The sequence below is a fragment of the Rhamphochromis longiceps genome, linkage group LG3, assembly GCF_057381845.1.
Source record: "Rhamphochromis longiceps isolate RC_006_pf linkage group LG3, R_longiceps_female_GT1.1, whole genome shotgun sequence".
NCBI lineage: Eukaryota > Metazoa > Chordata > Actinopteri > Cichliformes > Cichlidae > Rhamphochromis > Rhamphochromis longiceps.
Genome location: NC_140559.1, coordinates 62,301,640 through 62,373,728, shown reverse-complemented (window position 1 = coordinate 62,373,728; position 72,089 = coordinate 62,301,640). Strand labels below are relative to the sequence as shown.

The 72,089-nt window shown below is 41.4% G+C and overlaps 2 protein-coding genes across 3 annotated transcripts in view; both read left to right on the top strand.

Annotated features, from left to right (window-relative positions):
- The window catches only part of LOC146675647 (protein NLRC3-like), a 340,816-nt gene extending 332,831 nt beyond the window's left edge, over positions 1-7,985 (top strand). The window contains exons 3-4 of the mRNA XM_085400627.1: positions 1-657; positions 7,753-7,985. The exon at positions 1-657 is cut by the window's left edge and continues 1,114 nt beyond it. Of these exons, the coding sequence (XP_085256753.1) occupies positions 1-657; positions 7,753-7,948 (853 nt within the window). The 3' untranslated portion in view covers positions 7,949-7,985. The remainder of the gene's footprint in view (positions 658-7,752) is intronic.
- A 45,110-nt stretch (positions 7,986-53,095) lies between these two features.
- On the top strand, positions 53,096-70,876 carry LOC146675646 (protein NLRC3-like). Of its 2 annotated transcripts, XM_085400633.1 has the most exons (9): positions 53,096-53,676; positions 56,466-56,601; positions 58,024-58,137; positions 60,244-60,345; positions 61,816-61,892; positions 62,009-63,836; positions 65,347-65,523; positions 67,263-67,439; positions 69,816-70,876. In XM_085400633.1, exons 2-9 carry the CDS (start codon positions 56,492-56,494, stop codon positions 70,009-70,011), a joined length of 2,781 nt encoding a protein of 926 aa, XP_085256759.1. In that variant the 5' UTR covers positions 53,096-53,676; positions 56,466-56,491; the 3' UTR covers positions 70,012-70,876. The 2 variants fall into 2 exon arrangements, with proteins under 2 accessions (XP_085256759.1, XP_085256758.1); XM_085400632.1 differs by lacking the exons at positions 53,096-53,676; positions 56,466-56,601; positions 58,024-58,137; positions 60,244-60,345 and having other exon boundaries at positions 61,801-61,892; positions 62,012-63,836; positions 69,816-70,874.
- The last annotated feature ends 1,213 nt before the right edge of the window (positions 70,877-72,089 follow it).

Genomic DNA, 72,089 nt, shown 5'->3' with positions numbered 1-72,089 from the left:
TGGCATCGATATCAGAGCAGCCTCAGTGTACTCAGGAGTGTTCACACAGATCTTTAAAGAGGAGAAACAACTGTACCAGAACAAGGTGTTCTGCTTTGTTCATCTCAGTGTTCAGGAGTTTCTGGCTGCTCTTCATGTCCACCTGACCTTCATCAACTCTGGACTCAATCTGCTGGAAGAACAACAAACAAGCTCTGAGACAGAGAAATACTTCTACCAGTGTGCTGTGGACAAGGCCTTACAGAGCCCCAATGGACACCTGGACTTGTTCCTTCGTTTTCTCTTGGGTCTGAAGACTAATCAAACTCGTTTGCAAGGCCTGATGACACAAACAGGAAGTAGCTCAAAGACCAATCAAGAAGCAGTTCAGTACATCAAGAAGAAGCTCAGTGAGAATCTGTCTGCAGAGAAAAGCATCAATCTGTTTCACTGTCTGAATGAACTGAATGATCGTTCTCTACTGGAGGAGATCCAACAGTCCCTGAGTTCAGGACGTCTCTCCACAGATAAACTGTCTCCTGCTCAGTGGTCAGCTCTGGTCTTCATCTTACTGTCATCAGAAAAAGATCTGGACGTGTTTGACCTGAAGAAATACTTTGCTTCAGAGGAGGCTCTTCTGAGGCTGCTGCCAGTGGTCAAAGCCTCTAAAAAAGTTCTGTAAGTTATAAAGTTTTTATTATTTAATTTGGTTGGTATGTTATGAAAAACACACTGCCATGAACTTCTGTTTTGTTTTTGTCAAAATCACTGTAATATAATCACTGTACCTTTATATACATGCGACTTAATGCTGCTGCCCTCTTGTGGCTAAAGTGTAATTATGTTCTTGTTATTAGGGAGGATTTGAGAGTAAGGCTACGTTCACACTGCAGGCGAAAGCGCATCAAATCCGATTTTTTTGACCCTATGCGACCCATATCCGATCATGCTATGACAGTGTGAACGGCGTAAATCCGATATTTTCAAATCCGACCTGGGTCACTTTCGTATGTGGTACTGAATCCGATACATATCCGATGTTTTAGAAAGCGACTGCTGTTTGAACGGTCATGTCGCATTAAATCCGTCTTTTACGTCACCAACACAAGACAGACGCCAATTATCAGCGCCCGATAAGACATCGCAAACGCTTCCTGGCCATCCCGTGTAGATGTCAGTGAAACTGTTGGGAAGACAGCGTTGGAGAAACGTGAACTTTTTATTTGTACTGTATAATCTGCAGATTCTGACAGAAATCTGCAGCTATCCTTTGAAGCACCGCTCCTCTAAAACAGCAATAAGGATCATTATTAGGTTATCTACATTATTATGTAAATAACAAAATAACTTAAAGCAAAAATTGGGAAACGTAAAGTCCGAAGTCTTTATATTAAGGGCCATCTGTCAAACAATATTGTTTGCTCTGGGTCTAAACAGAGCGCGTTGTGTGTGACATCTTCTTTTGCGCATGCGGGCCGCTTTGAGCGTTCACACTAGAGCGCGTTTGCTGTCGCATTTTATTTGTAGTGTGAACGAGCAGATAAAAAAATCGGATTTGATCAAAAAATCGGAATTGAGCATTAAGACCTGCAGAGTGAACATGCCAAGTGAGTCAGCACCTTCGCTTTAGCTTAAAAAATCCAAATTCTTACATCATCAGTTATAGTTGCATGTATTCATTATCATAATTTAACCTTTAATATTGATGTCTTAAATTTATTTTGATTAAACTAGCAATAATTTTATGGTTGTATTAAATAAATACATCACTAATGAATTATTTATTTCAGTGATTAATTAAAAATGTATATAATTAATTAAAAAAAATATATTGATAATTAATTATCAGTTAATTTCATTTAAAATAATTCATTAAGTATTTATGTACAATTCAAATTAGTTAATTACATATTTTGTTGGTTTGTTTTCTATTTTAATTATTTTACTGACACATTTAATGAATTATTTAATGATGTATTTATTTAATTCACGTTGCTACTCCTGGCCCTGCATCGTTGTTCATAAATACATTTTATTTGTCAGCTTCACCCATCAAAGTCAGGGGGCGGGGTTAATGCTGACCAAGTCAAAACCATTGCTTTGGTCTGGTGGGCGTTCTTTTAGTGGGCTTTTCTCAATACTAAGTAGGCCTACACACCAGGGTTTGGACATGTGTGGACCCAAACTATACTTTTACCCTTTTTTGTGTGTCACCAAATACACTTTTAATATTTTCTAGACAAGAATGTAGTGGCGTAATCTTTAACCTCTTTTGGCTCCAAACAGAAGTGACAGACTTGAGCAGGGTTCATTTAAAGGCTGACAGAAGTGGAGTGGTGACGGGGAGATGTTTGACAGGACAGTGTTTCAGCCTCCACAGGTTCATGTTGTGCTCCATCAGTCAGTGAAGATGAAGTCAGTGCTGATGAGGCTGTAGAGTGTGTGAGGGATGTGAATGAGGATGATGAAGATCTGATGATAGCAGATAAAAACAGGCTGCAGAGACTTTGAGCCATACAGGGCACACAGTGTGTGTACAGAACAGCTGAAATCATTATGGAGGCCTCACTGGAATATGGAAGCATCACAGTACAGCTTCAGTGAAGCATTAAAGTCTCTGATATGAGATGAGAAATGAAGCAGCCAGAGCTTTTTCATGAGTGGAAATCCACTGTGACTGTGAGCTGCTGCTGCAGCCTCCAGATTAGCCAGCAGCTCATCCTGCTCAACATTTCCTCACCAACTTTAATGGAAGTGTGATGTTTTCAGCTGGAGAGATGGTCAGGGTGGCCTCCCTCTCCTCTTCTTCTCCTCTTCCTCTTTCATTTGTAAAGCCACTTCTGCTGCTTTCATTCATTTGGAAGTCCTGTAGCTGAGTTTGGGAGAGACTAACAGCCTCGGCAGCAGAGGGGAGAAAGGCTGTAACACCACCACTTTACTCTGTTCTACCTGTCACATCATTTTATCAGGAAACAAATATGCTCATGTTTTTACTATGTTTGTCTTGAAGATGTAAGAAGATCACATGGTGCTTTTTATTATTGTGTTGGTTTGTTTGCTGTCTCTTGGATGGAGCCCAGCTGTGCGTGGCCCCTGGGCCTGTGGTCAGAGTGTGTGCTGGATAATCCGGCCCAGGATGAGGCCAAACTGACATGGGATGAAATGTCTGTCACATAATTGAGCTTAGTGTAGTTTCATTTCTGCACAATTTAAAAAAAAAAAAAAACTTTGTTCTGTCTTTTCTATGTTATACTGTAGACTTTCTTTGATACTGTGTCCAAAAGGAGCAGCTTTTACTTTGAAGGGGAGGCGTCTCTGTTTCCTCTTCAGGTTGGATGATGGAAGCAAATGAGTGTGTGATGTTCTTTCAGTGTTGCACTTTGTAGACGCTCCCTGAGCACTGGTCTCACAGCCAGCTGCACATAGAGACCAGTGTTGTTAGTCCAGGTCAGAAGATGACTTGTTGGAATGAAAATGAGCTTGTAGTTTGTCTGCTTTAATAATGTGACTGGAAAAAGGTGTTGGACTTCAAATATGTCCATTTCTTTCACACTTCACCTTTAAAAGTGAAGCCTTGTGGTTCCTGGAAGGAAAAACACGACTTTTTCAAGTCTTTGTCCTGTTTTTATGATAAATGTACGACTTTAATGTGAAACATTCAGAGTTTTTTCTCTTGTTGTGTTTGTTTGAAGCTGCTTCCTGTTGGCTTCAGCTGTTTGGAGTTTCCATTTTCTAAACTTCTACATTCTGAACCTTCTTCAGCTCTGAACAGATGATGAAACACTGAATGATTTCAAGCTCACACTTTGTCTAATAAACTTACATCTTTCATTCTTTATACAGATTGAGGGGCTGTGGTTTGTCAGAGATCAGCTGTGATTATCTGGCAGCAGCACTGAAGTCCAACCCCTCCCATCTGAGACAGCTGGACCTGAGCTACAACTACGAGCTGCAGGATTCAGGAGTGAAGCATCTGTGTGGTTTCCTGGAGAGTCCAGGATGTGGACTTGAAACTCTGGGGTCAGTCAGCATGTTTTAGTTGTGCTGAGATGAATATGATGTGAAAGTTGTGCTGACACTAAACTGCAGACATCAGGCTGATATTATACTGATCCACACTGAGGATCTTCATGGTAAAGTCCGTTTTCTTCTTCTCTGGTTTAGTCCATTGACTGCAGCAGAACAATGTTCACATTTCAAACAGTGAGACTCAACGTATGGCCCGCGGCCCACACGCGGCCTGCCCACCTTCCCTGATTCAGAGAGAGGGGACCCTGATTAACTGTGTAGTGTTCTTCCTCACAGTTCTAAGTATCAGACACAACAATGAATAATCCACAGCTGACTGTCTTTAGCAGGTCAAAGGTCACGGCACACAGCAGACAGTGGGAAATATTATAACTCTGATCATTTATCAGCACATATCCATATGTATAAAAACAAAGCTGACACTGTGAGACTTGATCAGAGGTGTGATCATCACAGCAGAGGCCTTTGTGTCAAAGTCACTGAGGATCAAACAGAAACACATGAAGCAGATTTTCCTGTTCTGGCTTTTTATAGCAGATAACCTTCAAAATATTCTGCAGTCCATCAAAAACTGAAGCAAACCATGAATCAACATGTGAACATGAGCTGATGCTGCTGAAGTGAAGCAAAGTTACAGAGGTTTGATTACAGACACAGCTGAGAGTTTGTAATCTGTCATCATTTTAAAAGGTTTACATTTCTTCAGTATATCCACATTTGCAGCTGCTACCTCAACCTCCACTTGTCCAACACAACTGCTGTCCACTGCCTCCATGACATTGTGATTTTGCTGTTGGTCTTCTGTCAGATCTTCATCAATCACTTCTGCACGGGGCACACCTTCAGACTCTGCAGCTGCATAACGAAAGCCTGTAAGATAAAATTAGACATAAGGTAAATGTACACCAATATTCCAATGACAGGTGTGTGATTCATCTGGAAGTTATGTGCGGATTAGTGTACAGTGATAGCAATTTAGTATGTTTTTAGAGGGGGGGGGGGGGGGTTGTTTACCTCCGATGGGTGCTCTTTTTCGCTTCCGTTGCGTACGCCTTGAGTGCCGGTCCGAGTCTGATACAGGTATGTCGTCATGCCCCATGTGCAGTGTTGGTGCCCAGTCTGGATTTGTTACATCCATTTCATATGCTGGTTTGCCTGCAATAATGCCAAATCATAAGCTACTCAGTCGACATGACGTGGTTCTGCAGCATCACACATTAGCATGTTTTATCTCATTATCTATGACCGCAGCACGTTGAAAATAACACTAAAAGCCTTTCAAGAGTGATATGAATTAATTTAGAACTCACCGGAAAGAAAATGCCGTGAGCAAACCAACAAAAAGCTGGGGATTGCAGAGAACTCGATATCCGCTCGTCTCACCGCTGCAATCCAAGCCTGACGTCTTTGTTTAGTAATATCGGATACATGGGATCCCTCACGTTGCCTCCAGGATGGAAAACGATGAAAAGAGAGCCCGTTATCCAGCTTCTTGCCTTCACGATCGTGTGATCTAACGTTGCAACCGACAACACAACACGTACGATCCATAGCTGAAATGGTATCCTTTGGCTGGCCTACTGTCATGGCGGAAGGGGGCATGGCCCATCTCCCGTGACATCACGCTCCAAAGCCCTATAGGTGGGAAAATGTACCATGTCGACCAATCAAAAATGATATGGAAACATGACATTTGGTTGTTTAGCAAAAGGGGGAAGTTTTAGGAGTGACCGGCAAGAGAGAGCGAGTGAGCGAAAGAGAGAGAGAGTTTTGATACGTGAGAGATTTGTGACGTTTACCGTGTTTGGTCTCAAGTTAGTTTGTTGTCTTGTGTATTTAGTGTGTAGCTGTTGTTTTGTTTTGTGTGTCAGTTCTACTAGTGATCGTCACAGTTGCTGCCTTAAAGCCAACAAAGGCAGATTGCAGTGTAAACGCTGAGTGACACACCTGCTGTCAGACCTGCAGGTTTATCCCTGTGCTGTTCTCATATGTGTTAGAGTGACACAAACTATTGTTTGACACCTGATTGTTCTGTAAATAGTTTGAAATGATTATATGAAAAACGTCTGAGCCTTGGCTGCATTTTTTGGTAAATAGTACCATATAACTTTGTTGTTTGCAAAACGTGTGCGTATTTTTAAAAATGTACAATCTCTATTTGCATTTCAAGTTATGAAGATGATTCGTTAAACATGTGTGTGGTTTTTACAGTCAAAATATCACTTTCTACTTGTATTTTAAATTTTGTCTGAATTTAGATAAATTGTGCTGATACAGTTGGTCAAAATGAGAAAATAACAGATTGGCAAGATAAACTGTTTTTAAAGGTAAAATATAGAGGCCACATCAAAAGTAGTCAAGAAGGGTTAAAGGCTAAAAGCAAAGTTGTCACTGTTGGGTCTGTGTTTCCACAAGCCCCGCTAATTCTAGAGACTTATTCATCATGAAGAAAACAAGACAGTCGATCGATCAATTATTTGCGAAAGGGAGGCCTCGTCTGTGTCCACCACGAAAATGACCACAGATCTGACCTCCTGCTACCTTTTATTGGGAGACAGTTCACACAAAACACGTCAGAACAAAGCCACGCCCCCTTTGTTCTAAGACAAAGCATTTTATGTATATGTGTGAACTTCTGTAAGAGTGTGTGTGTGTGTGTGTGTGTGTGTGTGTGTGTGTGTGTGTGTGTGTGTGTGTGTGTGTGTGTGTGTGTGTGTGTGTGTGTGTCAGACCTCCTGCTGACCAAAGGGTCGTAAACCCAGGAAGTTTACATCAAAAGAAACAGATCTTTCAGATAGGATGTATCTACAATAAAACCTCCCCCAGCACAGAGAGGTTGGAGAGGTGGCCAGGATCAAAGGAATGGCTTTGATCCTACTGCTTGAACTAAGACTGTACAAATTTAAGAAACACAATGGCAACATTCAACAATTAGACTTAACAGTCACCAAGTACTGTTTATATTTGTGTGTATTGCTGCAGCTTTTTTGAGTATTAATTTGGTGCCTTTGTGTGAAATAATGGTATTGTGAGTGATCCATATAGTCACAAAGAATAGCCACTTGTTTCTGTGCTACCAAAGTTCCCCGGCTTTCATTCAAAATGTGTTTATCGTCAGCACCTGCACATTAAACTACTTAAACATTATAAATGTCTTCAAGCTCACACTGAGGCCTGTGGGGTACTATCAGCCACTGAGACAGTACACACATTTATATGTGTTTGTATATGAATATTTCATACTTTAAGACTGCCTGTTTATTTAAGGGAGATGAACAAAATACATTGGAATTGTACAAAATAATATCATGGATGATAAATTAAATAGATTTTAAGTAGATGCTTGTGCATTCTTAAAGTCTTATATGTTGAACTGAACTATGTGATCTGTTCAAAGCCTTAATCTTAATTTGAAGTGAAATGTGCATTTTGAGTTTATACACTATGTATATAAGGCGACCGTTTCCTTTTGCAGTATTTTTGTGTGGTGTACTTTTCTATGTCTTAACAAAAGGGGAACAAAGGTGTTTAAGTTCACCTAGGATGATGTGTTTTAATTTTCACATGGTCTTGCTTGAATTTGACCCTGACAAAGGCGTATGAACTCTGTCAGCTGTTTGGAGTTTCCATTTTCTAAACTTCTACATTCTGAACCTTCTTCAGCTCTGAACAGATGATGAAACACTGAATGATTTCAAGCTCACACTTTGTCTAATAAACTTACATCTTTCATTCTTTATACAGATTGAGGGACTGTGGTTTGTCAGAGATCAGCTGTGATTATCTGGCAGCAGCACTGAAGTCCAACCCCTCCCATCTGAGACAGCTGGAGCTGAGTGACAACTACAAGCTGCAGGATTCAGGAGTGAAGCATCTGTGTGGTTTCCTGGAGAGTCCAGGATGTGGACTTGAAACTCTGGGGTCAGTCAGCATGTTTTAGTTGTGCTGAGATGAATATGATGTGAAAGTTGTGCTGACACTAAACTGCAGACATCAGGCTGATATTATACTGATCCACACTGAGGATCTTCATGGTAAAGTCTGTTTTTTTCTTCTCTGGTTTAGTCCATTGACTGCAGCAGAACAATGTTCACATTTCAAACAGTGAGACTCAACGTATGGCCCGCGGCCCACACGCAGCCTGCCCACCTTCCCTGATTCAGAGAGAGGGGACCCTGATTAACTGTGTAGTGTTCTTCCTCACAGTTCTAAGTATCAGACACAACAATGAATAATCCACAGCTGACTGTGTTTAGCAGGTCAAAGGTCACGGCACACAGCAGACAGTGGGAAATATTATAACTCTGATCATTTATCAGCACATATCCATATGTATAAAAACAAAGCTGACACTGTGAGACTTGATCAGAGGTGTGATCATCACAGCAGAGGCCTTTGTGTCAAAGTCACTGAGGATCAAACAGAAACACATGAAGCAGATTTTCCTGTTCTGGCTTTTTATAGCAGATAACCTTCAAAATATTCTGCAGTCCATCAAAAACTGAAGCAAACCATGAATCAACATGTGAACATGAGCTGATGCTGCTGAAGTGAAGCAAAGTTACAGAGGTTTGATTACAGACACAGCTGAGAGTTTGTAATCTGTCATCATTTTAAAAGGTTTACATTTCTTCAGTATATCCACATTTGCAGCTGCTACCTCAACCTCCACTTGTCCAACACAACTGCTGTCCACTGCCTCCATGACATTGTGATTTTGCTGTTGGTCTTCTGTCAGATCTTCATCAATCACTTCTGCACGGGGCACACCTTCAGACTCTGCAGCTGCATAACGAAAGCCTGTAAGATAAAATTAGACATAAGGTAAATGTACACCAATATTCCAATGACAGGTGTGTGATTCATCTGGAAGTTATGTGCGGATTAGTGTACAGTGATAGCAATTTAGTATGTTTTTAGAGGGGGGGGGGGGGGGTTGTTTACCTCCGATGGGTGCTCTTTTTCGCTTCCGTTGCGTACGCCTTGAGTGCCGGTCCGAGTCTGATACAGGTATGTCGTCATGCCCCATGTGCAGTGTTGGTGCCCAGTCTGGATTTGTTACATCCATTTCATATGCTGGTTTGCCTGCAATAATGCCAAATCATAAGCTACTCAGTCGACATGATGTGGTTCTGCAGCATCACACATTAGCATGTTTTATCTCATTATCTATGACCTCAGCACGTTGAAAATAACACTAAAAGCCTTTCAAGAGTGATATGAATTAATTTAGAACTCACCGGAAAGAAAATGCCGTGAGCAAACCAACAAAAAGCTGGGGATTGCAGAGAACTCGATATCCGCTCGTCTCACCGCTGCAATCCAAGCCTGACGTCTTTGTTTAGTAATATCGGATACATGGGATCCCTCACGTTGCCTCCAGGATGGAAAACGATGAAAAGAGAGCCCGTTATCCAGCTTCTTGCCTTCACGATCGTGTGATCTAACGTTGCAACCGACAACACAACACGTACGATCCATAGCTGAAATGGTATCCTTTGGCTGGCCTACTGTCATGGCAGAAGGGGGCATGGCCCATCTCCCGTGACATCACGCTCCAAAGCCCTATAGGTGGGAAAATGTACCATGTCGACCAATCAAAAATGATATGGAAACATGACATTTGGTTGTTTAGCAAAAGGGGGAAGTTTTAGGAGTGACCGGCAAGAGAGAGCGAGTGAGCGAAAGAGAGAGAGAGTTTTGATACGTGAGAGATTTGTGACGTTTACCGTGTTTGGTCTCAAGTTAGTTTGTTGTCTTGTGTATTTAGTGTGTAGCTGTTGTTTTGTTTTGTGTGTCAGTTCTACTAGTGATCGTCACAGTTGCTGCCTTAAAGCCAACAAAGGCAGATTGCAGTGTAAACGCTGAGTGACACACCTGCTGTCAGACCTGCAGGTTTATCCCTGTGCTGTTCTCATATGTGTTAGAGTGACACAAACTATTGTTTGACACCTGATTGTTCTGTAAATAGTTTGAAATGATTATATGAAAAACGTCTGAGCCTTGGCTGCATTTTTTGGTAAATAGTACCATATAACTTTGTTGTTTGCAAAACGTGTGCGTATTTTTAAAAATGTACAATCTCTATTTGCATTTCAAGTTATGAAGATGATTCGTTAAACATGTGTGTGGTTTTTACAGTCAAAATATCACTTTCTACGTGTATTTTAAATTTTGTCTGAATTTAGATAAATTATGCTGATACAGTTGGTCAAAATGAGAAAATAACAGATAAACTGTTTTTAAAGGTAAAATATAGAGGCCACATCAAAAGTAGTCAAGAAGGGTTAAAGGCTAAAAGCAAAGTTGTCACCAAGTACTGTTTATATTTGTGTGTATTGCTGCAGCTTTTTTGAGTATTAATTTGGTGCCTTTGTGTGAAATAATGGTATTGTGAGTGATCCATATAGTCACAAAGAATAGCCACTTGTTTCTGTGCTACCAAAGTTCCCCGGCTTTCATTCAAAATGTGTTTATCGTCAGCACCTGCACATTAAACTACTTAAACATTATAAATGTCTTCAAGCTCACACTGAGGCCTGTGGGGTACTATCAGCCACTGAGACAGTACACGCATTTATATGTGTTTGTATATGAATATTTCATACTTTAAGACTGCCTGTTTATTTAAGGGAGATGAACAAAATACATTGGAATTGTACAAAATAATATCATGGATGATAAATTAAATAGATTTTAAGTAGATGCTTGTGCATTCTTAAAGTCTTACATGTTGAACTGAACTATGTGATCTGTTCAAAGCCTTAATCTTAATTTGAAGTGAAATGTGCATTTTGAGTTTATACACTATGTATATAAGGCGACCGTTTCCTTTTGCAGTATTTTTGTGTGGTGTACTTTTCTATGTCTTAACAAAAGGGGAACAAAGGTGTTTAAGTTCACCTAGGATGATGTGTTTTAATTTTCACATGGTCTTGCTTGAATTTGACCCTGACAAAGGCGTATGAACTCTGTCAGCTGTTTGGAGTTTCCATTTTCTAAACTTCTACATTCTGAACCTTCTTCAGCTCTGAACAGATGATGAAACACTGAATGATTTCAAGCTCACACTTTGTCTAATAAACTTACATCTTTCATTCTTTATACAGATTGAGTCGCTGTGGTTTGTCAGAGATCAGCTGTGATTATCTGGCAGCAGCACTGAAGTCCAACCCCTCCCATCTGAGAGAGCTGGAGCTGAGCTCCAACAACAAGCTGCAGGATTCAGGAGTGAAGCATCTGTGTGGTTTCCTGGAGAGTCCAGGATGTGGACTTGAAACTCTGAGGTCAGTCAGCATGTTTTAGTTGTGCTGAGATGAATATGATGTGAAAGTTGTGCTGACACTAAACTGCAGACATCAGGCTGATATTATACTGATCCACACTGAGGATCTTCATGGTAAAGTCTGTTTTCTTCTTCTCTGGTTTAGTCCATTGACTGCAGCAGAACAATGTTCACATTTCAAACAGTGAGACTCAACGTATGGCCCGCGGCCCACACGCGGCCTGCCCACCTTTCCTGATTCAGAGAGAGGGGACCCTGATTAACTGTGTAGTGTTCTTCCTCACAGTTCTAAGTATCAGACACAACAATGAATAATCCACAGCTGACTGTCTTTAGCAGGTCAAAGGTCACGGCACACAGCAGACAGTGGGAAATATTATAACTCTGATCATTTATCAGCACATATCCATATGTATAAAAACAAAGCTGACACTGTGAGACTTGATCAGAGGTGTGATCATCACAGCAGAGGCCTTTGTGTCAAAGTCACTGAGGATCAAACAGAAACACATGAAGCAGATTTTCCTGTTCTGGCTTTTTATAGCAAATAACCTTCAAAATATTCTGCAGTCCATCAAAAACTGAAGCAAACCATGAATCAACATGTGAACATGAGCTGATGCTGCTGAAGTGAAGCAAAGTTACAGAGGTTTGATTACAGACACAGCTGAGAGTTTGTAATCTGTCATCATTTTAAAAGGTTTACATTTCTTCAGTATATCCACATTTGCAGCTGGTACCTCAACCTCCACTTGTCCAACACAACTGCTGTCCACTGCCTCCATGACATTGTGATTTTGCTGTTGGTCTTCTGTCAGATCTTCATCAATCACTTCTGCACGGGGCACACCTTCAGACTCTGCAGCTGCATAACGAAAGCCTGTAAGATAAAATTAGACATAAGGTAAATGTACACCAATATTCCAATGACAGGTGTGTGATTCATCTGGAAGTTATGTGCGGATTAGTGTACAGTGATAGCAATTTAGTATGTTTTTAGAGGGGGGGGGGGTTGTTTACCTCCGATGGGTGCTCTTTTTCGCTTCCGTTGCGTACGCCTTGAGTGCCGGTCCGAGTCTGATACAGGTATGTCGTCATGCCCCATGTGCAGTGTTGGTTCCCAGTCTGGATTTGTTACATCCATTTCATATGCTGGTTTGCCTGCAATAATGCCAAATCATAAGCTACTCAGTCGACATGATGTGGTTCTGCAGCATCACACATTAGCATGTTTTATCTCATTATCTATGACCTCAGCACGTTGAAAATCACACTAAAAGCCTTTCAAGAGTGATATGAATTAATTTAGAACTCACCGGAAAGAAAATGCCGTGAGCAAACCAACAAAAAGCTGGGGATTGCAGAGAACTCGATATCCGCTCGTCTCACCGCTGCAATCCAAGCCTGACGTCTTTGTTTAGTAATATCGGATACATGGGATCCCTCACGTTGCCTCCAGGACGGAAAACGATGAAAAGAGAGCCCGTTATCCAGCTTCTTGCCTTCACGATCGTGTGATCTAACGTTGCAACCGACAACACAACACGTACGATCCATAGCTGAAATGGTATCCTTTGGCTGGCCTACTGTCATGGCGGAAGGGGGCGTGGCCCATCTCCCGTGACATCACGCTCCAAAGCCCTATAGGTGGGAAAATGTACCATGTCGACCAATCAAAAATGATATGGAAACATGACATTTGGTTGTTTAGCAAAAGGGGGAAGTTTTAGGAGTGACCGGCAAGAGAGAGCGAGTGAGCGAAAGAGAGAGAGAGTTTTGATACGTGAGAGATTTGTGACGTTTACTGTGTTTGGTCTCAAGTTAGTTTGTTGTCTTGTGTATTTAGTGTGTAGCTGTTGTTTTGTTTTGTGTGTCAGTTCTACTAGTGATCGTCACAGTTGCTGCCTTAAAGCCAACAAAGGCAGATTGCAGTGTAAACGCTGAGTGACACACCTGCTGTCAGACCTGCAGGTTTATCCCTGTGCTGTTCTCATATGTGTTAGAGTGACACAAACTATTGTTTGACACCTGATTGTTCTGTAAATAGTTTGAAATGATTATATGAAAAACGTCTGAGCCTTGGCTGCATTTTTTGGTAAATAGTACCATATAACTTTGTTGTTTGCAAAACGTGTGCGTATTTTTAAAAATGTACAATCTCTATTTGCATTTCAAGTTATGAAGATGATTCGTTAAACATGTGTGTGGTTTTTACAGTCAAAATATCACTTTCTACTTGTATTTTAAATTTTGTCTGAATTTAGATAAATTGTGCTGATACAGTTGGTCAAAATGAGAAAATAACAGATTGGCAAGATAAACTGTTTTTAAAGGTAAAATATAGAGGCCACATCAAAAGTAGTCAAGAAGGGTTAAAGGCTAAAAGCAAAGTTGTCACCAAGTACTGTTTATATTTGTGTGTATTGCTGCAGCTTTTTTGAGTATTAATTTGGTGCCTTTGTGTGAAATAATGGTATTGTGAGTGATCCATATAGTCACAAAGAATAGCCACTTGTTTCTGTGCTACCAAAGTTCCCCGGCTTTCATTCAAAATGTGTTTATCGTCAGCACCTGCACATTAAACTACTTAAACATTATAAATGTCTTCAAGCTCACACTGAGGCCTGTGGGGTACTATCAGCCACTGAGACAGTACACACATTTATATGTGTTTGTATATGAATATTTCATACTTTAAGACTGCCTGTTTATTTAACGGAGATGAACAAAATACATTGGAATTGTACAAAATAATATCATGGATGATAAATTAAATAGATTTTAAGTAGATGCTTGTGCATTCTTAAAGTCTTATATGTTGAACTGAACTATGTGATCTGTTCAAAGCCTTAATCTTAATTTGAAGTGAAATGTGCATTTTGAGTTTATACACTATGTATATAAGGCGACCGTTTCCTTTTGCAGTATTTTTGTGTGGTGTACTTTTCTATGTCTTAACAAAAGGGGAACAAAGGTGTTTAAGTTCACCTAGGATGATGTGTTTTAATTTTCACATGGTCTTGCTTGAATTTGACCCTGACAAAGGCGTATGAACTCTGTCAGCTGTTTGGAGTTTCCATTTTCTAAACTTCTACATTCTGAACCTTCTTCAGCTCTGAACAGATGATGAAACACTGAATGATTTCAAGCTCACACTTTGTCTAATAAACTTACATCTTTCATTCTTTATACAGATTGATGGACTGTGGTTTGTCAGAGATCAGCTGTGATTATCTGGCAGCAGCACTGAAGTCCAAGCCCTCCCATCTGAGACAGCTGCACCTGAGCATCAACAACAAGCTGCAGGATTCAGGAGTGAAGCATCTGTGTGGTTTCCTGGAGAGTCCAGGATGTGGACTTGAAACTCTGAGGTCAGTCAGCATGTTTTAGTTGTGCTGAGATGAATATGATGTGAAAGTTGTGCTGACACTAAACTGCAGACATCAGGCTGATATTATACTGATCCACACTGAGGATCTTCATGGTAAAGTCTGTTTTCTTCTTCTCTGGTTTAGTCCATTGACTGCAGCAGAACAATGTTCACATTTCAAACCTTCAAAGAAGAAGAAAAATCCTCCACTGGATAATTCACTGTGAAACTCTCCAACTCTTCATTCCACCTTAAAGTCTGTCTGACACTGAAATCCAAAGCAAAATGTGCGTTTGCTTTACAGACAGCAGTCCAACACAAACATACACACATCATCCAAAACACAGTCCAACATCCAAATCTCCTCCACTGCCAGCATGAATGATGGGAAAGAGAAGGAGGAACACTCTGACATTCAGGGTTAGAATGAGTTTCATGAAGCAGACTGTGAAGATCAAAGCTGCATTAGAAAGCTTACATGAATGAATGAGTGGACAGAAGTGGACAGAGATCATCTGAAGCACTTCAAAGGCTTTAAATCAGCACATTTCTCTTTATTCTTTATCAACTTTGTTAGTTTCTCTCAGTTTTCTGTGGAATGAAGCTAACAGCAGGCTAATAAGATGCTGACCAATAGGTTTCTATTAAAGGTTGTAATTTGTATATGAAAAAGTGCTTTGGCTCAGCAGGGATCAGCTTACAGGTAGAATACAGCTGCTGGATGGGATTAGCATGTCATAGCTATCTACCAAACTGCTAACTGGGGGATTTCAGGCCATCTATGGATCATTTTTGCTAACTGTTTATTCAGCTTAGGCTCACAGGGCTGCAGCCAGTGCCCTAGCTGTCATAGGGCAAGAGGCGTGGTCCACCTGCACAGGTGAGCAGTCCATCACAGGGCCAACAGAGAGAGACAGAGAAGCACTCTCTCACAGCCACACCTACAGCCAATTTAGAAGCACCAATGAACCTAAGCAGCATTTCATTGGACTGTGGGAGAACATCCAACCTCCACAGAAAGGCCAACAAGCTTCAACCTACAACCTTCTTGCTTTAAGGCACTAGTGCGAACCACTTTTCCCCATTTCAGCCCAAATCCTGCATCTTCCTGTTTCTGACTCCAGGCCAGCTCCACTAACACTTTCTCATCAGACACTGCCACCTAGTGGAGGAAGTCTTAGTTCCATTTGAAGCTTCAGATGACAGTTAGTTCCTTTACAAAGAGGTGGAGGTGGTGGGGCCACAGCACCATCATCACTGAGTGCCATAGGACACTTAACCTTTGTTTCCATATGCTGGGAACTTCCTGTTGTTCCAAGGAGGACTGGAAAATGTGTGAAAATCTCCCAGTCAGTTCCTCACAGCACACTTCAATCATTTCCCTCCCACAGCATCAGGACCAGGGCTTTTTCTCTCTTTGGTCCCTCTAAGAGATTTCCACACAAACACCTCATCAGTGGGACTCTCAGAGCTACCAGCCCTTTGCTACAATCACAAAGCTCTTCATTGAAATCAATGATATCAAAGCTGGAATCCAATGAGTCCAAGTCTTCTGCTGATTCAGCATCACATTCATCTTTGCTCCTTGTTCTGCATCCCCACCATGGACTTCATTCCTTTATAAGCCAGCCTTGAGTGTCCTTTATTCAGCTCATCCTCTGCTTTACTTTTACACCTGATTTTAGCTGCTTTATCTCTCTTTCAACAAGTTTCTGTGCCTCAATCTTTTTCTTCTCTCCCTCATAACAAGACAGCTTCTTCTGCCTGAGAACATGTTGGAGTGATTTACTAATCCAGGGCTGCTTATTGGGGAAAATACTTCCTGTTTCCAAAGTAATCCCCATTTTTCCCAGAAAGAAATGTAAGTAGAAATCGATGATCTAAGTGAGAACATGAGCCTTTAAAAAGTCCCAGTGGGTGCAGTCAAAGCAGTCCCTCAGTCCCAGTATAGAGTCTTTGGTCCAGACTGGAACAACTGTGTGCCCAGTTTGAGCTCTCTTCAGTGCTGTGACCTGACAGACCCAGAGGGGCCATCACATCACATTTAGAAGCTCCCCTGATGGAGCCACAACACATGTCCAACACTTAGTCTGTCTTGTTGGACCAACTGGAAGAAATGATTCAAGGACTTAGTCACAGAACAGAGATTCAAATCTCCAAAATCCAACTGGCTGCATCAGGACATATAGTCTGAAACTCTGCACAGTTTCCTGTTTGAAGCTGCTTCCTGTTGGCTTCAGCTGTTTGGAGTTTCCATTTTCTAAACTTCTACATTCTGAACCTTCTTCAGCTCTGAACAGATGATGAAACACTGAATGATTTCAAGCTCACACTTTGTCTAATAAACTTACATCTTTCATTCTTTATACAGATTGAAGGGCTGTGGTTTGTCAGAGATCAGCTGTGATTATCTGGCAGCAGCGCTGAAGTCCAACCCCTCCCATCTGAGAGAGCTGCACCTGAGCTGGAACAACAAGCTGCAGGATTCAGGAGTGAAGCATCTGTGTGGTTTCCTGGAGAGTCCAGGATGTGGACTTGAAACTCTGAGGTCAGTCAGCATGTTTTAGTTGTGCTGAGATGAATATGATGTGAAAGTTGTGCTGACACTAAACTGCAGACATCAGGCTGATATTATACTGATCCACACTGAGGATCTTCATGGTAAAGTCTGTTTTCTTCTTCTCTGGTTTAGTCCATTGACTGCAGCAGAACAATGTTCACATTTCAAACCTTCAAAGAAGAAGAAAAATCCTCCACTGGATAATTCACTGTGAAACTCTCCAACTCTTCATTCCACCTTAAAGTCTGTCTGACACTGAAATCCAAAGCAAAATGTGCGTTTGCTTTACAGACAGCAGTCCAACACAAACATACACACATCATCCAAAACACAGTCCAACATCCAAATCTCCTCCACTGCCAGCATGAATGATGGGAAAGAGAAGGAGGAACACTCTGACATTCAGGGTTAGAATGAGTTTCATGAAGCAGACTGTGAAGATCAAAGCTGCATTAGAAAGCTTACATGAATGAATGAGTGGACAGAAGTGGACAGAGATCATCTGAAGCACTTCAAAGGCTTTAAATCAGCACATTTCTCTTTATTCTTTATCAACTCTGTTAGTTTCTCTCAGTTTTCTGTGGAATGAAGCTAACAGCAGGCTAATAAGATGCTGACCAATAGGTTTCTATTAAAGGTTGTAATTTGTATATGAAAAAGTGCTTTGGCTCAGCAGGGATCAGCTTACAGGTAGAATACAGCTGCTGGATGGGATTAGCATGTCATAGCTATCTACCAAACTGCTAACTGGGGGATTTCAGGCCATCTATGGATCATTTTTGCTAACTGTTTATTCAGCTTAGGCTCACAGGGCTGCAGCCTGTGCCCTAGCTGTCATAGGGCAAGAGGCGTGGTCCACCTGCACAGGTGAGCAGTCCATCACAGGGCCAACAGAGAGACAGAGAAGCACTCTCTCACATCCACACCTACAGCCAATTTAGAAGCACCAATGAACCTAAGCAGCATTTCATTGGACTGTGGGAGAACATCCAACCTCCACAGAAAGGCCAACAAGCTTCAACCTACAACCTTCTTGCTTTAAGGCACTAGTGCGAACCACTTTTCCCCATTTCAGCCCAAATCCTGCATCTTCCTGTTTCTGACTCCAGGCCAGCTCCACTAACACTTTCTCATCAGACACTGCCACCTAGTGGAGGAAGTCTTAGTTCCACTTGAAGCTTCAGATGACAGTTAGTTCCTTTACAAAGAGGTGGAGGTGGTGGGGCCACAGCACCATCATCACTGAGTGCCATAGGACACTTAACCTTTGTTTCCATATGCTGGGAACTTCCTGTTGTTCCAAGGAGGACTGGAAAATGTGTGAAAATCTCCCAGTCAGTTCCTCACAGCACACTTCAATCATTTCCCTCCCACAGCATCAGGACCAGGGCTTTTTCTCTCTTTGCTCCCACTAAGAGATTTCCACACAAACACCTCATCAGTGGGACTCTCAGAGCTACCAGCCCTTTGCTACAATCACAAAGCTCTTCATTGAAATCAATGATATCAAAGCTGGAATCAAATGAGTCCAAGTCTTCTGCTGATTCAGCATCACATTCATCTTTGCTCCTTGTCCTGCATCCCCACCATGGACTTCATTCCTTTCCAAGCCAGCCTTGAGTGTCCTTTATTCAGCTCATCCTCTGCTTTACTTTTACACCTGATTTTAGCTGCTTTATCTCTCTTTCAACAAGTTTCTGTGCCTCAATCTTTTTCTTCTCTCCCTCATAACAAGACAGCTTCTTCTGCCTGAGAACATGTTGGAGTGATTTACTAATCCAGGGCTGCTTATTGGGGAAAATACTTCCTGTTTCCAAAGTAATCCCCATTTTTCCCAGAAAGAAATGTAAGTAGAAATCGATGATCTACGTGAGAACATGAGCCTTTAAAAAGTCCCAGTGGGTGCAGTCAAAGCAGTCCCTCAGTCCCAGTATAGAGTCTTTGGTCCAGACTGGAACAACTGTGTGCCCAGTTTGAGCTCTCTTCAGTGCTGTGACCTGACAGACCCAGAGGGGCCATCACATCACATTTAGAAGCTCCCCTAATGGAGCCACAACACATGTCCAACACTTAGTCTGTCTTGTTGGACCAACTGGAAGAAATGATTCAAGGACTTAGTCACAGAACAGAGATTCAAATCTCCAAAATCCAACTGGCTGCATCAGGACATATAGTCTGAAACTCTGCACAGTTTCCTGTTTGAAGCTGCTTCCTGTTGGCTTCAGCTGTTTGGAGTTTCCATTTTCTAAACTTCTACATTCTGAACCTTCTTCAGCTCTGAACAGATGATGAAACACTGAATGATTTCAAGCTCACACTTTGTCTAATAAACTTACATCTTTCATTCTTTATACAGATTGGTCGACTGTGGTTTGTCAAAGATCAGCTGTGATTATCTGGCAGCAGCACTGAAGTCCAACCCCTCCCATCTGAGACAGCTGGACCTGTGGGGAAACAACCTGAAGGATCGAGATGTGAAGCAGCTGTCTGATCTCCAGCAGAGTCCAGACTACAGACTGGAGACTCTGCTGTAAGTAGAGTGATGGAGTGAGTGGGTGGTGCTGTCAGCAGTATTGTACTAAACACAGTCAGTATGAAACAAAGATCCAGTGTTTCCTGTAAAGCTGCAGCTTCTCAGTGAAGCTGTGAGAGGAGAATGGTGACAGGCTTCAGGATTGGACACAAACACTTCCTGTTTCTGACCTTTATGGTCACCATAGTAACGGCTGACACGCTCTGATCAAACACTGTCAACAGCCAATCAGCTCTCTGAACAAAGCAGCACGCAGACCAATGACTGCATTCGTTTCCAAGTTTAAAGCAGTGAAGAACACAGTCTGTAGGTGAGGAAGAATTTAGTGAGAGCAGATGTTTGGATGGAATTCCTCCAGTTAACAGCTGGAACCGTCCATCTGGATTGTTGGGCTTGTTGTTGGGGTTCCTACAGAGCTCAGAGTGGACACACCAAGGTTCTTCTAATGAATGAAAGTCCAAACTCAAACTAGGAGGGAAAAACATTTTCATCAACTTCAATAAAAATCCAAAGATTAGAAAAAGCGAAGCAACAATGAGTCCTAGTACAGTCCCAGCACTGAAGTCCCTGCTGCTCTTTATACTGGATGTGCTGCATCACTGACTGACAGCTGATGAAGAGTCTCTGGAAACACGCGTTTATCTCCTCTGCTCTTCCTTCTTCTCTCTGCAGGTGGTGATGATGGTAAACAGGACGGTGTGTGTGCTGAGAGAGGAGGAGCTGTGTCCTGATGATCCAGAGAGGTTGAAGCAGCAGCAGCTTGTGTGTAGAGACGCTCTGACTGGGCCATGTTACTGGGAGGTGGAGAGGAGAGCTTCATCCAGCAGTGACTGACAGAGGAATGAGAAGAAGTGCAGATGACTGTCAGTGCTGCAGAGTGAACTGCTCTGAGAACAGCTCCACTGTCAGACACAATGTAGAGTCCAGCATCATCCCTGTGTGTCCCTCTGGATCTGACAGAGGATCATCAGTGTATCTGGACTGCTCTGCTGCTGCTCTGTCCTTCTACAGTCTCTGCACAGTCTCTGTCTGACTCTGGCTTCAGACCCTCCTGGATCAAACTCACCTGGAAAGACTTTCAAACATCACTCAATAGATTTGAATACAGAATATATTTGATATATACTGTAGATGTACTGTAGAGTTGCAGTTTGTCACTTGTAAATACAGTCTGTGAGCAGCTATGAGCTGAAAGATCTTTCTAGAAACAGGAAATGTTTTCACTCTTCTGTTGCTTTTTCATATATTTCCACAACATTAATATTGATCCCACCTGTCTCACCTGTTTCATGCTTTTATACATAATAACAGGACACGTGTGATCTGAGCGCTGCTGTGGTTGCTGTGCTGCACGTCTTCATTTAGATAACAGAGACATCTAGTGGTTCAGAGGGAGAACTGCAGGAGGTGGAGCTGTGTTTTAGCATGGAAAACTTTTTATCTTTTAGGCGCAGATACAAATATGACAAGTATCAGTGTGAGATACAAAAGGTCACATCAGTCAGCAGAGGGAACAGTGATCACACAGCAATGTAAGAATAGAAACATAACAGTGAATCTGGACATGTATACAGATGGAAGCAAACAAACAGGATGTAACACTACATTAAAGCCACAAATGTGAAGAAAACAAACACAAAGGAAAATATATTTGATCTCAGGAATCCAAATCAGATGCTTTAGAGCAGGGGTCGGCAACCCTGGGTACGCGTGTCACAGCTGCCACGTGAAGGGTTAACTGATGGCACGACCATAGCTGGACTGGCCATCGGGCATACTGATGGTGATTTTTTATTTTTATTTTTGTAACGGTATAAACAATGAAAGATGGCGGATTGGCCGGATGCTGGTCGATGTGTAAAAATAAGTCAGTTGTTTGGTGGTGGCTATGGCGGAGCTTCCACAGAGGCAGCAGGTGGATGAGGGAAAGGGGAGGCGGGAGGAGCAGAGACCCGAGGCGGCCGCCGGTCCGAGTGTCAGGTGAACTGAACTTCAGGTAAGAAGTTATGACCTGCAGTCTGTCTGGGTCAGATATAAACCAAGTTTAGGTGGAGTTTATTTTCCTTGTGCTGACTTTTTACAGTCAGTTATAATAACTCCCACTCAGAGGAGACCAGAGATCACATTAACATGTGTGTCTCTGTATTAACAAACATGCCATATTGGCCCAGTTTATTTTTCTTATCATTGTTGTGAGGAGACCATAAATAGCATTTGTATTTTCTGTTGTACAGTTCATTTGCTGTTATGGATAAAAAGTCTTTTTTGTTTCAAAATAGCTGATAAATATTCGCTGATAGCTGCAAACATCTGCGCACAAATATAATCCTATGAAGTGGTTCTATATAGTGTGTAATTTATTGCTAATGCAATCATATGGCACATTGACTTCTGAGGAAATGTTAGATGCACTCATCATCAGAAAGGTGTCCGACCTAAACCAGGGGGTTTAGAGCATCATAGAGTTTTTGTGGTTTGTTTTCTTTAAGTCATTTCACAGATTTTCTCTATAATTTCAATTCCTTGAATAAAACAACAAACTTAGGGGATGATTTTGTAATCCGACTTTATGTATGAAAGATTTGACTAAACATAAAACAATCTTCCAACTCAGTCGTCATTCTTATCTTGTGAAATCAAACCAAATGTTCTGTTGTCTCTAAATCAGGGATTGATGAAATCTTTGGTTGCATCCATTTATGAACATGTTCTCATTCATATTAAATCGTAGTCTAAGTCCTTCTTTAGAGGGATAAATGTCATTCATTATCTTCAAATGTGTTTCTGTTGTTTTGGGGGGAAGTTTGAAGTCCATTGTTCAAAGTCTGTTAATGAAACTTTATGAAGTTTATGTAGGATGTTTTTCCTATTTTGTATTTGTTTGAATTATGATGTATTTTTGACTCTTTCTGCCATGATGCCAGGTCTCTCTTGAAAACCACATTTTTAATCTCAATTAAATTTTCACCTGGAGAAATAAAGATGATAATAATAATTTTGTCTTCAGGGAATCATTTCTCTGTAAAACAGCTTCTTCTGAAACTCTTGTTACATTTCTTGTTTATTGTTTGCTGGTTTTAGAAAAATGTCATCGTCTCTGTGTGAACTTAAACTCTACATGTGGTGTCAGCTATAAACGAGCTCTAGAGTCTAATAACGATGCTTTTATTATTGTCTGGTATCCAACCTAACCCTGGGCCTCTGGCTGAATGTGAAACACCAGCAGATGTTAAAAACTGTCTGGGTTACACGTGCATCACGTCGTGTGCTTCCTGACATGGATATGATTGGAATCTGGGCTGTTCAAGCGGTGCTGGTATCGTTGTTGTTTCTGAGACTTTCCAAATCTTTACTGGATAAAAACGTAGCAACTGATGGATTTAACATTTAGCTCTCAGACTGTCCCAGAAAAGGCGGAGGTCTGGAAGTTTATGTGAAGCTCTGTCTTGCTGCTCAAGTCTTGTTCTCTCCATCTGCACCTCAGCCATTTGAAATCTTGGCCTTAACTATTGATCTGTTTGGAAATCAGACTGTTGTTGGCTGCTATCAGCCTCCACCTGCTTCCCCCAGCACATCACCGTCTCTGGTTCAACTTTTATCTGAGCTGCATTTTAATGACGTCTTTCAGATGGATGATTTTCATTGGGACTGGCTTTCTTCTGTGTCTGATGATTTTAAGGCACGCTGCTTGTTTTTAAAACTGACTCAAATTATTTAAAGCCTCACACGCCTTGATCCTAAACACCCAGATAAATCTGCTCTTATTGACCTTTTTTAACTAATATGCTGCGTAAGTTTTCCACATCTGCAGTTTTTGCCAACGACCTGAGTGATCACTGCATAGTTGGTGCTGTGAGAAACACTAAAATCTCACACTCCGAGCCCGCATCAGTTTGAACTGGGGTCGTATTAAACAGGCTGACAATGTCAGTTTGGGAACATTTACAGGAGAGTTGTGTCTACTTTGTGGACAGACACGCCCCTTTTTGCCAGGTCAGGGTGAAAGGTCGGGACAGGCCTGGTTTGGTTCAGTACCGGCCGATCTCCTACATGAGAGAAACCAGGCCTGGGCAGGAAGTCTGGCTCTGATGCTGATTGGCTACGTTTTCATTAGCTGTGTAATCGGATTACTGCCTCCATCATCAAGATGTAACTATTTTTTACTTTAACGACTGACAGTCCAAACGACCGTAGGAGGTTTTGGCAAACTATAAAGTGTCTCTGCCAGCTGTGACTCCTCAGAGCTTCCTCCTCACTTAAATATCGACTCCACTCCTGTGTCAGACAAAACTGAAATGTTGCTTTAACAAACACTTTGTTGCTTCTTGCTCTTTGTTCAGCACAGTATCTGATGGTAAACCTCTTGCACACAACTCTGCTCGTAGTTCCTGCTTACTGATACCTTTTCCTTCACACCTGTCACAGTAGAAGAGGTTTGTAAGGCTTTGAATAGCCCCAACACCAGAAACTCGTCCTCACAATCGTTCTCCTTCCTTCTTGCACTTGGCTGCAAATATCATAGCTGAGCCAGTGTCTTATATTTTTAATCTTTCTCTACAACAGAAGAACACCACTATACTCTGTGTTCTCTGGTTAACTGGTCCTCATTGGTCTTACACAGGATGGTCCATTAGTATCATTTTATCTATCAATCTGTTTCTGGGTTACTGCCTCCTATTCATCAGAGTACATGTTAGGCAAACAGTTTAGTCACAGCCTGCAGTCTCAGGACATCATTACATCCACTGTTCCATCAGTTCATGCAGAGCTTGGGAAGAAGGCGTTCTCCTTTTCTGCTCCGTCTTCATGGAAAACATAACCGAAGGATTTAAGGCTCTCCGTTGATTTCACTTGCAGACTTCAAAAGACGTACACATGTTTTTGTGAAACCATCTCTGGGAACTTGTTCTCGTTTTTAATGTGACTGAGCACATTACACAAACTTTTCTCTTATTGTTGTAATTTTAATATGTGTGTCTGGAACAGGTCTCTTGTAAATGAGACATTGAGTCTCAATGAGCCGACCTGTATAAATAAAGCTTCAATTACAAAGTCCTTTGTATAAAAGCTCCTTCAGCTGCCAGTGGGACGTGCTGTGGCTCTATCGGTTGCAGAGCCTTTATATTGTTAGTTAGAAACTACAAATATAATGGCTCACTGTATTTCAGAATCAGAGAAACTTTATTAATCCAGGAGGGAAACTGAGTTGTCATAGCAGCAAATATACAAGAAACAACAAGCACTCATATAAAGTGAGTGTAAAAACAGAGTTATGATAGATAAATATTCAGATAAATAATATCAATATATAATATAAATAATCTATAATCCAGTTTTGAGTTCCCTCCCCAGACACCTTAACGCCCACTCACATCCTGGGCCATCTGACCTCAGGAAATCACATGATAGGGTGGGGCCAGGTTTCACAATGAGCTCACCCAAAACCCTGGCTGATTAGGACCCCCACCCGCTTTCACACCTTGGCTCATGTGATTACGTAGAGGATCATCAGGGGGTCCTTTGTCCCTCTTTGGGGGGAAACTCCCACTGGGTTTAAATCTGGGACTCCCCACCAACTGACCTTAGAACTGAAGAAGCTTCTCAGATGAGAGGTGAAACGTCTTCAAGCAACTCAAAGAAGTCCAGACGCTTTTCTTTGCAAGCTCCTTAGTCTACAATGACCTGGATGACTGAGAACCGTCACAGACAACTCAGTCCCATATTTTAGGTTATTCTGAATAAATCGTTCATGCCCTCTCTTTGGAAAGAAGCTGTTGTGGTTCCTGGTCCTAAATCTAGTCGTCCAAAAGTTCTAAACGACTTCAGGCCTGCTGCCCTCACCTCAGTCTTTGAAAAAATCATCAGAAATGTGATTATGGAAGACACTGAACTTCAGCTTGATTCAATGCAGATTGCACATAAGCCCAATAGAGGAGTGGAGGACGTGCTTTTGATTCTACTTCACCTGATTGTCAAACATGTAGAGAGTAAAGGACTTCAGTTCATCGATTTCTCTGCTGCTTTCAATAACACAGCCCCAGATTTGAATCAAAAGACTTTTAGAACAGTTTGAAATCCGGACAAACCTGATCAAGTGCAGTCATATAAATATCTTGATGACAAATGCTATTATTTTTCTGTAAAGCAAATTGACCTAAAAGTAAAGTAACCTTGATATGTCAGGATGTAGATGTCCCACCCAACAACGTCACCCAGCCCTGAAACATCGGTACTGTTCAAGGCAGCATTGCTGTCCACACGTCCATCAGAGTGTTTCTTTGGACTTCATGGTGTTGCTGCTCCCAGTATTCTCTGAGACAACCTCTGAGGCCGTCACAGAGCAGCTGTATTTGTACTGACATTACATTACACACAGGTGCACTCTATTTAGTCATTAGCACTCATCAGGCAATGTCTATGGGCAACTGACTGCACTCAGACCAAAGGGGGCTGAATAATAATGCACATAACAATTCTCTTCACTCTGCTGACAAGAGATTCAACCCCCACTATGAGCACCTTCTAAAGAGCACCATTGAAAGTATCCTCACCAACTGCATCACTGTGTGGTATGACTCCTGCACTGGGTCCTGCAGGAAAAATATGACAACGGGTAGTGAGAGCAGTGGAGAGGATTGCAGGGTCCTCTCTTGCCTCCCTCCCCAGGAGATCTACTGTGCCTGCCTCATTCGAAAGGTCCTCTTCATTACAGGTGACTCCACTCATCTCTTCAACAGCGTCTTCAGTTTGCTGCCATCAGGAAGGATACTGAAGAGACCTTTTGACCTTTACATTTTCGTTAATATCTTTAAAACAGAAGCAGCAGAAACGAGAATTTTAGCAGCACAAACCAGCACAAGCGTAGCACAGTTGATTGACACCAGTTTTGTTTGATTTAATTAATGTGGGGGGGCTGGTTGACCTCTGGGGACCTCTAGAAATTTTCTTGAATATCTTTAAAATGATAGCAGCACAAACAAAAATTTTTACAGCACAAACGTAGCATAAACGTTTGATACCACTTTTGTTGGATTTGAAGAAGGTGGGGGGTCGCGGGAAAAACCAGCAAAAGAACTCGAGCAGCCGGGCTATGTAAAAGGTGTAGGGGGGCATGTTTGCGGTCACGTCCAGCGGGTGTGTGGGCTGTTTGAGTCATCTGTTACCAGGCAAACTCCAATGCAGCAGGCTGCTGAACACACACAGGCCTCCTGCATCCTCCTCTTCAGCTCTGCTTGCCCGATATCGTGACCTAAGCAGGGTCGGGCCTGGTCAGTACTTGGATGGGAGACCGCCTGGGAAAACCAGGTGCTGTAAGCTTTTGCACTTCCACACACAAACTGCAGAGGGCACTTCTGCTCCTGCTTGTGCTTAGAGGCATGAGAAGTTAACATTTATGGGTGATAAAATCCTTTTTCTATATTTTTAACATGAGAATATCAGTTTTCCATCTTGTGTTCCAGAGTAATCGGACAAAAGACAAACGTAGAACAAGGAAAAAGGAGGCCAAGTGTCTCACCTATAAAACAAAATGACTGTTTTCTGAATAGTCTCACACAGATAAACATTTGCAGGGAATACCTTTTCCTTCAAAACAAACGTCACAGACTGTGTTTTTCTTTACTGATTGTATTTGAGTAGAAACTCAGATTAAAATGGCATCAGTGCTCATAAAATGATTTAACTGTAAAAGTAGGTGTAGTGGATCACTTTGCATAGATCTAGATAAAAGTGCTGTAAGCAAAGACTACAGTGGTCATTGAGCAGCTGTTCCTATAATGTGAATCTGGGATAAAGGCACAGATTATTTGTTTGCCTTTGTTTCCTGGTTCTTTCTTTCTTATCCAAATGGAAAAAGAGAGCATAAAAGTACTGTTTACAAGCAGCTTATCTATCTCATTGTGCCCACTATCATAAAATCTTGGTTGACTGAGCACTGAGCCATCTACCACTCGAAATTGAACCTGTGTGGGACAACAACAAAGTCCAGTATACTAAGTTTCAGTAATGTGCAGTTTTTTCTGTGGAAGATGTAAATCTAAATAGATGTCCTATTGTATGCATAATATACCACTGAACTTTATAAAACAACTTCTAAAAGCAAATTTCGATTTATTTTAGATTTTCTCAAATCCAAACAGTGCTAAAAGCATGCACACAGTCAAATATTTTTCATACGAGGTGCTGAAGGTTCTGCAATGTTCTGTCAGTGCGCCCCAGGGCAGCTGTGGCTACAATGTAGCTGCCATCACCAGTGTGTGAATGTGTGAATGATGTATCTGTGGCTTTTTGTCACACTTGGAAACCACGGTGTTAGGGTCAAGAAGGAAAGAACAGGGTGTGACGTGGAAGGGGCCCTCTGGCAAACAAATTACTTCTTTTATTAAGTTACAAAACTCGCAGTCTTGTTCACGAGTGATCAGAGAAGGGAACAGGAGATGGACAGATGGATCGGTGCTGCGGCTGCAGACTCTTCACCAGTCCCTCTTTACCAGTCGATTTACGTCCTTACCCTCTGTCACAACGGGACTGAACGGACTCACGCGTAGGCTCTGAGTAGGGAACAATAAAGGTTTTTTATTTACAGAAGCACCAGGTGATCTATTTACACAGTGGGGAAAAGACGGGTTCCGGGAATCCACACACGAACAGGAGGGGGGAAAGACACTTGCAGTCCACACACGCTCCAAAGTCCTCACTCCATCCACGCTCCACGCTCCTCTTCACACTCCACAAGAAACACAAAAGCTCGCTCCAATCCTCACACACTTGATCGCTCAGGTAACACAGGGGCAGGTCCAGGGAAATCTATTCACAGAGATGCAAAAGGTTACTGTAAGAAGATCGCTAGGGAAACACGAGAACGAACTGAGCTGGGGTTAACACTGACGAGAGTCGGCAACGGTCCAGCGACGAGAAATACAGGGCTGCCATCTTATAAGGGGACTGGAACACTGTTGGGTGATGAGCCACAGGTGTCACCAGGTGCGTGGGCCAAGGGCAGGAGCCCACAGATGAGCTCCACCCAGGCAGTGAGAGAAGGAGGGAGGGAGAGAGGGGGGACAAAATCAAAACAAAAAAACACATGTAGCCACACTGAGGCGACCGGGTAGACACAGGGACCCTGACACCCTCGCCTTTTTCACAAATGTCATGTATGAAAATCTATAATAACTCCAGTTATACGGATATCAATATCCTCATAAGTGAGGATATTGATAAACTGATTTGAACTTTTACTGATTTCTGTTTAGATATAAATTGATTCAAAGTGGTCAGATATGCAGATTCTGACCTTTCCTCTGGCAAATATATAAACTCACTGAAAACAGTTTGACTTTTCAGAGAGTTTCCTATCTATCTGTATTTTTACTTTAATAGTTAAGCACGATTAACATTTAGGAAACAAAAATAAACAAGTTAATAAATGAAATGAAATAATACTGATTTATATATTCACTCTGTTTACTTTTTCGATATAGAAATACAATGAAGACTTCCATGTTCCTGCTGGTGGCGCTCTCTGGCACTGTGCTCTGCATGACTAACGGACGTGTTCAGAAAACCAGCAGATCATCAACATGATCCCACAAGGGGGATGTGATGATCTGATAGCAAACAGAGATAATAATGGTAACTGTAAGCGCAAGAATACCTTTATCATTGGTGACTTTAATCAAGTTAGAACAATTTGTGATCCAAGCAATCGTATCAATGCAAATAGAAATCTTTATAAAAGCCCCACAGACGTGCACATTCTGTATTGTAAACTGCTGGGACAAACAACGATACCCATTGTACATCCAGATACAGATGAAAAGGCGTATTGTAATTGCATGTGATAAAATCAATACTTCCCTTCAGCCTGTGCACTTTGAATGTTGCTCTTGAGTTGAGAGATGCTGTGAGCTTGCTGCCATCTTTAAACATCACTTCATGATGCTGGTTTAGATGCTTTATAAGACTTTGTTACGTTTCTTAAACAGTGATGAAAATAATAAAGAGGAAATATGAGAGAAGTGATTTTCAGTGAATGTTGAAAAAAATCCCACAACAACAAAAACGATGGCAACATTGCTACACTTTGCTTTCTTAGCTTGCATATTGTACATTTTCACAGTTGTTTCTGATTGGCTCCATCTTCTCTCGTTGTCACAGCTGTTGCTCAACTTTCAGCACTCATTCAATTAAAAAAACAACAAACAAAAAAACCAAGCTGCTGCTGGTAAGGTTGGCATTCTTGCAAGACTCAGTAACACAAAACAAATAAAAAAATGCACATCCCATGTTTATCCCATGTGATTCCAGGCTGAGTTTATGCATTTATGCTTATTTGTTTATAAAATATTAGAAGCTGGTCTGAGGTCATTTGTTACTAAAGAAAAACAAACAAACACTGTGTCATTATTTAATCCACTAAAACTAAGACACAATGCAGAAGCAGTGTGTGAAAACTAAGTGCACCTTCACTGGTGTAGCATCTGCCTTAGAAACAATGAAGTCAAATGAAACTGTTGAATCATCTCTATGTGCTAAAGGCTCATTTTAATGCAGCATTAATCACGTTGCTTTAACAGTGCTGCATTTTAATAATGTTTATCACGTTCTTTGTAGATTTTAATTATCACCATCGTCGCTGTGAGAACATGTCTGGTTGGAGCAGGCGGCACTCAGGGATCATGTTGTGTGGAAGAAGAGTCATGTGATTGTTTTTTTAAAGATTTATTTCTATGAGTGCACAGAGTGTGAAACAGAAAGATAGGATCGACAGAGAAAGCTGATCATGTCTGTTGTGACACCTGCAATCTCTGACTAGAGTTTTAGGTTCTGTCAGGCAGCTAACACAAAGAAAGCCTGGCTTCATTGTACAAATACAACTTACATATACAACACATGACATATTACACAGAGTCATTATTTATTCAACAAAAACTAAGCCAGATGCAGTTTTTGGATTTTATTTCAAAATGTTCTTATTCTGATTGTTTACTTAATATATTTAGACACATTTGGTTTATTTCTATAAAAATGATATTTTACACAAAACTTCAAACAGCTGCCTGCAAACATGGCTCTTTATTGTAAAGCCAGGTATGAACAACAACCTGCAGCTGCATGCTGTTGTGCTCATTGGTGTCACATTAGGTTCTGAACCACAAACAGAGAAGTTTCTTAGAACTGCTGGGCTAGTGATGTAGGTGTTGATGCAAATGATGGCTTAGGGTGGTGCTACGACAGTGTATAAAAACTGAAGCTCCCAGAGCCAAGTGTTATTTGTTCTTCCGTAACTGAGGTGAACTATAACCTGCTCAGGTAGAATTTAATAACAGCGTGTCTGAACTGCTCGTCTCCAGGCTTCACGTCTCATTCTGTAAGAACTTGTTGTTTGTTTATGAACTTTTTAGAAACAACAGACTTTTGTATACTTCCAAGAAAGAGGGAGAACTGACTCTTCTGCCACACTCACGTTCATCTTTATCTGTCATCAGTTCAGATAAAAGCATCACTGATTATTCTGAACACTGTTTTAAAGCTTCTGCGTCACTCTGATTTCTTCTTAAAGTTGGCAGACAGGATTGTGAAGAAGGACATAGTGGATCCCCCCTTTTAATGAGCATATTATCTGTGAACACTGAATACAAACAACCTAAATGCTCATTAAAGAAGCAGGTTGGCTCATAAAGTGCTCTGTACTTGTTTTATGCAAGTGCTGTTTCTGGAAACAACCACCATCTGTAATCAACACAGGACTTATTGAGCTGTCAGGTGTGCAGACAACATGGCACATTTTGGGAACACCTATAGTTGATGTCTTAATTATGAAAATAGCTACTATGTAGTTGATGCTTCCTGTTCTGCCAGAGCAGGTGCAGCCTTTGTGGAAGTGGGTTCCACTGGACCAGCGTCTGTGAACGATCCACTGTGGGTGATTTTTTTTTTTACCTTACATCTGTGTGTAAGGACCAACCACAACCATCTAAAATCTTTGCATGTTATTTTATCTTCTGTGTAAGAAGTACACAGCATACCCTGATGATCAGCTTGAAGGGTTCTCAGTGTAGGATGCATACAGTATGTCATGCTGAAATATAGAGCACTTACAATAGAACCCACTAGAAACCAATTATTTTAGCCTGGTTCCTTAAATCTATGGCATTTTTCCCATGCTGACTGATATGCTGCTCAGTGTCTTTTGCTGTCTGTCATGATCCTGGGCCATGTTGGCCCAGCATTCTTAGTTTTCATATGTTTTGTGTGTTGTTCTTTATTTATGCCATGGTTTCTGTTAAGATGTTCCTTATTTGATTACCTCCTGTGTGCCCCTCTGTGTATCTGTGAGCCCTCGTTTCCCCTCCTTGAGTTTTATTCCATGTTTTCCCAGCCCGTTATGTCCGTGCTCTCCCCGTGCTGTCTCTCCTCCTCTCTGAACCTCCGTGTACTTCCTGTTTTACTTTGACAGTCTCCCGTCAGTGTTGCGTTCACTCCTGCCGTGTCTTGTTATGATTATCAGTGTCACCTGTGTTCCCCGTGTGCTCCCACTTCCCTCGTTAACCCTCTGTGTATTTATGTCTGCGTCTCCCTCAGTTCTGTGTCGCGTTCTCCCTCATTCATGGCCGTGTGTTTCTCTGTGTATTACGTTATAGTTTCCTCGTTTAGGTTGTATGGTTTTTCTCTCCAGCAATAAAGCTGTGTTTTGAGTTCATTCCTGCCTCCGTGAGCTTGCGTTTGGGTCCTCATCCTGCCTGCACACAGCCGCAACCATGACAGTCTGCTTTTAAATCAGATGTCACTCTGAACTTAAACACAAGCCACAGCAGCCCAGCTGTCTTAGCTGAGTACAAGGATACATTTACTCTCTTTGTGTAAAATATTGTGATGATTTTACATTATATTAGGCAGGCAGCTGCCCAAATTAAACCGTGACTATTAGCAGTTTGGTTATTTTGAACGCCTCGGCTGGAAAAAATTCAAAATGGTTTGTAAGGTTGGCCACAGCTTTGTATGTAAAGGGGAGTTAGAAGATTGCTTCATATTTTAAGATTGATTAAGATTAATTAATATTTTTAATTGTTTTATTTTACATCTCACCTTTTACACTGCATTGAGTTGCTGCCATGTGATTGGCTGAGTGTACATCGTTCTTTGTTTCAAAATGGACTTAATGCTTGGTTGAACAGTTGTGATGTTTATCTCCTTTAGATTTATTTTTTATTGTCATGATGAAAAATGGTTTGTTGGTTCATACCTATGAAGTTACAGTGTTTCTGAAAAGCCTAAAAAGATGCATTGTTACCATAGTAAACTTCAAAACAGACTTTATTATATGATATAGTTATAAAATTGGATAAAAACTGACTTCAGCATAATATAAAATAATGTGTTGTCACTATGTATGCATTGGTCAACTTTCAGATCTATGAAGTTCAGCTCCCCCAGCTGTGTCTCCCTTCTGTGGCCCATTCCCTCATTACTACCCTGTGTATTTAAGCCCTGTGTTTTCCCACGCTTGGTGTCGCGTCGTACCCTCAGACCCTGCCTGTGTGTTCCTGCTTGGTTTCATGGTTTGGTTTCTGTTTTTGTTTCATGCCAGCAATAAAAGCTGTGGTTTTAGTTACATTTCGTCTCGGAGTCCTGCATTTGGATCCACATTTCCACCTGCCCGCACTCAGAGCCCTGACATCAGCATAATATAAAATAATGTGTTTTCCCGATACCTGATTTTTAGCACTATGTATGCATTGGTCAACTTTCAGATCTATGAAGTTCAGCTCAGTTATCTATGTTTTCATTTTTAGTTTCCATTTGCATTTAGATGCACGGCCGATTCTCTGATGTGTGATCTGTTTCTACCTGTGCTGATGCTAGCAGGACTAAAGCTGATCAAGCAGCAGTAAATATGTGAAGCAAGGCTGAAGGATACACTCATAAAATGAACAGAATCATAAGAATATAACAGCACGAGCACTGCAAATGCAACTAAAACATGTTGACATCAAATGGTATGTTATTTGAAATCTATATGAAATAATGACACATCTATATTTTCCAATTTATTTATTTATTTTTGTATTTATTTATTTTTTCCACAGTTGTGTAAATCAGTCTGTCTGTGGACTGGTACAGCTGAAAAGCCGACGCAGCCAGTTCCTCTTCTTCTTCTTGGGTTTTTTCTCTGGCACAGTCTTAGCTTCAGTTTCGAGTTCAGCTGGATTGGTAGTTATCGTTTTCTCTCTGTCTTCTGTTTGTTGTAGAGAGTCATGCAGAGACATCTCAGTTGATGTCAGGGAGTCTTCTTCTTCTTCCTTGTCCTGTTCTTTGGTGTCTTTTTCCACCAGAAGCTCAGATTTTCCATTTGCTGTGTTGGAATTTTGTTCATTTTGCTCCTGTGTGATTTTAATGTAGGACGCTTTGACTTCTTTCAACTCTTGATAAAGAGTCTCTACTTTCATGTCATGAAGCTCCTTGTTGGAGCAGAGCTGGGATTTAAGCTCACTGATTTCCATGTTCAATGTCTCCTGGTCCTGCCTATGTTTGTCTTCCTGTTCCTTGAGTTGGTGTTGAGCTTCTAGGAGCTGTTGTTGGAGTGTTCCTATTTGCTCTTGTTGAGTCTTGTATTGGACTTCAAATTGAGCCTCCTTCAGACCTACACAGTCCGTGTGTGAAGCCTCTGTGGTTTGTGTAGAAGAATCCACACACTGCTCTGTGGCTGACGTCTTCGTGCAGGACACGGATCATGTCATCCAGCATGACAACTGCTTGGTTGTCCTTTGCTTGAACCTCTGTTTTGCTCTTATCAGGCTTATTATTATCATTAGCCTCCTCCAGTTGCTCTATGAGCTCTTTAATTGTTTCTTCATGCTGTTTTTTGTCGGCGATCATCTGTGCATGAAGTTTGGTCACCTTAGACTGGTAATAAGAAGCCCTCTTATTAGCAGCTACCAGTTTCCAGTAAAGCTCGTTCTGGTGGTTTTGGGAAGCTTGTAGTTGATGCCTGAGAGCAGCAATCTCACAACATGAATCATACTGGACTCTGCCATGATGGGGTATAAATCTGGGATTTGGCTGATGTTGCCACGTCCCTCCATTTGGCCCAGGGTTTTGTCCACTGGCGTTATTCATGTTTGCCTCTGTCTCCATATTCACGTCGTCCTTTGGTTCTGACATAGGGAGGGATTCAGGGTTTTCCCTTTCAGAGGTTCCTTCAGGGTTTCCTGACACTTCTTCATTTCTCAGGTTGCTTCCATCAGCCACGTTGTTTTGGGCTTCTAGAAGAGCCCGAGCATACGCCCGAGTAATCGGTCGTCTGGGTTCTTCAGCCACTCTTTTCTGTTTTTGCCCCCTTTTTTTCTTGCCTTTCACGACCACTTCTGTTTGAACTTGTGCCAGAGGACGTGTTTCAGGATTTGGTGTTTGGGCTTTTTTGAGGTCATTTTCCGATCTTTGCAAAACTGTTATATTTGGGCTCACGACCACTTCCATCTGTGCTTCTGCCATTTTATATGCGTCTGCTTCTGCGTCTGCTTCTGCGTCTGCTTCTGCGTCTCTGTGTCTTCCTTATCTTGGTTTTAACAAACAGGTTGTTTTGTAGTTCTGCCACCAAAGAGTTGCTACAGTTGACTGAATTTCTCCTTCCAATGACAGAATGTGATGACATCACAAGCTTTGTGCCTTTGATGACATCACAAGCTTTGTGCCTTTGATGACATCACAAGCTTTGTGCCTTTGATGACATCACAGGCTTTGTGCATTTGATTCTGTGATTGGATAGTTTGAAAATAAAATGTCCACAAATGTACTTTAAAAAAGTCATTTTATTTTGTAGTATATGTTGAATTAACACTATAAAAGCTACTCGACCAGAATTGCAGTTAAAAATAAAACAAAAGCAAAACACAAGTTTTTATAAATGGTTGTTACAAACAAACCAAAGGAGAAGACGACTGTTTAGTGGAAAAATATTAGACATGCTCTCTCATAATAACTGTGTAATAATGTAAACTAAGACATGTCGAAAACATTGATATTTAGTTAAAGGTATTTATTCAAACGATCCAATGACCAGCATGTTTTAGTGAATGTCTGTAGGCACTGGGAGCTTGGTGGTTGCCTAGGCGACAATATGTCATCTATGTTTTGTTTTTAATTCAGTTTCACTGGTGAAACTAAGAAACAACAGGCTGTAGAGGGACACGTTAACAGAGCTTTACTAACTCTTACTGTCATATCCAGTGTGGACAAATCTGTATAGATTCATATTAATATATTAATCATTCATTTGAATAACCAAGGATGCAAAATAAAAATCACAGGAGAGTTTATGAGACCAGGTCAAGTTCAGAGACACACGTTTAGCAGAGGTGAAGCCTCGAGGACAGCTGGCAGCTACACCCATGTATGACAGCACCCACCTGTCACAAAGAGCAGCCTTTCCATGCCTGACTCTGCATAATTGTCAGCATCCAAGCATTTTCAATGAGTCATCATCCTCAGAAATCATCCTTTGCACAGTTGTTATGAAGAGAAAAATTAACTTTAGAGCTGAAAATCAGATATGAACCGTGATCTGGGAGGGGAAGGGCACCTGCTGCCAGACAATGTTCACCTTGGAAAAAGTCAAAAGTGGTTTATAAATTTTGCCACAGGTCTGTTTGTCAGAGGGAGTTAGGCCATTGCTTCATAATTAAAGACTGATTAAGATGATTCATATTTTCTTAAAGGTTCTTTTTAGACCTCACCTTTTACACCTGCATTGAGTTGCTGCCATGTGATTGGCTGATCAGATATTTGCATTAATGAGTATTTGAACAGATCTACCTAATGAAGTTTTATATTTATGATGAAAATGCTTTGATGGTTCATACCTATGAAGTTACAGTATATCTGAAGAGCCTTAAAATATTTTTTTTTACCATAGTAAACTTCAAAACAGACTTTATTATATGATATAGTTTTAAAAAAGGATAACAATTGACTTCAGCATAATATAAAATAATGTGTTTTCCCGATACCTGATTTTTAGCACTATGTATGCATTGGTCAACTTTCAGATCTATGAAGTTCAGCTCAGTTAACTATGTTTTCATTTTTAGTTTCCATTTGCATTTAGATGCACGGCCGATTCTCTGATGTGTGATCTGTTTCTACCTGTGCTGATGCTAGCAGGACTAAAGCTGATCAAGCAGCAGTAAATATGTGAAGCAAGGCTGAAGGATACACTCATAAAATGAACAGAATCATAAGAATATAACAGCACGAGCACTGCAAATGCAACTAAACCATGTTGACATCAAATGGTATGTTATTTGAAATCTATATGAAATAATGACACATCTATGTTTTCCAATTTATTTTATTTATTGATTTTATTTTTTCCACAGTTGTGTAAATCAGTCTGTCTGTGGACTGCCAGCCAACACATCCACAACACCAACAACTCAGACAGCACAAAGCCTTTTAAGTTGGCGAGGCGTGATAGCAAATGCAGCGCAGGTACATCCATCTGACCTGCAGCAGCATCGCAGACCACGCCCCCCTCCACACCACTCTTTCCTCATAGTTGCTCGCCATCGTTGCGCTCAGAGGGTAGAAGGTCCCGATTGAAGTGCACAGGTAACTTCCCTTCACATTTCACGACAATGATCCTGTTAGTGAGAAGCCTGCCTTCATACTGGCAGCTGGGTTTCCTGGCTCCCTGATGCTTTAGCTTACATTTAATTATGCGAAACGTTGCGGTACTATACGTCATGCCGCTATTTTCATCGTAGCTCCCATCACCTCTACAAATGGATTTGACCTTTGCTGGAATGCTGAGGATGAATGTGTTGGTTTCCTTACAACTGTTGTCAAGTTTGTAGATATTCCTATTTGATATTTCTGTGTTACACAGCTTTTCAGTCATCTTAGCATCTACATGCTGTCTTCTAAACTTTTCATAAGGTGTTTCTTCAGGTCGGTGCTCGCTTGGTTGAAAATTGTTCACTTTGGAAAATCCGGAAGCAAAGAGCAGCACGAGCATCGTGCAGACAAACAGTGTCTTCATCGTCTCCTGGAGAAGAAAACACATGGACGTTTTTCCACATTAAGAATTTGGCAGATACATCCTTTTGGATCCTGAAGCTCAGTAAGTCGTCTTTGTGAGCTGCAAACACACACGACAAGAGGACTGATAGACCTTTTTCTTTAAATGAAAGAAGTCGTTTTATTTATAGTTTTCTTTTTTATTTATTTCTAATCATATATATTACTTTGTTCTCTGTTTATTTTTTATTTTTCAACTGTTAGGACGATTTCTAAATATCCTGAACAAGCCTGATCTGGACGGCTCCTGGAAGCAGATTCAGGCGTGATGATGTCATTTTCAACTGGAAAATGAAGCTTTGAAAAGCTGAAGTAGTTTAAATGTTTAGATATTTAACCTTGTTGTATTACTTTATATTTTATATTCATCGTATTAAGACATCAAGATATTTGTTTTTGCCTTAAAATTTTGTGTTTTCATTTATACTTTTTGTTATTCTTTTTTTTAATTTTGTCATTTTGCCTTTTTTACTTGATGTGATTTGGATAAATATATATTTATATCTACAGATATATTGAGAGAGTTTTCCTCTGGGTTTCACAAGCCCATTTTATAGATAAAAGTCCAGGTCATAATAGATCCGGTTCATTAAGAACAAAGTTTAAATCCGATTTAATATAAAAGCCTTTCTGCACTCAGTTATTCTTTCCTGTCACATGTTTCAGTGTGCTCTGTAGTAACAATGACACACTGCAAAATAAAAATAATAAGACACTCACCTTTTTTTTCCTTTACTAATGATGATGATTAACCTGCAGTGGTTCAGGTATAAGTTGGTTGTCTGGAACAGCAGGTGATGAAGATGTGGTGAAGGGTCTGTGGTTAATGTATATAGTGGGTTCATTACATAACTGGATAGGCAACATCTGACAGTCAGTTTAAATAAGATCTTGTTGTATTTGAACACAAATCAGCAAAAACAGGTCTCTCACCGTGCAAATATACAGCTTACGTAAGTTTAGTATGCTCACCGAATGCAGTGTTTAGTGTAGCAGCAGAATTATGACAGTTTATGGAGATGTTCAACGTGAGCCTGCTGCCCAGCTTTAAAAGGAAAATCATTTTAAATGATACATAATAAGTTCTTACCAAAAGAGGAATGCAGACGGAGATGAGCAGAGATCTCTTCTGCAGTTCAGATGCTGCTGTGAGTTCTAGTTCACTTCTGTCACAGAGGAACAAAGTGTGTTTGGATCTGGACACTTTGATTTTTATACTTCTGATCAGCACCACCTCAAATAATCCTTTGCATCCACACCTACATCACTGGCCCACCACTTCTAGGAAACTTTAACACTTCCCTGCTTGTGACTCAGAAAGATAATGCAAATATGATGACCACTGACCACAAGAACCTGCATGTAGATGCAGCCTGTTTTTCCACATCTGGCTTTAGAAAAAAAATTAATGCACAAACAAATAGATTTAAAATAAAAAGATGTGTTGGTATATTTTGACCTTTCAAATAAACTATTAACACTTCTTTTTTCCCCTTTTTAAGTATAATTTTTGGCAAATAAAGTGAATGTTTTGACCATTTGCAGTTAAAATGTTGAACAATCTTTTTATTTTTGTTTTACTACCAGTTGGTTGTAATAATTTCATAGGGGTTTAAATGGATGTATAACAAAACAAAGGATAAAAGTATATATAAAAGTATATTTAATGAAGCTGATCGAACAACAGTGCAATATGGCATGATGACAGTGTTTACAATTTTGGCAGGAGAACAAAAGATAAATATTATAAAATACAAGACATGAAAATCTCAGAGGTCAGGGGTCGGGGGCCCAGGAAGTCTGACCCGCAGATTCCAGGTCTGACTTCGAGTACATAAAATATCATCTTTCTTGTGGGGAAGGAGCCTGAGTTAGAGCAGGAAGTTACACCATATTGATATTGTTGGGGTAGCCTCAATGCCAGTGTTGGACTCTCCAGTTTCCTTGAAGGAGGTTTGACTTTGTGCCATCGTTGGCTGGACTCTGTGCTCATTGATATCCCCGTATCAGTGAGTTAAGACACCATGCATTTATTTTCTGTGTGGCACACAACAAGAAAACAAGCCAAGAGAGAACACATCAGCCTCCAATGACAGTTTATTAAAAGGTTTATTGGAGGTTATTTGTTGTGTTATTGAACCTGTGTGCTAATGAAAGAGTGTCCTTAATAAACGTACTCCATAAGGAAGTGTGTTCACAAGTGCACAGAACACATTAGGGCACAGGTCAATGATCGATTTTACAATTGTATTGTCAGATCGATGGACACTTTCGGATACTTGGATATTCAGGTGATTAGAGGAGCAGAGATGATCAGCTGATCAGGATTTGGTGGTGTGTTGGATCAGGTGGTGGAGAGATACAGGACAGGCCTGACATACACAAACGTATAGTGAAGGTGCAGAGGCTCAGATCTGTGACATCGTCCCAGCTCAGTGTCCATATTTAGATGTAACAGTGCTATAGACTTTACCTGACAACTTGTATGAGTAATGTTTTCATCTCAGGCATGTCAATTTCATTTGTGAATATATTTTTAATACTTGTACAACAGATTTTTTTGAGTGTTAAATAGAAATTATATGCTGAAACTGAAGTGATGGGTCGCACTCTTTAGTTCTGCTCTCGAAACAATGTAGGTGGTCCAGTTAACATATTTACATTTTTTCATTTGCTGTTTCACTTGCAAAATATTTCCAGTGTGACATTTGATCAGGTCTTGTAAACCTTGTCGTTAACCAAGCAGTCACTCCCAGGCTGCTGTGCTGATCACCGGATCTTAACTTCATTGTCACAGTGCACTCAGAACAAAACAGCCATGCAGAGATATGAGTCACAGTGACATTAAAACTGATGAAGACCGTCGTCGTTAGAACCAGCAAACTGAACGAACTAAAAAAGATCATCTAAATTCAACTGGTCTAAAATATCAGGATCTCAGTGTTAAGTCCATATTTTTGAAGTAGAAGCTTTTACTGGTTTTACTTAAGAAAAAGAAATAATAAGGAATTGTTTTGGAATTTGTCCAGGTTAACAGATGAAATCATGTTCAGTGCTTTGTCCTGTCAGTAAACACAGATTCTTTATTTGCACTGAATGGGACAGCATATCATTTCACTGCTTTTGGCATAATGACAATAAAAGATAGTTTCAAAGTCTGACCTGCAAAGCCCGTCCACCCAGTGTCCTCCTCAGTCATGCTGGTTGCATGATTGCTGTAGAAGTGCTAAACTACTGTGACCTGATTAATTGAACTGAGCTCACACTGCAATAACTAATCAGTGAGGTGGTAGTTTAAGTACTTCATTACCAAAATGTATAAATGAAGTACATCAGAAGATGTTGGGGAAGAAGCACTTCACCGGGTGGGCCTGGACCCCCGAGGCCTGTCCCTGTGCCGACCTCGTCTGAGTCTAATAGATTTATAAGATAGAGCTCATCAAAAGACTAAGATATGAATATAAACATGATATTTGTCAGTTTAATTTAATGTTAAGTTGAACTGGAGTTAACCACAATCCTTTACTCTTCCAACTCCTCTACTTTGTCTAACAGTTAGCTTAGCTTAGCCTAGCCAAGTTTTCTTTGCAAAATTGCTAATTGCATGGTTTCAAATTGCAGTTTTGATTTTAAGTGGACTAATTGTTCAGACCTGCTCTGGGGCCTGTCTGAAGTATTAAATTGACATATATTTGTCTCAACACCTACGCAGGAGAACTTTTTTGTAAGTGTGAAATGGAAAATAGAAGAAGAAGTAGAGATGTGGGTGTTCCTATTTACATGTTTTTATTTTCTGTTTCTTTAGCCAAACATGTTATTTGATCAGAGCACCTGCCTGTACACCTGCTGTTAACCAAGCAGTTATTTTCAAGCTGCTACACTGATCACAAAGTCATGACATATGAATGACAGGAAGTGTCCAGTGTCACGTAGCGATATTAATGACAACAATGATGGGTCAAAGCAACATATGAACATTTATTACGATATCCTGATAAATGTAATGCAGCGGGATAACTTCTACAGTTATTATGTTAGTGATGATGCCTCTTTGCTTTTCATTTATTCACAGCTTTGTGGCGTACGATGGAGTGTCAGGGCCACATTAAGATGATAACCTGCCACGGCTGCAGTACCCTCTACAACACGGCTTGTGTCGATGATTTAGTGAAGCAAACTGATCAGCTGTCTCATTGTGTCCTTTGTGTATTTGGTTTTGTGTTTTCAATGAACTGAAAGCCCTCTTTAATGCACGAGGGTGTGACCATCCACATTCTCTCATCTGTCCAGTGTCAGCCATTCATTTTGTGCAAATGGTCAAGTCTTCCAAGTGTGCGTGCTTTTCCTTCTGAGTGCTTTTCCTTCAGCGTCTGTGTTACTCGCGTCCAGCAGATGGCAGTGTTTCACTGTCTGACGGCTGTCTGAAGCTTCAGCTGGATTATCCGTTTGCTATGTTTGCCATGTTACAGTGGGGAGGAAAAACTCGTTTTTAACAGGAATATCTAGACATGAGTGATTACTGCAGTGGGGCACTATCTGTGCTATCTATAAGAAATGTTAGCAACAATAAAACTCTGAGGATCAGGGCTCCATTTCACTCCAGTGTTCAGTGGCATTTTAAAAGAGTGAATACCGACGCTGAATGTCTTTGTAAAGCAAAAGCACTTTGTTAGCCTTTACAGAGCAAAGCTATGGATCAATGTGCAGTGAAGAAAAATCGAGGTGGCCAGTCTGTCCTTTCCTAACCAATCACAGAGCTCCTTACATTGCACCATGTGGCTAATTTGTGTTTTACTGATATTGCTGGGCTGCTGTCAATCATTTTGTCTTTATATTACAACAGAGCATTGACCTTTAACCTGTTTAATTCATACTGAGTATTTAAAAAAATGTATTGTCATAATAAATTCTGCCTCACTGAAACACCATTTTGCATTAGCCTCTATCACCTGACTTGTCACTGATGATATCACTGCATGAGCAGGCGAGCGGTAGCGGCGGGGGGGTGTAGGTGAAGCTCGTGAAGAACAAAATCCTGTACGAGCGGACGCAGTGAGTCCAATAACCAGGGGTAACTGGAAATAAGGTGTTGTAGGCTGGCTTCCACAGTGTAAAGAGACACTTCTCCCTCATGCTCTAACAGCTGGTAAATCAATTTAAAAGCAGAGTCGATAACGGCCTCCTGAAGCTCCCTAGGTGGGGTGACTGCCGCTGGATCCATATCTGGCTGGTCCGTACTGTCACGGCGGGTGAGGAGAGCCGTGTGAAAATAATAAATGAGGATCCAATCGCAGGCAGTAGTGGAGAAGTGAAGGTGGTTTATTGAACACAAAAATAAATATGGACAAACAGCAAATGGAGCACGAAGTAAACTAGACTGGAAACAACTAAACTACAGAGCACAAACACACGGGTGAGACATGGTGGATACACAGACGGACCAGCAACTACAATGACAGAGGACACGACTTAAATACACAGAGAAACACAGGGGAATTACACACAGGTGGTGGACACAGCTGGGAATAATCACCAAGACGAGACAGAGGTCAAACTGAACACACTCACATGAGACGCAGACCTTCACAATAAAACAGGAACAAGAAACCATCACACTAAGACGCAGACTCGACATAGAGAGAGAGACAGAAAATGACACATGGAACTAAACTAAACCTGCAAAAACATGACAACTCAAAATACTGGGTCAAACTGACCCAGAACCGTGACAGACTTTCTATAATGTTTTGCTTGAGCATGTCCTGCTTTTCTGTAATGTTATTTCTACAGTTTTAGCAGTTCTTCTCGAGGGAAAGAGAAAGATGTAAAAATCTTATACGTTATATATGTTAAATAACATGTGTAGTGCTCACATGTAATGCAGATGTTAGCTTTGATCTAACCAATAAATCCTGATTGGATGTTGTTAGCGTTAGCACTTGTGTTTGCTTCCCTGCTGTACAACAGCATTACCAAAATACAACTGAAGAAACAAACTCAGTTATGAAAAGTTTGTGTTCAGTTTGCAGTCGCTGAAAATAATTACACCTTTGGGAATGACATGGAAATGCTCCCACACTAAAGATTGGGTTTTGTTTTGGGGATTTTCCATCTTAATTTATCTGTCTTATTTGGCTACATCTACGACACTGCTATGCTCTCTCTTGCCTATGTTTTCGTGGCTGCTGCTATCTGTATTTTAATATATATATATATATGCAATGAAAATTCCCGTCTCGCCCCTCCCGGCAGTCTGTATACTTTAAGCTCGGGTAGTTTTTACACAGGATACGGGAGGATTATTGAGAAGAACCTAAGCAAACACGTGACAAGTTTTCAACAGGAATGAATGACAGTAAAAATGTTACCTCACAGATAGTTTTCATGCCATCAGTAATGAGCTGGTTTCAGCTGGACTGGACACACTCAAATGGCAAAGAAGGTTGTGTAGCCTTTGCAGAGAAGATGAAATGCATTCATGTAAATCAAAATGCATCTTTTAATTGAGGTAGAGGTTTGTCAGAGATATTATTCTCATAATGTACCTTTGTCCCAGCTGATTACCTTCATTAAACAGCAGGTTGCAAAAACCTCTTGTGTACCTCTTTTCAACCACTGGGAGGCGCTACAGCTTCATTCCTTTCACACTAAGGCAGCGGTAGGGAACTCCAGGCCTCGAGGGCCGGTGTCCCTGCAGGTTTTAGACGTTCCCTACCCCTGCACTAAGGCCTTTGAAATCTTCATTAACACTGAGCTTGAAATTTCTATCAGTCGAATGCAAAGGAGTTCTGTGGTTGTAGGACAGAGGTAGGGAACGTTAATCTGCCATCATTTAGATTATATGACAACAACCTTCAAATCTGAAGTCTCAGAAATCTGCTTCATGTACAAGTTCCTCCAATAATCAGGGCTAATATCACCAAATTGTACATAAACAGACTTTTACATGTTAAATATTTCTCAAATATGGGGAAAAAAACAATATAAAATACTATATTATTAACAAAATATCTTAAGATACAGCTACAAATTGCTTGAAACATTTGCAATGAAATATATAAAACAGCTTTATTGTCAGTGAGGACAAAGTTATAGTGATGCTGTGCTGGAGTGTTCAAAAGAAGACAGAGACATGAAGTATAAATATTGTATAATATTAAATATAAGAAAGAACAAAGTTATAAAAACATTAATAATTGAAATCTGCAACAATATTCACATAAAGTGTAAAATACAGAGTTAACTGTTTAATAGGTAAAGTTTAGGTCTTGCAGTCGAACAATGATCCCAAACACAGCAGCAAATCTACAGCAGAATAGCTGAAAAGCAAAGTCCAGACCTCAACCTGGGACATTCAGAGAGCTGTGCTTAAATAAATGCCCACAAAGCTCAAAGAACTGAAGCAACGTTGTAATGAAGAGTGGGCCAACATTCCTCCACAACAATATGAGAGACTGATAAAGTCAAGCAGAAAACAATTACCTCACATTTGTGCTGCTAGAAGTGTTTCTAGTTATTCACAGGACTGTAGTTTGAATTTAAAGAAATGTGAAAGTGCACTGAAATTAACATAAAGTTATTGCAATTTTTAAAAAAAATCAAGAAATCTAAGAGGAAGAAACAATGTAAACCACACAATTGTTTTCCTTATATTCTCCACACGGCAATGCACATAACAGACATAAAATATTTGCATTTATCAATAGAAAATATACAATTTTTCCATAGTCATAGCCAGGCCCGATTACTGCCAAACCTGTGCTGAATCAATCACTTAAACAGGACCTGTCTGACAAAGTAGAGTAGACCAAAAGATCCTCAAAAACTACACATCATGGCGCAATCCAAGGAAATTCAGAAGCAAATAAGAAACAAAGTAATTGAGATCTCTCAGTCTGGAGATGCAACGTCAAGATGAACAGAATCCAGTTTCTGGGATCCTGAAGGAGAATGTCTGGCCATCTGTTCACGACCACAAGCTGAAGTGCACTTGATCCAAAGCACACCAACAAGTCCACCTCTAAGCAGCTTAAGTAAAACAAAAGAAAGACTTTGGAATGGCTTAGCCAAAGTTCATACGTGAATCTGATTGAGGAGCTGAGACCTTGGAAAGGTGGTTCATACTCAAAACCCCTCCAGTGTGGCTGAATTACAACAATTTTGCAAAGATGAGTGGGCAGAAATTCTTCCACCACCTCGTAAAGGACTCATTGCCAGTTATCCCAAACGCTTTATTGCAGATGTTTCTACTCAGGGTGGCCCAACCAGTTATTAGGTTTAGGGGGCAATCACTTTTTCCACACAGGGCCATAATAATGGCCGCCTTAATAATAAATGCCTTGATTTAGGAACTACTTTTAATGTTTACTTGTGCTATTTTGCAAAAAATAAAATCTCTGCAAAAACATCAAAACTGCTGACCGTCTGACCTCAATATGAAATTATTAATCTTTTGACAAAAAACATTTAGATTTGTAAAAATAAAGAAACCATAGAGGAACAAACAATGTTGTTTGCTACGTTCTAACATGGCAATCTAAATAACAGTAATGCAAACATATATATTTATCAATAAAAACAGATCGCCTTTTCACTGTTACAAAAGTCAAGTATATCAGTGTTTGTTCAGCTTTCATAAATGTAAGTTTATAAGTACATAGTACATTTTTTGGTCCAACTTCTTTTAATACATGCAACACATTTCAGAACATTTGGGACAGAGACAACAAAAGACTGGAAATACTTCGTAAAAATCTGGTGAAACACTTTAAAGCCAGTGGGATTAAATGGGAAACATAAAATTTAATACTAGACAAAGACCGATTGAATCCTGAAGCAAAGAATTAATAACTAAATCACAAGTAGAAAATGTTATGCAGATATTATTGGACAGATTTTGGTGTAGAAAAAAATGACAAGAAATGAAAAATGAAAGTTATCTGGTCTTTTTCTTTAAAGAGTAGCCTACTGCAGAGCAGCAACACTGACAAACACCATCATCACCAATACTGCAGCTAATACAATGATCCAGGAGGAAACTTGAAAAAGCAGGAAAAATGTGACACTGATCAAAATGAATACATCAATTATTGATCAAAGAGAAAATGCATACTAGCACAATGCATTGTTATTGCATCTCAGTTTCTCACCATCACTGATAATCTGACGTCTGCTGGACCTCAGGAATCGTCTCCATCACCTCTCTGTGAGGAGCAGAGAGCACTCGTGCTGCACATCCCACCTGTGTGCTGTGTTTACGTGAACCTGAGAGCACAGCTGTAGTGGTGACAGTGAATGTAGCGTTGGTGTTGGACACACTGACAGTGTTGTACTGTGAGAAGCTGAGGTGTTGTTGTGAGAGTGTTACAGTGGGAGCAGGTCGACCAGTGGCTGAACAGGAAACAACCCACTCTTCAGCAGAGTTTGACTCTCTGACATCAACAACAGGTTCATGCAGCTCTGTGAAGGATCAGGAGATATAAAATAAGGAGTATATTGTTAAAGATACATTGACTTCTAACACATGTAACGCATTAAGGTAAAATTTCTTACCATAAGGATGTGTTACACGATTTATAAACCCCAGTTTGTTAATTATTTGTTCATTATTCATAACTATATACTTAATTTTTTAAAAATTAAGTGTTTTTGGTCAAATGGAATTTCTTTTTGGGTAATTTTAGCCCCTTTTAGCCCTCTGCCAAAATGTTTTAACCTTTCTGTCTCTAACAGTAAAACATCGTTCCTTTATCTTCTGTGTCTGGTGTGTTGGTCAGGATTAGCTAGCTTGGCAAAAAGTTCACATTAAACAAAGTGTGTTACTGTGAGGTGTGTGTTCGTACTATGAGTCACAGCTCGAGTTTTCTTGTGGGTGAAGGTTTTTCACCTCGCTGTCATTCTTGCATAAAAGTGTTTGACCCCTTCAGAAAAAAAACGAAATTTGGGATTATTTTTTGTTTTGTTCATTGTGTGTACAGTGGGGCAAAAAAGTATTTAGTCAGCCACCGATTGTGCAAGTTCCCCCACTTAAAATGATGACAGAGGTCAGTAATTTGCACCAGAGGTACACTTCAACTGTGAGAGACAGAATGTGAAAAAAAAATCCATGAATTCACATGGTAGGATTTGTAAAGAATTTATTCGTAAATCAGGGTGGAAAATAAGTATTTGGTCACCTCAAACAAGGAAAATCTCTGGCTCTCACAGACCTGTAACGTCTTCTGTAAGAAGCTTTTCTGTCCCCCACTCGTTACCTGTATGAATGGCACCTGTTTGAACTCATCATCTGTATAAAAGACACCTGTCCACAGCCTCAAACAGTCAGACTCCAAACTCCGCCATGGCCAAGACCAAAGAGCTTTCGAAGGACACCAGGAAAAGTATTGTAGACCTGCACCAGACTGGGAAGAGTGAATCTACAATAGGCAAGCAGCTTGGTGTGAAAAAATCAACTGTGGGAGCAATCATCAGAAAATGGAAGACATACAAGACCACTGATAATCTCCCTCGATCTGGGGCTCCACGCAAGATCTCATCCCGTGGGGTCAAAATGATCATGAGAACGGTGAGCAAAGATCCCAGAACCACACGGGGGGACCTGGTGAATGACCTGCAGAGAGCTGGGACCAAAGTAACAAAGGTCACCATCAGTAACACACTACAACGGCAGGGAATCAAATCCCGCAGTGCCAGACGTGTTCCGCTGCTGAAGCCAGTGCATGTCCAGGCCCGTCTGAAGTTTGCCAGAGAGCACATGGATGATACAGCAGAGGATTGGGAGAATGTCATGTGGTCAGATGAAACCAAAGTAGAACTTTTTGGTATAAACTCAACTCGTCGTGTTTGGAGGAAGAAGAATACTGAGTTGCATCCCAAGAACACCATACCTACTGTGAAGCATGGGGGTGGAAACATCATGCTATGGGGCTGTTTTTCTGCCAAGGGGACAGGACGACTGATCCGTGTTAAGGACAGAATGAATGGGGCCATGTATCGTGAGATTTTGAGCCAAAACCTCCTTCCATCAGTGAGAACTTTGAAGATGAAACGAGGCTGGGTCTTCCAACATGACAATGATCCAAAACACACCGCCCGGGCAACAAAGGAGTGGCTCCGTAAGAAGCATTTGAAAGTCCTGGAGTGGCCTAGCCAGTCTCCAGACCTCAACCCCATAGAAAATCTGTGGCGGGAGTTGAAAGTCCGTGTTGCTCGGCGACAGCCCCAAAACATCACTGCTCTCGAGAAGATCTGCATGGAGGAATGGGCCAAAATACCAGCTACTGTGTGTGCAAACCTGGTAAAGACCTATCAGAATCAGAATCAGAATCAGAATACTTTATTGATCCCTGGGGGAAATTATTTTTTGTTACAGTGCTCCATTTTAAACCAACATTAAGACAAGACAGACAATACGCTAACTAAGAATAGTACAATATATACATATATATACATACATACATACATAAGTCACTTATAAATAAATATTTGGAAAAGAAACATGTGTAGTTGTAGCAGCAAACAGTGTGTTAAGTGGATGCGTTGTACAGGGAGATGGCCACAGGCAGGAATGATTTCCTGTGTCGTTCAGTGGTGCTTTTCGGTAATCTCAGTCTCTCACTGAACGAGCTCCTGTGACTGACCAACATGTCATGGAGTGGGTGGGAGGTGTTATCCAACATTGTCTTTATCTTGGACAGCATCCGCCTCTCCGACACCACCTTGAGGGAGTCCAGCTCCATCCCCACAACATTGCTGGCCTTACGGATCAGTTTATTAAGTCTGTTGGCATCTGCGACCCTCAGCCTGCTCCCCCAGCATGCAACAGCATAGAGGATCGCACTGGCCACCACAGACTCATAGAAAATCCTCAGCATTTTCTGGCAGATGTTGAAGGACCTCAGTCGCCTCAAAAAATAGAGACGACTCTGGCCCTTCCTGTAAAGTGCTGTGGTGTTTTTAGCCCAGTCCAGTTTATTGTCAATGTGTACTCCAAGGTATTTATAGTCCTCCACAATGTCAACACTGACCCCCTGGATTGAAACAGGGGTCAAGTGTTTCCTGGTCTTCCTGAAGTCCACGATCAGTTCCTTGGTCTTAGTAAACGTTTGACCTCTGTTATTGCCAACAAAGGTTATGTTACAAAGTATTGAGTTGTATTTTTGTTATTGACCAAATACTTATTTTCCACCCTGATTTACGAATAAATTCTTTACAAATCCTACCATGTGGATTCATGGATTTTTTTTTTCACATTCTGTCTCTCACAGTTGACGTGTACCTCTGGTGCAAATTACTGACCTCTGTCATCATTTTAAGTGGGGGAACTTGCACAATCGGTAGCTGACTAAATACTTTTTTGCCCCACTGTATTTGTTTCTACTTTTTACTTTTTCTTTTACTGTGTACAGCACTTTGGTCAACCTGTGTTGTTTTTAGACATGGTTATTGATTGATTGATTGATTGATTGATTGATTGATTGATTGATATGTCTTTGATTAAAATACAGCCTACTCCACATCCTCCAAGTTACAGAGAAGAGGAACCATCTGGGGTGAACTTGTGCACTTGGTATTGGCTGTCATGGTCCCTGTGCCTCTCCGGCTCGCTCATGTTGGCCACAGGTTTGTTTTGTTTTCTCTCCTGCTTCCCTGGGTGGAGCTCATTGTGGGCTCTCACCCTTGGCCCACGTATCTGCGGTGATTTCTACACCTGTTGCTGATCAGGCGGCGTCCCCCTTGCCTATTTAACGCTGCGGCACGGAGTATTCGGCACTGGAACGTTGAACCTCCCATGTTCGTGCTCTCAGCTCTCCTAAGACAAACTCTCTCAGTGTTGTGTGGCGTATTGATCTAATTGGACTCTTTGTGTTTAGATCTCCCCGGAACTGGTGGCGGACCCTGACCTGTGATCCCTGTGTGTGTCAACATAAGTGGAAATTGGAGCGAGAGTGGCTGTGGAGAAGCGAGTGTGCGTAAGAAGAGGAGTGGCGGAGTTTGGGCCGAGTGGGGAGCGAGTGTGGATTCCTTCCCCTGGAGCCCTGAAGCCCTGCCCCATTCACTGTATATACACATCACTGTGGTTTCCCTTCTGTGTTAATAAATTGTCAACCCTTTGCTTGCCAGAACGCTGCCTGCGTCTGAATCCATCTGTTAGCCCTGACATTGGATACCTGGAAATCAGTGAAGGGACCATTAATGCTTAAACTTGTACACAGGTTTGAGAGCAACCACCCAAAAGCTTCTGCTAATAAACACTAGTCTGTGTTTGTGATGCAAATGTTTCTGGCTGTGTTCACAAACATTTAGTAAGGTGAGTGAGGAATATTAATACTTATTATTAGATCATTAGCAGACTGTAGAACTTGACTGCACGCCAAGGTGGCAGTTCAGCCATTTGATTGATGTTGCAGCAGCTCATGAGTGAATGAACATCGTGCAATAAAAGTACTTCTAGAAGTACATTTTTGCAAAAACGGACATTGTGGAGGAATGTAGGGAAGACACGAGGGAGCCCAATATTTTACTCAAACGTTAATCGCTGCATCACACAACTGAACATTCAAAGCGCCAAAACCTAACCCTCTCACTTCCCGTTACACTGGGTACGAGTGGAGCTACCTGGTGGTATGTACTTACATTTATTTAAATTTACTTGAGTAGGGTAGAGTCATGCTAATGACCTAATAATTTTATTCAGGTGTGTTGCAGCAGAGATACATTTAAAAGCTTCAGGATGCTGGCTCTCAAGGCCTGGAGTTTGACACCCCTGCTTTACACAAAGATGGGTTAAATCACAGTGCAAAGAATGAATGAATAAATGAAATATAAACAATAAATAATTATTAAATAGTCTTACACATCAATGTCATTGGTTGACTTTTGAAGTATTTGAATCCTTATTGGGTTCCCTGAGTGACAGAAGGATTAAAACACTTTAAAATCAGTACTGAAAATATGTGCAGACATTACTGGATAGATTTAGGGTTAGAATCAATAAATCACTATCATGTTAAACACTCTTAGAGTTCAAACCTTCGTAGAAACATAAGTCCAGTATCATGGAATGAAACCTGAAGGTGCATTTGAGGGTGCAAAACGTTTCGTCGGCATTGTTGTGTTTGTTTGGGAGAAAACGTACAAACATACAGTGCAGCACTTCAGAGTTACACTGCTAGTGATCGAAGATTTATGTAAATTCGACAAGCTAAACGCATTCTGTACTGTACAGCAGGAGTCCCCAACCTTTTTGCACCACAGACCACTTTAATGTCAGACAATATTTTCAGGGAACGACCTTTAAGGTGTCGCGGATAAATACAACAAAAGAATAAAAAAAAGAAACTGTGGTATTTTGTAAATATAATAATAAACGTGACTTGAGCTGTGCGCCAACAACAATGACAGTGACGTCCTCCTCTCTGCTTTTTAATGCTCTCTGGTCACTATGGTAATGCGTAAATAGTTCTTTCAAAATAAGACACACAACTACAACCATACATTTCACACCGGAGGATCAACTCTCGCGGAACGGTACCAAAAGACTCACGGACCAGGACCGGTCCGTGGGCCTATTGGGGACCGCTCCTGTACAGGAGACACTGGACTAGATTGATTGACAATGGTCTACAGCAATCAGAACGCACAACACGATGTACTGTAAAAAAAATAAATGAATCAGCGAAACAGCAAGTGTCACTTTTGGCCACGAACAATTTAGGGGAATTTTCTGAACAAACCCAGAGTGTTAAAAAAAACTTAAAACCATTTTTATTTCTCAGCAGCATCAATAGTAACAAAAACGCAATTTAGTTTCGCTGTCAAAGTCGATTTAACTGAAGTTACGTGTTTCCGGTTACTGTGGAGCTCCACAGTGGCTGCAGCCAGAAGCTGTTTCTACAGGATCCTGATGGACACTCAAAGCTTTTAGAAAATGTTCTCATTAGTTGTTTGCAGCAGAATATCAACCGATGTGAACCAAAACAACAAAAGTGCTCTGCACATGTGTGTGAGACTACAGATTCTAGAATCAGAACTGCTGATTTCATTACTCTGAACTTTTAAAGGCAGGTTTTGTATCTGAGAGCAGGGACACTTGCTGTGTTCAGTGTGACTCGTCTCTGCAGAAGGTCAGGGCTCTGATAGTTGCAGTTAGCGGGTGACTTACTGGGCAGGTGGCTCCTGAGTGTCTGTTGGAGTCAGGGTTCATTATGGTCCTGGTTGCTAGTGGAAATAAAGAAACAAAAGGAGGGTGTGTTGTTCAGGAAGTACAGACTGTAGCTCAGCAGGTAGAATTACTAACTGGAAGGTTGGAGGTTTGATCCCTGGCTGCTCCAGTCTGCACGCCACGGTATCCTTGGGCAAGATGTGGAACCCCGACTTGCTCTCCGATGCATCCATCATAGTGTCATTGTTAGAAAAAGAAGTGCTTGTGTGAATGAAGCACGCTGTATAAAATGCTGTGACTGCTCATATTGAAAAGCAGCTCATAAGAACTGGTTCATTTTCCAGATAATTCCACTATTAAGACAACAGACATTTGGGAGGCTTTCTCTGAGAGTAACACTGAAAGTCTTGCTGCTCCTCCACAAAATGAACTTCAGATTAAAGACACAGCTCAGCTAAACACAACTCAAACTAATCTACACTATTTTTCTTTATTACGCAGCGTTTTTATAACTATTTCCAGATGTTTCTAAAGATGAAAACAGAATTAAACTCCAGCCTGATGCGTTTCTGAGGTTCCTGACTCTGACCGTCCCTCAAACGCCTCTCTGGGCGTTTCCTTCCGTCGCTTTTACTTTCGCTTTCGTGAATGTTGTGGCGCAGTTGATCGTCTCGAAGTTAAGGTAACGTTAGCAGTCTGTACTGTTTTCCTGGCTAACATCAGCTGTGTGCAGCTTAGTTTCAGCATAAATCTGCTTCGTTTTATGTGAGATCAGAGTCTGGGAACGAGACAGAAACAGTTGATGATCAGCAGCTGAACTCGATGTTACTGTGGATCCACTGACTGATGTCTGTAGGCAGCTTCTCCTGCCTCCGTCAGTCTGTGGCTGTATGGGCTCAAATTGTGGTCATAAATATTTTGTACTTGTAAACCAGGATTTGTAGGTGGAAAAATAATTTGTGTGTGGACTTAGCCAAGGAATACGTGTGAAACTCTGCACTCAAGTTTCAAGTTACAAGTACGTCCCTATTTTTCTGCCTTTCATCTGATTGGCCAATGTCATGTCAATCACAAATTTAACAATCCAATCAGAGAACAGGTGGGTTTGTTCAGGGTTCAGGGCCCTGTTTCAGGAAGCCGGTTTAGTGCAAACTCTGAGTAAGTATACCCTGAGTTAACGAAAACTCTGGGTTTTCGGTTTCACAAAGCGAGTTTAGATTAATCCTGAGTGAGTCACTATGACGACACACTCCGTGAAGCTAACCTGCCCCCTAGCAGGTTTACTTCAACTAACCCTGACTTTCTCCGCCTCTGTGTTGGAAACCTGACTGTAGGAAGTGTCAGACATGGCGTGCCCCTTCCTTGAAGAGCCAGTAGATCAGGGGTGCCCAATCCCGGTCCTCGAGAGCTACCGTCCTGCAGCTTTTAGATGCATCCCTACTCCAACACAGCTGAATCAAATGGTTTGATCTCTTCAGCATGCCATCATGTTTGGCAAAGGCCTGATAACAAGCCATTCATTTGATTCAGGTGTGTGGGAACAAGGATGCATCTAAAAGCTGCAGGACGGTAGCTCTCGAGGACTGGGATTGGGCACCCCTGCAGTAGATGTTGAAGCCCAAATTCTCTGCAGAGCTCTCCGCCGGGAGAGAGTGATCAGAGCGCGTTTGGACATTTTATCATTTCCTGATGATTTTCTGTGCGAACGTTACCGTTTTTCAGCACAATCTATAATTTATTTGAATAACATCCTCAGGCCTAATATTGCTCATAGGACACATCGCGGACATGCTCTCAGTTCTGTACATATTATTTGTATTGCACTTCGGTTTTTTGCAAACGGGAGCTTTCTGTATAATATTGGTGACGCTCAGCACGTTTCCAAGGCTACCGTCTGTCGGGCAGTCAGGAATGTTACAGTTGCACTGAAACGTCTCCTGTACTCGTTTGTGGTGTTCCCCGGTCATAGACCCACAAGATTTATCAAAGAGGGATGCCACAAAATTGCAGGTAGCAGGATGAACAAAACTTAATTCATGATGTGGTGATACTTGAACTACTTAAATTTTACATTTATTTTCACGGTTCCCAGGCGTGATTGGCTGTATAGATGGCACTCACATTCCAATCATTGTTCCTTCAGTAAATGAAGGAGACTATGTGAACATAGTTGCTTGTGGGGCTCGCACACAAGAATTTCACTCGCATGTGCTGTGCCAGTGTGCCTGCACATGTGATGTGACAATAAAAAGTGATTTGATTTGATTTGATTTGATTTGAACAGGAAGTCTTTCCACAGCATTAATGTACAGGTACATAGTTCCCTGTAGCATTTCAAACTAACAAATTATTTCATTATAGTAATGGATGCTAATTTGTGTTCTCTGCACTGTGAAGATCATATGTGATGCTGCCAACATTATCACAAATGTGGAAGCCAAGTGGCCAGGCTCTGTGAGTGGTGGTGGTGGAGGACCCCCACCTGTTTTTCGGGCCTCCGCTCTTTTTCTAGTGGCTATAACAGGTCACATTTGAGCATACAGAGTAAGCAAATATGTACTTGTAATGTGCTCAGATAATTTCAATAAGTGCTTACAGAAGGAAAATTAATGTAGCCTCTAACTGCAATTGATTTACATCGGACAAACAGACCAAGCACTATGGCTCATAATACAATTACACCTTACCTGTTTGGACTATATTTTTATATTTCATTTTTACTTGCTGCCAGGAACGTTTGGGGCCTGTTGGGTTGCACCTGCGCTCACATCACATCACAAAATAAAATGTATAAAATAACAAATGAAATATAATAAATAACATGTTAAATGGGTGGAAATCCCTAGATCAATGTTTATATTAACACTCACGCATTGACTCTGTCGGCTATGTTTTGCCATGCATGCTCCCTTTCTTTTGCAGCTGAGGCTGTGTTACTTTTTTTCTGCAAAATTTGCATGTTATCGGCATATGCTGCCATCAGAATTTCGGCCTCAAGCGCTGTAAAATACATTGACCGCGCCTTCTTTCCCTCCGTCTCCATGGTGACTCGCTTAATCTGTGCTCCACTAATCAGGGCTTTATGTATCCTCGTGCGCGCGCTTAACTTGGGGTTAAAGCAACTCCGCGTTGACTGAACTACTTGTTATCAGCCTTTCTGAAACCGAATATTCTGAGTTGGACAGTTCGGGGTTACTCAACCCTGAGTATCGTTTTTCACTCTGAGTTTTCTAAACCGGCTTCCTGAAATAGGGCCCTGGTTAGGTTTAGGCTGTTATTGTGCTTCAGGCTGAAATATGAGGAGTAAGGAGTGGGGCTGGTTAGCCCTCATGACCCTCACCATAACACATACGTCACAGGACAGTGTTTACCACAGAAACTCCATGAAATGATCAATGAGAACTTTAGAAACCTGTCAGTGTGATGCTTCCAGTACAACAGCACCTCTGAGTGTGTGTGTTTGCCTCTCAGACTAACTCCACCCTGACATCAAGAAGATGGAGGAAGAGGATGGAGCAGGATCTGCAGCATCCAGCTGTTTGTCTGTGAGGAGTGACTGGTCCAAAGAACAACCTCCAGACTTCAGTAATGAACCTGCAGCAAGAATGTAAGAGAGCTGCTGACTCATTTATTCAGTGTAAATAATGATTTTTGATGCAATGGGAGAAGAAAAATGACAAAAACAGTTTTAAAAATAAGGATTAAAATATTACAAACTATGTTTTTGAGTTTCCTGATGTAGTACAAAAATATATGAACAGAACTGTATATAGGACAGATATTTACGGTTCTTTTAGGCAGCACCAAAAAACAAAAAGACTATTTTTAAGCTGTCTGAGGTAGTGAGTCAACATGTCACACTGGGTCAAAGGTCAGGGAGTAAAAGTGTGTTTTAAAGAGCAACATGTCAAAGGGTATTATTGTAAACTTTAACAAAAGACTGTTATGTGACAAAGAGTAAGTACATTATTTTTATGAGTTTCAGATTGTTCATCATGTCTTTAATTTAACATTTCCATTTTTTCCTTCCTATCTCATGAAGCTGTTACATTTATTGTGTGGAGATCAGGGAGATATGTTACTGTTACTGTCATAACCATTATCATTACCATTGCATTAATCATCATTTCATCAAAGCATTTATTGATGCTGTTGGTATTACGTTAAAACTTGTTTTACAGGTGTTATCATAATCCCATATTAACCTTTATTCCAGGTGCAGTTATAACTATTTTTATACACATCTTGCAGTTTGTGCTTTTAAAGAGTTTAAGCTCAGTCTGATAATTGATGGTCAGAAGCTTCGTCTGGCGCGATGTCGCGATGCCGATCTATTGTGCAAAGTGACTTAGAGGTATGGAAGGATTGCCTACACGCTTACAAAACACACATGATACAAGTATTCATTATTATCTTTTATTCGTTTATATCCTTTTTATTGAGCTTTGAGTAGTGGCATTTGATTAAAGCATTTATTCAATATATTACACATATAGTTTCAGTTAAATTGTTACACATATGAGAGTCTGGGTGTGAGCTTTAGTAGGCGAGAGGTGAGACAGAGTGCAACTGAGGTCGAGACATCCAGACATCCTAGACTTATATTCTAGGTTAGAGTTCAGACATATTTTGCTTGTAACTGCATTTTGTGCCTGCATAAGTGATAGTTTGCTGCAGGACGTGCGTCTGATGTTCCAGGGATAAGTGAAAGCAAGACGAGCTACAGGAAGCACCTGGCGTGGAGACGATGTTCTTTTCAAACTGTGTCAAAAGTTGTCAACAGAACATTTGTGTTTTTAACTCATGCAAGTATCTGTTCTGACGCAAGAGGGGGCGTAATAATATCCTGATGTTATAAAAGCAACTGCTTGTGTGCTTTTGGGCGGAGATCGACGCTGATTGTGTAACGGTGTTCATCTCCCTACGCATGTGTTCATTAAAATCATCGTTTGACCTAATTCTTCTGGACCTTCGTTGTTTTGTTCTCATCCTCAATATTCTGAATACGCGACAATTGTTTTTCTTTTAGGATCAATAAGAGGCCAGAATCTCCTGGACCTGAACCCAGCTGTGTTTCCTTAAAGAGCAACGACTCGAAGGATATTGATATAAACTTTAAAGGATGTTCTTCTGCTGCTGAGAGGTAATGTGTGTCTAGATGTTGTTCCTGACTCTGTATTTCTGAATAAATCCTCATGTTTAATATCAGCTCAGCTCTTTTTCACACACATTTCTATGTTGGTATGTGAAGCGGTGTGTGTTGGAGTGTTTCCACAAACACAGCAGTCAGAGTGGAAAGAGTGGATGTTGTAGGAGGTGTTTGTGTAGTGAAGAGGCTGAGTGTCTGTAGGACTCCAGCTGCTCCAGCAGGTGTCTCCTTTGTGCTTTGCTTCAAACACAGTGTAGGGAGGAGCTTCCACTCAGGTGTTTCAGGTGTTGCTGGATGGAGGAGGACAAATAGTTTTTCCCTTCAGTGACACTTCAGCAGCTCAATGTTCTGGGAGATGTTTGTCTTTATGAAGGTTTATGGATTCTTGTTCTTACTTTGGTTAAACTGAGCAATACATTTTCCATCTAACATTTAAAGTAAATTTCCAGGTGAATAAAAGATCTGCAGCTGCAGCCTCTGTGATGTTTCACAGTCTGAAAGTAACAAATTCAACCAGAGTTCAAACAAAGGCTTAATATACGTGTGTGTTTATATATATATAATGCCAACAAGTACAAACAGGTGTTCTTACAGGTCTTAATCACAGAGGTCTGATAAGTCTGGTGACTTTCACACTCAGCAATTTTGCTGCCTTTTATTTTATATTGGCCTTTTTAAAGCCCTTCAAAGTCTCCCACATTCATACAGAGCTTTTAACACCAAACTCCTTTACAGTCCTTCTCCTCTCACACACGATCACACGACTGATTTGTCTGCAGCAGCTGTGTTACTGCTAGTATTTTATTATGTGTGTAATCTCCTCATATTGTTCCTGTGGTTTAGTTTGACTTCCTTCTGCAAACTCAGCTGCTCTGTTGCTGATACACGTCTCCATGAATATGATTGATCAGATGCTGCCAACACCATGTGTTTCATGTGAGCGCTCAGCTGAAACCCTGGGTTGACTTATCGAGTTAATAACAAGCTTCACGTGACTGTGAATGCTAAAGTGAATCAGATAAAGGAAAGAGACCCTGCTAATGTTGGACTCACTTCTTAGTGTAGATCCCAGGAGGAAGTTCAACATAGCCATTCTTTGTGCTAGCTCGACCAAACCTGAGAGCACAGTGCAGGATAATGATCATCATCTGTCTCTGTCAAGGACATTTAAACTCCACAAATAACAAACATAATTATATTTGATCATTAAAAATATGTTTTCACTTAAAAAAGCATGAGCACACTGGTGGATTACAGAAACATGAAAACTCGTTAACAGTAAAGTTAATTTAGGCGTAAGATTTTATCATTGATTTTAAAGTCTCTGCTGCAGAGAGGTGAGCTGTTAGTAACAAGAACTCTCTGATTTAAATGATTTTGATGTTTCCTGGTTTCTAAAATGCATCTCTGTAGCAGAGCAGTGTCTCCAAGGACACACAGGCTCAGCTGTAACTGTCAGTTTATCAGGTTTAAGACACATTTGGACTCAATTGGCTGTTTTTAACTATGTATTTTAATCAGAGGTGTAAATCTAGACCTCACACATCTGGATCCTAAACTATGATAGAAACAGCTGCTAGCAGTGGGTAGTTTGACTTTGATACGCTGCTCTAGAAAGCAAACAAAGGTTTGTGCAGCTCCTCTTCAGAAAAGTGTTCAGAGAGCAGCTGCTGTATTAGACAAAGGCTCATCGTGTGAGCCCAGATGTGTGTAACAGCTGGATGAAGGAGAACCATCACAGTCGCGTCTCCATCCCGCCTTTATTAATGAACTTCCTGTTGCTTGCAGATTACAGGAACACAAAGTGTTTGTGCCACGTGATGCTGCAGGATTTGTTAACGTGTCCATGATGGTAACATCTCCTCGTCTAACTGCAAACACATGAGCGCTCCTAACGGCAGCTATCACAGCCACACAGGCAGACTGTGTCTCACTGTTGCATTCAGGGACATTTGTTTTCCTGTAAAAAGCTGAACTCTAATCTAAGAGGACTGTTACTGACAGGAAACAGCTGCATTATCTGCAGTCTGTGTGATCACAGCTGCTTCAATCACTTCATCAGAGAATTGATCATTGAATAAAACATGTTTGTGTCTGCAGAGGTCAGAGGTCACAGTCTGCAGGATCCAGCTGTCCGTCTGTGAGGAGTGACTGGTCCAAACATCAACCCCCAGACTTCAGTGCTGAACCTGGACCAACGAGGTCAGAGAACTGTGATGACTCCTTTACATGTTTGTGTTTTCCTGGATAAATATGACCAAAGATTCATTAAAAAGATAAAAATCTTAGACTTTGTCCTGTAGCGCTGTGTGGCAGGCAGAATTGGACCCAAACACAACAGGATGAAGTCAAAGAGGCAGCTTTATTTCAGCTGTGAACATGCAAACAGCAGAAATAAGGAAACATAACTGTAGGTTAGGTTAGGTAAGGAAAACACGTCTCTGCCTAGTCTTGAAAATCTAATCTTATCATCCATTGTTCTTCTAGGGCCTCTTCTTCTTGTGGCCTCAGCTAACTGCTAATATTTAAATGGCTAACATTAACATGTGTGCCAGCCAGGTTAACATTTATGATGAACTATGATTAATTAACTGATGTTGAAACTGGAGCTTTACTGACCTCTGAAATTCCTCCTAAAGTGTTATTCAGTGTTGTGACAGTCAGCTGCTTCAGCTGCTGCTGGGATGGGCTGTGGCAAAGAGAACAGAGAAAATCCAAATCAGAGTTTTTCTCTGAATTAAAAGCAAGGAAACAACAATATATTCTACATGGTGAAACTGATGGTTTCTGGTGTTTGGGTCTGTTTTTCTGTATTCATGCAGATAAAGTGTAAACTCAGATGAATTATACCATCAAATGTTAAAGGAAAATATCAGGATGAGTGTCTGTGAGCTGAGAAGGACGTGAAGCGAGCAGTTTATCCCAGAGCTGAAGCTGCTCTGTGTGCAGAGATGAGCTCAGATTCCTGCTGTGATGGATCAACAGTCACAGAAATGTAGACTTGTAGTTATTACTGCAGTATGGTCACAGCAGATACTGATAAACATGTATTATGAGGATGGATGATCAAGTTTCTCACTCTCTCCTTTAAATCTCAGTTTTTTCTTCTTCACAGTTTATCTGTTAATTTATTAATGAATAACACTGAAAGAGTTTCTGTTATATTTCCCCTTGAACATCAGCTTATTAGGGCGGCATTAGGAAATAGCCCCCCTCCAAAGAATGAATAAATGAATGATGATAATAATAAAATGATTCAAAAGCAGAGCTCAGAGTGGTAGAATGGTCAAACATGGATCCACGGGTGGTTCAACTGCATTTGGTGACGTGACTAAAGCAAATCTTTCAAATAATCCCACCATCAACGGGATGTTGTCTCCTTTACTACGGTTACTTTACTTGGTCACCGTGTGAATTTCTTTGAAATGAACCAAATTCTTTTATTTGTTGGTTGTTGCATATTTAACCTCTACAGTCAGGAAAGGAGGAGATGAGGCCTCAACAATGTTGGGTTGTAGCTGTGCTTCAGGTTAGAGTGAGTGTCCATGGAATAAATGTAAGTCAGTGAACTGGAAACATGACTGTGTTCAAACTTTGTTTTCCTTTTTATAATGAGTCTAATCAAAGGTGCACAGAAGTATCTCCACTGTGACTTTTCTGTGTCACCATCAGAGCTTCTGCACAGTGTGGAGAAAGATCCAGAAGCAGAGCTGGACTGCAGACAGCCAGTCAGAGCAGCTGTGTACAAAGTAAGACTGAACATCTGTCTGCTGATGGACTCATTTCTGAAAACTGGACTTCTTGTGTTGTTCAGACATTGAAGAGTTTTCTTTCTCTTTAGTCTCATTGTTTTTCTTTCTTTCAGCAGATGTTGGTCTGCAGGAGGTTTTAGATGAACATAAGATCAGTCTGAGGAGGAGATGTGAACGTGTGACTGAAGGAAGTGATGAAACAGGAAGTAGAACCCTCCTCAACACCATCTACACTGAGCTCTACATCACAGAGGGACAGAGTGAAGAGGTTCATACCCAACATGAGGTGAGGCAGCTGGAGACAGCTTCCAAGATGGACGCCCTCCATGACGCTCCAATCAGGTGCCAGGACATCTTTAAAGCCTTACCTGACCAACAGAGACCCATCAGAGTGGTTCTGACCAACGGCGTGGCTGGTGTTGGAAAAACCTTCTCAGTGCAGAAGTTCACTCTGGACTGGGCAGAGGGCTTGGAGAACCAACATGTCAGTGTGGTGGTTCTGCTTTCATTCAGGGAGCTGAACCTGATCAGAGATGAGCAGTACAGTCTTCTGGAGCTGCTCCATGTTTTCCATCCAACATTACAGAAGGTCACAGCAGAGAAGCTGGCTGTCTCTCAGCTTTTGTTCATCTTTGACGGCCTGGATGAAAGCAGACTTTCATTGGATTTCACCAACAGGAAGCTGCTGTCTGATGTCACGCAGAAGTCATCAGTCAGCCAGCTGCTGACAAACCTCATCCAGGGGAATCTGCTTCCCTCGGCTCTCGTCTGGATAACTTCCCGACCCGCAGCAGCCAATCAGATCCCTCCTACATGTGTTGACAGGCTAACAGAAGTACGAGGCTTCACTGACGCCCAGAAGGAGGAGTACTTCAGGAGGAGATTCACTGATGAAGAGCTGTCCAGCAGAATCATCTCCCACATGAAGACATCCAGGAGCCTCCACATCATGTGTAGTATCCCAGTCTTCTGCTGGATCACTGCTACAGTTCTGGAGCACATGTTGACTACAGAGCAGAGAGGAGAGCTGCCCAAGACCCTGACTGACATGTACTCACACTTCCTGCTGGTTCAGACAAAGAGGAAGAAGAACAAGTACCATGAGGGACATGAGACGAGTCCACAGGAGCTGACGGAGGCTGACAGGGAAGTTCTTCTGAAGCTGGGGAGGCTGGCGTTTGAACATCTGGAGAAAGGAAACATCATGTTCTACCAAGAAGACCTGGAGCAGTGTGGTCTGGATGTGACAGAGGCCTCGGTGTACTCAGGAGTTTGTACAGAGATCTTCAAAAGAGAGTGTGTGATCTTCCAGAAACCAGTCTACTGCTTTGTTCATCTGAGCATTCAGGAGTTTCTGGCTGCTGTCTACATGTTCCACTGTCACACCAACAGGAAGACAAAGGTGCTGAAGAACTTCCTTAAACCAAAATCTTTAATCAAGATGATTTCCAGTCTTTTTGATGACGATGATCTCCAATCACTTGATGTATTTCTGAGCAGAGCCATGTATAAATCCCTCCAGAGTAAAAATGGCCACCTGGACCTATTTGTTCGCTTCCTTCATGGCCTCTGTCTGGAGTCCAACCAGAGACTCTTAGTAGGTCTGCTGGGTCAGACAGAGATCAGTCCAGGAACCATCCAGAGAGTCATCAACAACCTGAAGGAGATGAACAGTGATGAAATCTCTCCTGACAGAAGCATCAACATCTTCCACTGTCTGATGGAGATGAACCACCTCTCATTATTTCAGGAGATCCAAGAGTTCCTGAAGTCAAAGAACAGATCAGAGAAGAAACTCTCTGAGATCCAGTGCTCAGCTCTGGCCTTCATGCTGCAGATGTCAGAGGAGGTTCTGGATGAGTTGGACCTGCAGAAGTACAACACATCAGAGCGGGAACGACAGAGACTGATTCCAGCTGTGAGGAACTGCAGAAAGGCTGGGTGAGTCCAGATGTGATCATTAACATCATTGATCAGTGTAGGTTAGTAGTTTAATTTTGAAAATAAAATCAGATTGTAACCACAAAGTGTTTGTGTCCGTACGCTGCAACCTTCCACACCATTCCTTTATTGTACAGACTCAGCAGCAGCTCCATGGATCCCAAATCCAAGAGTGGAGAACAGATTTGAAGTGTGTCACATCCATGCAGTCACAGCTGTTTCCACCATGTTTCCACTGATATTAATCCTGTTCAATGACACGTTTCATATCAGTGAATATGTTCTTTAGGACGTCCACTGACATGTTTAAGTGTCCTGCTGGAAATCACTCAAATCATCCATGAAATCCATGAAAAATCCTTTTAGTGTTTCTAACTTCACCCTCTGTCCTCTCTCTCTCTCCATCCTCCTCACTGCTTCTTTCACTGATAATCACACAAACATCGTATTCAGCTACAAAATAACACAATAATATCATCTGATGATCATTATTATAAGAGCAGGATCCATATTTGATATCAGAGTAACACACTGCTTGGTTATGTGCAGTCATCATCAGTGACTGTGGGTCAAACAGAAGCTCTCTGATTGGTTGCTGACCTTGGTCACCTGTCCACTCTCACCTGTTTGTGTTTGCTCTCTCTTTGCTGTCTCCATCCTCTCTCTCCTTTCTCTCCCTCTCTGTCTTTGTACGTCACTCAGGTCCAATGGAAACAGTGACATTTACAAACCAATCAAAGACAAACTGATCCATGTCAGGTTAGAACAATATTCAAAGTGAATACAGGCTGCTGCTGGACACAGACAGGTAACATCATTTTGACTTGCTGTCACCTGGATCTGGACTCATAAACACTGAAGCCCTGAACAGGAATACAAATCATTTTCTGCCAACTAGCGACACACCAGCAGATAATGGCTCAGAAAGCTCAAATGAGCCAATCATTTCTGTGTTTAGTTCCCCTGAAATCAGATCTGATATCAGCAGCTCTGAGTTCATTCATCATTATTGTCCAGTGATGAGATTTCTGCTCCGTTTGGTAACAGTCAGCAGGTTTTTCCTGCGTGTGGACGTGAACAGTCGTACCTGACAGCAGGTAGCAAACAGAGATCATCTTTCCAGCTGGAACTCTTCACTGAGCTGAACTCATTCAAAATGTTCTGGAGTCAAAACAGGAAACAGTCCAAATGTGTGTCTTCACTCTGACTCTGGATCAGATCTCAGTGACAGACTGTGGACATTATGGAAGCCTAAATGTGACACCATCTTCCTCCTTCATCTGCAGATTAAAGCCAAACAAAGATTCTCATTAAAAGTCTGCAGGTCTGAGAGAGACTCAATCGTTGTGTCATGTCAAACACAGTAAGAGGAGCTGAAGCACAGATGTGAAGAGCAGATTCATCAGATTATGACCTCACTCTGTTTTGTCTTCATATACATTCAGTCTGTGTTTATAATGCAGATTTTCTGCTTTTATAATAACACATTTTATATTTTCTATCATCACAGACTGACTCACTGTGGACTCTCAGAGTCTCACTGTGAAGTTGTGGCCTCAGCTCTGAAGTCCAGCCCCTCCCATCTGACACAGCTGGACATGAGTGGAAATAAAGACCTCCAGGATTCAGGTGTGAAGCTTCTGTGTGCTGGACTGGAGAGTCCAAACTGTCGACTGCAGACTCTGAGGTGAGTTCACTGACTGCGGCTGTTGTTGTTTTTCTATATTTCAGGTCTTTGATGTTTGAAACTTTCTTCAGTTCCTAAATGTTCAGGATGTGTCTGAAGACAAATGTGAAGAAGTTTGAGTGCTTTCAGAAATGTTGTCTTTCCAAACGACTGAACAACAGTTTTTCCTTTTGGCTCCAAACAGAAGTGACAGACTTGAGCAGGGTTCATTTAAAGGCTGACAGAAGTGGAGTGGTGACGGGGAGATGTTTGACAGGACAGTGTTTCAGCCTCCACAGGTTCATGTTGTGCTCCATCAGTCAGTGAAGATGAAGTCAGTGCTGATGAGGCTGTAGAGTGTGTGAGGGATGTGAATGAGGATGATGAAGATCTGATGATAGCAGATAAAAACAGGCTGCAGAGACTTTGAGCCATACAGGGCACACAGTGTGTGTACAGAACAGCTGAAATCATTATGGAGGCCTCACTGGGATATGGAAGCATCACAGTACAGCTTCAGTGAAGCTTTAAAGTCTCTGATATGAGATGAGAAATGAAGCAGCCAGAGCTTTTTCATGAGTGGAAATCCACTGTGACTGTGAGCTGCTGCTACAGCCTCCAGATTAGCCAGCAGCTCATCCTGCTCAACATTTTCTCACCAACTTTAATGGAAGTGTGATGTTTTCAGCTGGAGTGATGGTCAGGGTGGCCTCCCTCTCCTCTTCTTCTCCTCTTCCTCTTTCATTTGTAAAGCCACTTCTGCTGCTTTCATTCATTTGGAAGTCCTGTAGCTGAGTTTGGGAGAGACTAACAGCCTCGGCAGCAGAGGGGAGAAAGGCTGTAACACCACCACTTTACTCTGTTCTACCTGTCACATCATTTTATCAGGAAACAATGTGCTCATGGTTTTACTATGTTTGTCTTGAAGATGTAAGAAGATCACATAGTGCTTTTTATTATTGTGTTGGTTTGTTTCCTGTCTCTTGGATGGAGCCCAGCTGTGCGTGGCCCCTGGGCCTGTGGTCAGAGTGTGTGCTGGATAATCCGGCCCAGGATGAGGCCAAACTGACATGGGATGAAATGTCGGTCACATAATTGAGCTTAGTGTAGTTTCATTTCTGCACAATTTAAAAACAACCAAAACTTTGTTCTGTCTTTTCTATGTTATACTGTAGACTTTCTTTGATACTGTGTCCAAAAGGAGCAGCTTTTACTTTGAAGGGGAGCCGTCTCTGTTTCCTCTTCAGGTTGGATGATGGAAGCAAATGAGTGTGTGATGTTCTTTCAGTGTTGCACTTTGTAGACGCTCCCTGAGCACTGGTCTCACAGCCAGCTGCACATAGAGACCAGTGTTGTTAGTCCAGGTCAGAAGATGACTTGTTGGAATGAAAATGAGCTTGTAGTTTGTCTGCTTTAATAATGTGACTGGAAAAAGGTGTTGGACTTCAAATATGTCCATTTCTTTCACACTTCACCTTTAAAAGTGAAGCCTTGTGGTTCCTGGAAGGAAAAACACGACTTTTTCAAGTCTTTGTCCTGTTTTTATGAGAAATGTACGACTTTAATGTGAAACATTCAGAGTTTTTTCTCTTGTTGTGTTTGTTTGAAGCTGCTTCCTGTTGGCTTCAGCTGTTTGGAGTTTCCATTTTCTAAACTTCTACATTCTGAACCTTCTTCAGCTCTGAACAGATGATGAAACACTGAATGATTTCAAGCTCACACTTTGTCTAATAAACTTACATCTTTCATTCTTTATACAGATTGAGTCTCTGTGGTTTGTCAGAGATCAGCTGTGATTATCTGGCAGCAGCACTGAAGTCCAACCCCTCCCATCTGAGAGAGCTGGACCTGAGCTACAACAACAAGCTGCAGGATTCAGGAGTGAAGCATCTGTGTGGTTTCCTGGAGAGTCCAGGATGTGGACTTGAAACTCTGAGGTCAGTCAGCATGTTTTAGTTGTGCTGAGATGAATATGATGTCAAAGTTGTGCTGACACTAAACTGCAGACATCAGGCTGATATTATACTGATCCACACTGAAGATCTTCATGGTAAAGTCTGTTTTCTTCTTCTCTGGTTTAGTCCATTGACTGCAGCAGAACAATGTTCACATTTCAAACCTTCAAAGAAGAAGAAAAATCCTCCACTGGATAATTCACTGTGAAACTCTCCAACTCTTCATTCCACCTTAAAGTCTGTCTGACACTGAAATCCAAAGCAAAATGTGTGTTTGCTTTACAGACAGCAGTCCAACACAAACATACACACATCATCCAAAACACAGTCCAACATCCAAATCTCCTCCACTGCCAGCATGAATGATGGGAAAGAGAAGGAGGAACACTCTGACATTCAGGGTTAGAATGAGTTTCATGAAGCAGACTGTGAAGATCAAAGCTGCATTAGAAAGCTTACATGAATGAATGAGTGGACAGAAGTGGACAGAGATCATCTGAAGCACTTCAAAGGCTTTAAATCAGCACATTTCTCTTTATTCTTTATCAACTCTGTTAGTTTCTCTCAGTTTTCTGTGGAATGAAGCTAACAGCAGGCTAATAAGATGCTGACCAATAGGTTTCTATTAAAGGTTGTAATTTGTATATGAAAAAGTGCTTTGGCTCAGCAGGGATCAGCTTACAGGTAGAATACAGCTGCTGGATGGGATTAGCATGTCATAGCTATCTACCAAACTGCTAACTGGGGGATTTCAGGCCATCTATGGATCATTTTTGCTAACTGTTTATTCAGCTTAGGCTCACAGGGCTGGAGCCTGTGCCCTAGCTGTCATAGGGCAAGAGGCGTGGTCCACCTGCACAGGTGAGCAGTCCATCACAGGGCCAACAGAGAGAGACAGAGAAGCACTCTCTCACATCCACACCTACAGCCAATTTAGAAGCACCAATGAACCTAAGCAGCATTTCATTGGACTGTGGGAGAACATCCAACCTCCACAGAAAGGCCAACAAGCTTCAACCTACAACCTTCTTGCTTTAAGGCACTAGTGCGAACCACTTTTCCCCATTTCAGCCCAAATCCTGCATCTTCCTGTTTCTGACTCCAGGCCAGCTCCACTAACACTTTCTCATCAGACACTGCCACCTAGTGGAGGAAGTCTTAGTCCCATTTGAAGCTTCAGATTACAGTTAGTTCCTTTACAAAGAGGTGGAGGTGGTGGGGCCACAGCACCATCATCACTGAGTGCCATAGGACACTTAACCTTTGTTTCCATATGCTGGGAACTTCCTGTTGTTCCAAGGAGGACTGGAAAATGTGTGAAAATCTCCCAGTCAGTTCCTCACAGCACACTTCAATCATTTCCCTCCCACAGCATCAGGACCAGGGCTTTTTCTCTCTTTGGTCCCACTAAGAGATTTCCACACAAACACCTCATCAGTGGGACTCTCAGAGCTACCAGCCCTTTGCTACAATCACAAAGCTCTTCATTGAAATCAATGATATCAAAGCTGGAATCCAATGAGTCCAAGTCTTCTGCTGATTCAGCATCACATTCATCTTTGCTCCTTGTTCTGCATCCCCACCATGGACTTCATTCCTTTCCAAGCCAGCCTTGAGTGTCCTTTATTCAGCTCATCCTCTGCTTTACTTTTACACCTGATTTTAGCTGCTTTATCTCTCTTTCAACAAGTTTCTGTGCCTCAATCTTTTTCTTCTCTTCCTCATAACAAGACAGCTTCTTCTGCCTGAGAACATGTTGGAGTGATTTACTAATCCAGGGCTGCTTATTGGGGAAAATACTTCCTGTTTCCAAAGTAATCCCCATTTTTCCCAGAAATAAATGTAAGTAGAAATCGATGATCTAAGTGAGAACAAGAGCCTTTAAAAAGTCCCAGTGGGTGCAGTCAAAGCAGTCCCTCAGTCCCAGTATAGAGTCTTTGGTCCAGACTGGAACTGGAACAACTGTGTGCCCAGTTTGAGCTCTCTTCAGTGCTGTGACCTGACAGACCCAGAGGGGCCATCACATCACATTTAGAAGCTCCCCTAATGGAGCCACAACACATGTCCAACACTTAGTCTGTCTTGTTGGACCAACTGGAAGAAATGATTCAAGGACTTAGTCACAGAACAGAGATTCAAATCTCCAAAATCCAACTGGCTGCATCAGGACATATAGTCTGAAACTCTGCACAGTTTCCTGTTTGAAGCTGCTTCCTGTTGGCTTCAGCTGTTTGGAGTTTCCATTTTCTAAACTTCTACATTCTGAACCTTCTTCAGCTCTGAACAGATGATGAAACACTGAATGATTTCAAGCTCACACTTTGTCTAATAAACTTACATCTTTCATTCTTTATACAGATTGTATCGCTGTGGTTTGTCAGAGATCAGCTGTGATTATCTGGCAGCAGCACTGAAGTCCAACCCCTCCCATCTGAGACAGCTGGACCTGAGCTACAACTACAAGCTGCAGGATTCAGGAGTGAAGCATCTGTGTGGTTTCCTGGAGAGTCCAGGATGTGGACTTGAAACTCTGAGGTCAGTCAGCATGTTTTAGTTGTGCTGAGATGAATATGATGTGAAAGTTGTGCTGACACTAAACTGCAGACATCAGGCTGATATTATACTGATCCACACTGAGGATCTTCATGGTAAAGTCTGTTTTCTTCTTCTCTGGTTTAGTCCATTGACTGCAGCAGAACAATGTTCACATTTTAAACAGTGAGACTCAACGTATGGCCCGCGGCCCACACGCGGCCTGCCCACCTTTCCTGATTCAGAGAGAGGGGACCCTGATTAACTGTGTAGTGTTCTTCCTCACAGTTCTAAGTATCAGACACAACAATGAATAATCCACAGCTGACTGTCTTTAGCAGGTCAAAGGTCACGGCACACAGCAGACAGTGGGAAATATTATAATTCTGATCATTTATCAGCACATATCCATATGTATAAAAACAAAGCTGACACTGTGAGACTTGATCAGAGGTGTGATCATCACAGCAGAGGCCTTTGTGTCAAAGTCACTGAGGATCAAACAGAAACACATGAAGCAGATTTTCCTGTTCTGGCTTTTTATAGCAGATAACCTTCAAAATATTCTGCAGTCCATCAAAAACTGAAGCAAACCATGAATCAACATGTGAACATGAGCTGATGCTGCTGAAGTGAAGCAAAGTTACAGAGGTTTGATTACAGACACAGCTGAGAGTTTGTAATCTGTCATCATTTTAAAAGGTTTACATTTCTTCAGTATATCCACATTTGCAGCTGGTACCTCAACCTCCACTTGTCCAACACAACTGCTGTCCACTGCCTCCATGACATTGTGATTTTGCTGTTGGTCTTCTGTCAGATCTTCATCAATCACTTCTGCACGGGGCACACCTTCAGACTCTGCAGCTGCATAACGAAAGCCTGTAAGATAAAATTAGACATAAGGTAAATGTACACCAATATTCCAATGACAGGTGTGTGATTCATCTGGAAGTTATGTGCGGATTAGTGTACAGTGATAGCAATTTAGTATGTTTTTAGAGGGGGGGGGGGGTTGTTTACCTCCGATGGGTGCTCTTTTTCGCTTCCGTTGCGTACGCCTTGAGTGCCAGTCCGAGTCTGATACAGGTATGTCGTCATGCCCCATGTGCAGTGTTGGTGCCCAGTCTGGATTTGTTACATCCATTTCATATGCTGGTTTGCCTGCAATAATGCCAAATCATAAGCTACTCAGTCGACATGATGTGGTTCTGCAGCATCACACATTAGCATGTTTTATCTCATTATCTATGACCTCAGCACGTTGAAAATAACACTAAAAGCCTTTCAAGAGTGATATGAATTAATTTAGAACTCACCGGAAAGAAAATGCCGTGAGCAAACCAACAAAAAGCTGGGGATTGCAGAGAACTCGATATCCGCTCGTCTCACCGCTGCAATCCAAGCCTGACGTCTTTGTTTAGTAATATCGGATACATGGGATCCCTCACGTTGCCTCCAGGACGGAAAACGATGAAAAGAGAGCCCGTTATCCAGCTTCTTGCCTTCACGATCGTGTGATCTAACGTTGCAACCGACAACACAACACGTACGATCCATAGCTGAAATGGTATCCTTTGGCTGGCCTACTGTCATGGCGGAAGGGGGCGTGGCCCATCTCCCGTGACATCACGCTCCAAAGCCCTATAGGTGGGAAAATGTACCATGTCGACCAATCAAAAATGATATGGAAACATGACATTTGGTTGTTTAGCAAAAGGGGGAAGTTTTAGGAGTGACCGGCAAGAGAGAGCGAGTGAGCGAAAGAGAGAGAGAGTTTTGATACGTGAGAGATTTGTGACGTTTACCGTGTTTGGTCTCAAGTTAGTTTGTTGTCTTGTGTATTTAGTGTGTAGCTGTTGTTTTATTTTGTGTGTCAGTTCTACTAGTGATCGTCACAGTTGCTGCCTTAAAGCCAACAAAGGCAGATTGCAGTGTAAACGCTGAGTGACACACCTGCTGTCAGACCTGCAGGTTTATCCCTGTGCTGTTCTCATATGTGTTAGAGTGACACAAACTATTGTTTGACACCTGATTGTTCTGTAAATAGTTTGAAATGATTATATGAAAAACGTCTGAGCCTTGGCTGCATTTTTTGGT

Excerpts from the sequence above, each read along its gene's own strand:
- LOC146675646 (XM_085400633.1), top strand. The coding sequence starts at position 56,492 with ATGGAGGAAGAGGATGGAGCAGGATCTGCAGCATCCAGCTGTTTGTCT. Across the intron at positions 60,346-61,815 it reads GCTGAACCTGGACCAACGAG|AGCTTCTGCACAGTGTGGAG; the intron begins GTCAGAGAACTG and ends TGTCACCATCAG. Across the intron at positions 67,440-69,815 it reads TGTGGACTTGAAACTCTGAG|ATTGTATCGCTGTGGTTTGT; the intron begins GTCAGTCAGCAT and ends TTCTTTATACAG.